The following is a 71,842-nucleotide window of genomic DNA, read 5'->3' as shown; positions in this document are numbered from 1 at the left end:
ATGGCAGAGCTAAGCTGTTCAGAGAGGTGAGGCGTAAAACTGTACGTGCACTGAGGGTGGACAAGGAGGCCTATGTGCGAGGAATCTATGAGGGGGGAGAGCATCACCTGTGGTCAGGTGATTCTCTTCCTGTTTACAGGGGAATTTGCGCATAATGTTCCTCCAAGCCTGTCCCTCGGTGTACTGCTGTTAGAGAAGAGGGTGGTGGGCTCTTGACAGAGGAGTCCGAAGTGAAAGCCTGCTGGGCTGGTTACATTGAGCGGATTACCAGGCTGATCCACCAGCTGTCGAGTTGGATGTTAGGGGTGTTCCAATCCCAATTTCTGACCCTCCAATCAACTGTGGTCCACCTTCGTTTGTGGAAACACAGGCAGTGGTGAACCGATTGAAATGGGGTAAAGCTCCTGGGATTTGTGGCATCCATGCTGAACCTCTCAAGGCTGGTGGAAATGCTGCCCTGGTGTCATTGCATGCAGTTCTGTGCTCTGCCTGGAACACAGGCATCATCCCAACTGATTGGAAGAGGGGCCTTATTGTCCCTCTCTGGAAAGGGAAGGGTGATCGCCAAGACGGCAACAACTACCGAGGGGTGACGCTGCTCTCAGTGCCGAGCAAGGTCTTTGCTCAGATAATTCTTGATCGGGTTCACCACCATCTGCATGAGCACCAGTGCCCAGAGCAGTCAGGATTTACACCAAACAGGAAAATGATTCACCGTATCCTTGCTCTTCAGGTCCTCACCAAACGCAGTGAAGGTGAGCAGTGATTCTTGATTTTGGCAGTTTCACCAAAAGGGGTTTTTTGGTTGACCTTGAGTGCCCTGCAGGAATATTGGGGAGGGGGGGCAGATCACAGGAAGAGCAGGGGGAGGGGGCAACGCCAGAGAGGAGATGGTATAAAACAAAGACCACAGTGGTTTTCATCAATGATCTCTCAGATTCTCTGGAAAAACCTCTTTATCAGTTTGCCAATGACTCCACCCTCTGCCGTACCATCTGTCATCCCTCCGATCGGCAGGCAGCAGCCTCTTCACTCTCTGCAGACCTGGATAAAATCACAAGCTGGTCAAACACTTGGAAAATGTCTTTCAATCCTGAAAAATCTCACCCACTCACTATGTTTCTCCAAAAGGACCCTCTGGAACCCCCTCCCCCTCCCCGCACCCATTCCCCCACCCCGCATCTACTTTCTCAACAATCCCCTTGAAGAAGTCCTTTCATTCAAGCTTTTGGGTCTCACGATCTGCCACAATCTTTCCTGGGAAAGCCACATTTTCAAGCTGGCCTCCAAAGCCAGTCACCCGCTGGGCATCCTACATCATGTAAAGTCCTTCCTTGGCACACCTGAGCTTCTATCCACTTACAAAGCTTTCATTTTCAATCTGATGGAGTACTTCTCCCCCCTCTGGGGTGGTGCTGCTGAGTGCTGCCTCACATCTAGCTCGACTTCACGCTGTGGAAACCAAGGCTTTTATGATCATTGGCATCTCCTGCGATTTGTTAGGGTCTCTCATTTGGGTCTCTCATTGTCTCATCACAGGCAGGTCGGTGGTCTTTCTGTCTTCTACCATCTCCTCTCCGGCCTTGAACCCCTGCTCTGTTTGTGATCTGTCACCCTATATTTCCTCAGGGCACTCAAGGTCCACCAAAAACTCCTTTCTGGTGAAATTGCCAAAATCAAAAATCACTGCTCACCTTCACGCTTTCATTCCTCCTTTCCCCCCACTTCTGGAACAAAATTCCACACTCTCTTCAATCACACTCTTCCCTCCAGGTCTTCAAAACAGCTGTTCACCACCATCTCTTATCTCCCCCCCCCCCCCCCCCGTTAATCCAACCAAACCCATCTCCTTCAAATTCCCTGTTTTCCTTCCTGAATGTCTCTGTAATACCATCTTGTTTACCCCATGTACCCCACCCCATCCCTCTCCCTTCCACAGATATCCTATTGTCTTTGTTCCCCATTATTTTGTGCTTCCCTCTCCCACCCCTCTTGTCTCCTGTCTTGTTATATGTTTCTGTGTATTAGCTCTTGCAAAAGCCTCCACATGGTATTCAAAAAAACAAAAACCAGTCGTAGGTGTAGCCATCTACCATGACTCACCACTATCCAATCTCCAAGCCTCAAAGTACTGCTATACTGATGCTCATATGACAGCAGAGATAGATGATCATACTCTCTTTGAGTGAGAGTAAACCTTCTCGGCACCCACCCAAAGGGACCACCTCAGATTAACCCGAGGAGACTGCCGTCGAGTGGACGACACATCCGAACCACATCACCACAACCCAACCCAACAGGGTTGCCCTGTAGGTCTCCCCACCCCCTCCATCATCAGAGAATTGGGGTCTGGAAGGCTTTGTTACAGTCTTCTCATCTATTGAGCTGTCCTTTGTAGGGCAGCTACACAAGAGGAAGTCCCACAGAGCAGGTTCTTCTTATCTGGATTTGACTCATATTTTTTATTTGTTGCAAGATGAAGCGTTTTATGGTAGCCAGAGCGCAACTCCTGCCACCAGTCTCCTAGGAACGGCTAACCCAATTGCAGGAAGACATCCACACACACCCATAAAGCCAACACCAGGCATATATATATATATATATATATATATATATATATATATATATATATATATATATATATATATTATTTATTTATATACACATATATACATACACACATATACATACACACACATGCCTGGTGTTGGCTTAATGGTGAGGGTGGTGGGCTTGGGAGCTGAGGGTCATAAGTTCAAATCCTGTTCAGCTGTTGAAGTAATATGAGGTGGGGTAGACTCAGCCTGTCATCCTTCCGAGGTTGGCAAAATGAATACCAGCTTGCTGGTATGATTGAGCCATTTGAGTATCCTGCGTTGGAGTGGTGACCAGTCCAGGGTTGTGCCCAATAGCCCAGGAGACTGCCTGGGCAGCACCGACGATCTGTACAGAGTATGGTCCCAATGGATGTATGGATCCGCAGACAGTTGGGCATGGCAGATATGGATAGCTGTTGGCTCACTAGGAGCTCCACCACCCTTTGACAGGTTTTGTTCTCAGTCCTGCTGGGTATCCATATCCATGCACCCTCCTCACCTGGAAACCTGATGGAGAAGTCGGTTTAGTCACGGACAACCTGACCATGGAACAGGTCGTCAGGTTTACATGGTACTTGCAGCAAGTCACCGATCTGACCTGACCTGACAAAAACAGTGAGACCTGATAGTGCAGAGATATGGCTGAGAGCGAGACCCAAAATTTTGAATTGTTCACCAAGCAAACAAAATCCACTTCACCAAATTGTCTTGATGATGAGGAACAAAAGTCACTATTAAATATTGACGTGTTAAGTGCCTCACGTCACTCGGTAGAGTCACTAAGACTCGAAGGGCACTCGGTAGAGCGCATACCTACGCCACGTAATGCCTGATCTACAAGAACATATCGGGCCCAATAAATACATTTTTGAAATATCAGGCGATATATCGTTTTTGGCCCAATCTCTCAATGGTGAAGAATCACTTAACAAATTAAATAATTCTCGTATCCAAATCCAGATTCGGATCTTCACCAAAACTGAAACAATTGTCCTTGCTACACACCTAACCTGTCCACCAAGTTTCATCCGAATCCGTCCACAATTTTTTGAGATATCGTACTATATATATATATATATATATATATATATATATATATATATATATATATATATATATATATATATATATATATATATATATATATATATATATATATATATATAGTTTATGGCCCTTTCTCTCAAAAGTGAAGGATCATTGAAAAATTATAGTTTCCAGATCCGGATTCGGATCTTTTCCAAAATTGAATAAATTCTACCTTGCCACACACCCAATGTGTCCACCAAATTTCGTATGAATCCGTCCACAACTTTTTGAGATATTGTGCTATATATCATTTTTGGTCCTTTCTCGAAATGACAAAGAATCACTTTTTAAAATTCTAGTAGTCAGATCTGTATCCGGATCTTCACCAAAATCTAATCAGTTTGTCCTTGTCACACACCCAACCTGCCTGCCAAATTTTATCTGGATCTGTCCACTACTTTTTGAGATAACCTGCACAGAGACAAACAAACAGAAAAACAGAAAAACAAACGAACAAACTAGAAGAAGACGTCGTACAGAGCACGATACTTGCAAAATCCATCAAACAAATTTGATCTCAAAAAAAATTGGTGGTTGTAGTAAATGACCAAATACGCAACTCCTCTTCAAATTTCAAGTCAATTGGATGAAAATTGACAATTTTAGAAATTCGGCCTATGTTGACCTTTTGGTCCATGTTGACCTCGAAAATAATCGGTGGTTGAATTCAGTGACGTGAAAAAAAATCCTCTTCAAATTTCAAGTCAATCAAGTGAAAATTGAAGATTTTAGAAATACCACCTAAGTTGTTAACCTTTGGCCTATGTTGACCTTTTGACCTCAAAAACAACAGGCTTCTTCCTTATGATAAACTCTACCATGCGGTGAAGTTTCGTGAAGATCGGTTTAAAATTGTGACCTGTCGGTGACAAACAGACAGACTAACAAAATCGACTGACCAATATACCTGAAAAATCTTCGATTTTGCAACTAACAAACAAACAAACAGACAGAAAGGGGTGAAAACATAACGTCCTTCACCTTCGGTGGTGGAGGTAACGAGGCTTGTAAGGAAAAGTGCGTGAGCTACAAACATGTCATGATGAAGAGCTCCTTTTAAGTGCCTTGCAGTGTCCGCTACATCTATTGACTCTCTGGAAGGCCTCCACCGATTGGCCGCTCGTGTTCACGTGCTTGCTCTAGTGCAAATATTTTCAAAAAGTACAGAAAAATTAATGAGTCACTGCAGAGTCATCAGAAGGAACCCAAATAATTCAAGAACAAAGATGGAGTCATTAGGAGGAACGTGGATAGGATTGGGGTTTCGGCGGCTACTCCACAACCCTCAAACCGATCCAGGCACAGGCAAGTGAGCCTTACAGGAAAATTTCTGCAAGGATTCACTTCTCCTTCGACATGTAGATAACGAAAGAGTGAAAGAGATGAAAGAAAAGAAATGGACGGAGTGTGTTGTGAGTTGGACAGGTTTGTGAAGGACACCTTTTGAAGAACAACAACACTTAGGGTGTTCTTGATGACGGAGAGAGTAAATGAGGCAAAAACTTTCCTTCTAATGTGCGCTTATTTATATTTCAAGAACCAAAGCATATTTCATTGCTTCTTCATTTTATAACTCATTGATTGTTTTTTTTTTTTGTGGCTTTCAAATTTTTCATTAGTACAATCAATGCGAGGCACAAAAATCTGCTTGCATAAAACTAATGTCAGGCGGCAGCCCATCAGGCGAGACAAATTCGATGTCAGCAGAATGGTAAGGAGTACATTAACGCCGTCAGCAAGCTCTGCACAAAATGATCTTCCACACGCCTGTCTGGTATATAAGGTGTTGGGAAAAAAAAAACTCGAAGGTGAACGTCTCCCCACCCAAGGGATCTTCAGATTGGCAGAAATTGATTTGAGTGCGCAAGTTACATGGACAAAAGGTTGCCTTTACCATTCACATTCACCACCCTGACACTCACAGTAGTCGAAGAAAAACATCTTCGGCTTATAATTGCCAATATGTAATTGTATAACCATTAAGAAAATATTTTTCCTATAAATTATATATATATGTATCACATACAAGGACAAAGGCATTAGTGGACATCATTGTACTCTTACAAAAATTACAAGGACATGAGGAGACCATGGACAAACAATGTGACACATGGGATTTAAACCTGGGTTCCACATCTCATGAGCCAGGATCTCAGATGGGGACACCTGACGGGCCAACATTTATTTACTTATTTATTAAAAATTAAAAAAAAAGATGTGAGCGTTCCTTGCATTACTGTAACTTGTGAGTATCGCGCTCCGATAACCTCTTATCGTTGAACACTGCTCATAGTTATTAAAGAGAAAAACTTTAAAAAAAAAATAGAGCAAGACAAACACTATACCAGTAATAACAGATAAAACATTACTGGAAATCCGTTAAACCAAAGAGTCGGGCCTTGAACATAAGAAGTGGAGATTCACATGACAATCGGTGAGCAGGAATCAATGGAAACTTTTGGCGCATTGACCTCAGTTCGTTTAAAATGTCATCATTTGTTGGAAACTATATTCACGATACAGTAGAGAAAATTTTATGTTCTCTGACTTATCAGAGACTTCATCAAACGGAAGACCAAATACTGCATTGGAGTCATCAGAAGGACCCTGAATAGGATTCGGTTTCAGCCGCTACTCCACTACCCTCAAACCCATCCAGGCACAGCCAAGTGAGCCTTGCAGAAAACTTCGTGCAAGAAAAGAATAAATAATAATCGAAGCACATTCAAAGTTGAGATTTGGCCCGGCAGGAGGTAGTTGACTCCTCTTTGAGATTTCTCACCTGGAGTTCGAACCTCGAACCACTCGCTTATAAACTGTCACCCAGGGCTGGATTCAGACATGTGGTGGTCCCTGGGCAGCCTTCAGTAATGGAGGCCCACCCTACCTTAGAATACTAAAAAGGTGACAAGACATATTTATAGTCATCCATAAAGTATATTTTTCAAGAACAAAGAATCTGAATAAAAATGTACATCTATAAACATCATGATCAATCTATATACGCGTACGAATCTAGTTCCTATGTTTCAAGTATAAAAAATCTGAATAAGCTCGCACATGATCAATCTATAAGATTATAATAATCTGCAAAGTTCCTATGTTTCAAGCATAAAGAATGTGAATAAGCAAGCAGGCACATCTTTAAACATCATGATCAAATTCTAAGAATCTATGAAGTTCGAAGTTCCCATGTTTCAAGTATAAAGAATCTGAATAGTGTAGTGAATAAGCAAGCAGGTCAAGCAGGCTAACTATTAAAGTAACCTTAAAAATGCAAGGACCATAAATGTAACCTGAAAAATTTGAGGATAATAATAGTAAAGAGACGTGCAAAGTCCCCATACTCCCATATAGTACTGCAGCAAAGCAAATCAATTGTTCGACTTTTCATAAAAGCACCAAAATTGGTACATATGTTGAGTAATGTATTCTGAACAATTCTGGATATGGAGCCACTCGAGATTTTGCCTTGGTCAGCTTTGGCGGCCATTTTCCAAAATGGCCGCCATTCTACTTTAACAACATGGGATATCTGTCATTGTTATTCTCTTTGTAGGTTTCTCAGAGGTGATAAATACTCCATGTGATGTGCATTTACAAAGGAAAACAACACAAATGTTATTTGTGTTGATTTGTTATATTTCCAACCATTGTATTGGGGAAAAATGGTCATTTTTATGGGAAAATCCATTTTCGCACGCAGCATCAGTAACAGGTTCAGAAGTATTTTGTTGTGGTGCTGGTGCTGGTGCAGTCCTTCCAGGACGAAGCAAAGGAACTGGTAGTCACTGATGGTGAAGCAGTCATCTGCCTTCCCAGGCAGGAAGATGAAAGCTCTCTGGCTCCATGCGGTCAAGAAGAGGCAGACACTCGTATCATGCTACATGTGGCCCATGCTGCAGAACATGACCACCGTCGGATTCAAGTTCGAACCGTAGACACCGACGTCGTCGTCTTGGCCGTCATGGTAGCCCAGGCACTACCATGCGTGGATGAACTCTGGATTACCTTTGGGACGGGCAAGAACTACCGCTACATCCCTGCCCATGAAATAGCTGCCTCCCTCGGTCGACAGAAGGCACGTGCCCTCCCTGTCTTCCACGCCATGACCGGATGTGACACGGTATCAGCATTCGTGGGGCATGCGAATAAATCTGCCTGGGCCACATGGAACTCGTTTCCAGAACTGACAGATTCTCTTGTGACCCTGACCACCACGCCAGTCAACATCCAGGATGACACAATGCACTGCATTGAAAGGTTCGTGGTGCTCCTCTATGACCGCACCAGTCCATATACGGACGTCAACGAGGCCAGAAAGAAACTCTTCGCCAAGAGGAACTCCGTCCAGCGCATCCCACCTACCTACGATGCTTTGGAACAGCATGTGAAGAGATCAGTCTTCCAGGGTGGCTATGTCTGGGGGCAGATCTTGGTCCCTCAACACGTGCTTCCATCACCAACAAGCTGGGGCTGGTGGCAAACAGAGGATGGGTCCTACGAACCGCTCTGGACCACACTCCCTGAGGCTTCAAAAAAGCTGCTTCGAGCTGGTGTCGTGCGGCTGCAAAAAAGGCTGTAGAAACCGCTGCTAATGCAAGAAGGCGAATCTGCAATGCACTGGACTGTGTGCTTGTGAAGGAGAATGCCAGTAGACAGACGCTGTAGACACAGACTGAGATATCGGCCTAGCTTAGAATGTGCAAATGCAAAGTCGCATTGCTTGTAAAAGTGTTGACTTCTTGATCCAGAGCCAGTACACTTGAGCTCAGAAACTCATATTGTACTAGACTGATGTATGCGTGTACCATGTGTCCTGGTAGAATGGTAGTGGACAGTAAACCGTAGCCGCTTCAAAGTGAAGTGTACAATAATTTGACTACATTTTCTGAGTTTGTCATTATCACGATTATCAGTTCCCTTTTCAAAATAGAGTAAAGTATGTAATCTATAATGCAATTTTTGTTCATTCCAAACCCATTGAATGTGATGAATATCATTTGACTCTTGTTCTCCAGGAAATAATGGGTACTTTTCAGCGAAAAGTTTCAGGAGAGCAGCAATTTACAAATCAAATAATGGCTTTTTTACCGAAAATACTGGCTCATAATATTTGAATACGCCTTTTCATGGTCAATTTACTGAATTTTACACTTTCCTTATATCTACCACCAATACAATAAGAAAATAAGAGCATAGAGCCAATTTCGCCAAAGTAGAATGGCGGTCATTTTGGAAAATGGTCGCCGAAGCTGACTCAGGCACAATCTCGGGTGGCTCCATATCTAGAATTGTTCGGAATACATTGTTCTACATGTGTACCAATTTTGGTGCTTTTATGCAAATTTGAACAATTGATCTGAAATATCAGACTACGCTGCAGGACTAATAGAAGTCAACTGACTTCTATATAAAATAGAGAATGAGATAAGCTGAATATCTTATATCTGTTCCACTAACTACCAACTACCATTCAGGCACTCACAAATACACTTTTCCTTACAATTTTTTTTTTTCATGAAATATGTGGAGGCCCCTGGGCAACTTCCCAGCTTGCCCATGCCTAAATCCGGCCCTGCTATCACCCTGATCTTTCACCTACAGGATGAATCATCAACGTCCATCGGAATGACGTTAAACCACCCGTCTGCACAGCGATGGTCGTTGGTGGACGTCAAGGATCTGACGATGTCTTTTCGTGAAGAGTCGGCGAGTTATCGCTGGCACCCTGAACAAAATACAAATTCCTTCACCCTCAGTCGAATGGCAGGCCTCGCCATCCGGTTTGTGAAAGACTTGGCCCAAATCCACTCCACAGCCGGCCTCGCAAGAAGGTAGGAATAATCGGGGCCACTAAGTCGTTTACTGTAGGACATTAACGTTGCAGCAAAAAGTAGATTTAAAAGGAAGAGGAGGAGGAGTAGTAGTAGTAGTAGTAGTAGTAGTAGTAGTAGTAGTAGTAGTAGTAGTAGTAGTAGTAGTAGTAGTAGTAGTAGTAGTAGTAGTAGTAGTAGTAGTAGCCTAACTTAGGAATTCATTACTTGTAGCGTGCTTCCCATTATCCTATGATCCACACAGCTTTAAGAGGAATGTCAATTCCTATTTCCTACATCTTTGAAGTTTCATCCTATGTTGCCAGATTTTTGTTGTTGAACTTTTGTAGTATTTTTTTTGCCAGGTTTTTGTAGTTGTAGATTTTTGTAGCCTTGTTTGTTTTGTCTTGTATTTCAAGGTGGTTGCTCACCTGGTGAGACTTGCCATTGCCACCACCTCTCTTGTGAATACATTTTTAGTACTTCAATGCCTGTGTCTTGGATGTTTTCTTCTTCTTTTCCTCTTTCTTTTATTTGTTTTGCTTTAACTTTATCAAACTTCCCTGTAACCTCTTACCTGGAGTGCTTTATGCCTTGTTTGGGGGCGATTTCTTGGCAGATAATGCTGGCAGATGGAGCACCCAGATCAACATCCATTGGGTTGACGGCACACACATTGATTCCTCGCCAAGCATAGCTTGTAAATGGGTCGAGATTCAAACCCAGGACAGACAGGTCAAACACCATTGCGCATACCTCTAGGATAGTGGATCCAAAACTTTTTTTGTCCACGACCCAAAATTTTAAATCACATTCGTCTGGGGGGGGGGCTTATGGTACCAGTGTCCGGTACCTACAATAAAAAGTGTCAGAGAAAACACTTTTGACGTGAAGAAAACCCCTCAAAAACCGGGACTTTGAGGGGAGCTTTTCAGGTTTGGGAACACCTACTCTTGGGCCAAGGCTATCCTGCCAGCCAGAGCTGCTGATTATAAACTCAGATATGGAAAATGAAATAATTTTGTGAAAAGGGATAATTATGCCACACATGAAGGGAAAAGAGGGGTTTCGCAATTGGTTCACTTTGTCTGTCTGTCTGTCCACAAACGTCATTTTATGATCGAGGAATTAACAACTTAATTTGATTTTTTGAGCATGAATTGGAAAACAAACCTGTAGTTTCGCAGTACTTTGGCGCTGAATTTGTCCCGATCATGCATGCGCAGAGAGGAGTGAGATTAAAAAAAGAAATTGTGTCTGTCTGTCTGTCTGTCTGTCTGTCCACAAACGTCATTTTATAATCAAGGAATTAACAACTTAATGTGATTTTTTGAGCATGAATTGGAAAACAAACCTGTAGTTTCACAGTACTTTGGCACTGAATTTGTCCCAATCATGCATGCGCAGAGAGGAGTGAGATTAAAAAAAGAAATTGTCTGTCTGTCTGTCTGTCTGTCGCCTTATTGGCACTTTCAAAAACGTTTCATTTAGCAATACTTGGACAAAATAGTACAGCATTTTACATCATCTCGACCAATCAAATTTTCTCTTCGCAGACCCCCCCCCCCCCGCCCATGTCCATTTTTCTCAAGACTGCGCAGGGTAAGGTGTTCAGCGAACTCTCCAGTTATGGTAACGTCACTGTCATGTTCTGTAAGACGTCTCCATCCACACGGATATACCCCTTTAACCTGGTGTTGGCTTTGCGGTTAGTGTGGTGGCTTGAGATCCTAGGGTCCTGAGTTCAAGTCACGTTTACTGCTGAATTAACACCAGGGGGTTGACTGAGCCTGTCATCCTTCTGAGGTCGGTGAGATGTGTACCAGTGCAGCAACCAAAAGGCTGCACACGAAAGGAAGGGGTATTTACGGATTTATTAAAATGTGGTATTGGTGTGATGCAGGCATGATGGACCGAATGGCCTCCTCATGTGCAAAAATTTCCTTGTTATAATGCCTTGGTATTCACCTGGCCATGCAATAGAATAGTAACTACAAGTAAAAAAAACACTGCAGGTAAACATGCCCTGAACCATGACACCACCTTCAGCAGCCTGGAAATGTTCAAATGATGATTGTGGGGGGGGGGGGGGGGTCCTTACATCAATGACGTCATGGATCCCCCCCCCCCCCCCAACTAAAGAGCTTCGTTGAAACCAGCCTTGAATGATCGTTTCGGGTTTAGCATCAAAAGTGATTTGCCACAAGCAGTAAAGGTCAAAAAGACAGCAAATTTGAATTTGATTTGGTTTCCTTCATAACGGCTTCCTTTTAACTTGCGGATATCCGTTCATATATGGAGTGTGAAAACATGGGTGCATTAATTAATCCATGGAATGGGAGCTGCAGCCCGCACAACAACCACACTGAGATGCCAAGCAGTGGAACCTTGGTGTCAGGATAGCCAAGAAGACCAGGCTACTTGCTTGCTGAACTTGCAAAACCATTTTCCATGGAAAGTGATCTCCCAAATCGACCAACATTCAGGTTCCTGCTTACTGGCAGGTAAACAAAGGTGTTCAAATCATGAAACTTGCCGAGAAAGGTTTTGCCCCATCCGAGAATCAAACCCGAGTGTTCTCACCATGCACCGCACGACGGGACTCCTCAGATCAAGTTAATAAAGGAATACTCATCGATGTGAAGGCTCTCGTGTTGGTCTGTGTCGGTGCACAAGATAAACAAAGGATGTTTCATCAACTAAAGGTTTACAAGAGTGGTTGACCGAGGTGAGAGATGAGGTGTGGTGCACTCCCTAGCGTTGTCCCTTGGTTAACCCTCCTCGATTTGCTCAGAATCATGAGTCACGGCGAAGGGATGCGGCTTGGAACTTCAGCCACACCTGCTTTCCCATTACGGAAAATGGAATTGTATCAACTTTCAGGAGATAAAACCTCCATTTAATGGTTTATTGACTTACCAGTCTACGATCGAAAAGGGGTGAAAGCCCTCATCTCAGGACATGTATCGGTGCAGTGAGTTCACAAGGAACAACGAGAAGGGCACTCGGGAGAGCGCATACCTCCGCTCAGCTCAACAGTTTACCTTCTGTACCCCACTGATAGGCTGGATCTGTGTCCATTCCTGAACCGAAAACTAATCGACTTGTTCTGGTCACACGCCAAAACTGTCCACCAACTTTTGTCGGAATCCGTCCATAACTTTTTGAGATACCGTGCTCAAAGACAGACACATAAACAGGGGTGAAAACATAACCTCTGTTCACCTTTGGTGGTGGAGATAACAAGGAAATGTGATGCAGGAGGTCATTCGACCCATCACGACTGCGTGACACCAACACCAGACGCAATCAATCCGTCAAGCTGCATGACTCCTTAATGGGGAATGGGGGAGGGATGGCGATGAGAAAAGTGTGGCAGGCTCTGGGACATCACCAGGGTGTGAAAAATAACAATGGCAAAAAAATGTATTACTATTTCATAAAAATTTGGGGAGAGGGTAGGCAAAGGTGGTTCGGGGGAAGAATGTACAACACCCATCACACACTTGAGGAGACCATCTCACAGACATCACAATCAGCACAGATGTACACAATCACTTATCCAGAATCAAACTACCTACAGGTCCTGCCAATATCCCTGTGCTGTGCCCACTAGATCTCCAATGCTTCGAGGTTCAAGTTCTCCTGCTCCGCGTACAGCATTGATGGACCACCGAAGAAGCACAGCGCGAAGCAGCGTTTGACCTTCCACCCCGCTCTCAGAAAGCATATCAACATGTCTGTGAGCGCTTCCCCAAAACACAGCATCCTCAATGTGAGATGAGATGGATAGGCGGTTGCCATCTTGCATGGCGAACCGTAACTCATCCAGCAATTATACCGCCCCGCCGGGAAAAGGCTCCAGCAGAAATCCATTCGTTTCCATAATTCATGGCGGGTCAATTCACTGCCACTCCCTGTATCTGCTGGTGTTGCGGGACGTTTGCTATGATGAGGATGTTTTTCTTTCTGACTACTAACATACATATATATATATATATATATATATATATATATATATATATATATATATATATATATATATATATATATATATATATATATATATCACTGGTTGATTGTACAGAATGGCAACTCAATGAGGGCATTTACAATTACAATTATAAAACTTTCAATGAGTGTAAAACTATCAGATATAGGTACCTGGATGCATTGGAGATAGAGGGGGCTTGTGTGTGCTTGGGTGATGATACTGGGGTTGGTGCAGCCTCGGCATGATGGGCCGAATGGCCTCCTCCTGTGCCAAAGTCTCGTTGGTTCAAACAATTCCTCTTCATCCCAACGCACAAATCTCCACCATTCGCCCTGAAATCTGAAATCCCAATGCAGTTTCATCCGGTGCTTTTCGTGCTGAAGGAGAGGGAAAGGAAAATGGCATTCATCCTGGATTTTGCCAGGTGTGCGTACATAATAAATAGATAGCCCAAACACACAACGTCGTCAAGAAGGAAATGCCCAATTTATCATCCAATTCGAATTTCCACCTTTTCAGTGATGTCGCCATACTTCATTGAGTAATATCCATGGATTAACCAATGACTTTCGAAATTCGAGGAAAACGATAATCGGGAATGGGATGAGATGGACATATTCCACGAGGGAGACAAGGTTTGGATACCAAATGGAGGGGCAAGATGCCACCATGATTTTCAGTTCGGCTGATGTCTAAGCCGGCTGGAATCATGGACGTTCCACATTCCCACCGAAATATTGCTCAGGTACACTGTGGGTGGATCCGAGGTCCGGTACTCCGCTCCGATACGGTCACCGATTTCGTGAAAGATAGTCCTTCGGAGTCGAGCACTGAGAAAGCCAAATCGATCTTTCTTCGGCGTCCGATGTATGGAAGTCCAATGAATCCTGTCGCCTGCAGTGTGTTCGGCGGGGGGGGGGCTGGGACCAACCATTGTGTTTTGAACACCCCCACCGAGTAATTTTCCCGCCAATTTCCTAACGGCTGATACCTTACTCGCGCCTTTAATCAGCGGTTCAAATCGAACCTCGCAGCACACCGACACTTGGTAATCGGAGAACGGGGTTTATTGAAATAAAAAGGGGAAGGAAAGACAAAAAAACACCCAAAAATACAGGATTAGAGGGCTCACACACACACACACACATACACACACACACACACACACACACACACACACACACACACACACACACACACACACACACACACACACACATACACACACACATTAATACAGGATGAGAGGGCTCACACACACATACACACACACACACACACACACACACACACATACACACACGCACACACATACACACACACACACACACACACACACATTAATACAGGATGAGAGGGCTCACACACACATACACACACACACACACACACACACACACACATACACACACACACACACACACACATACACACACACACACACACACACACACACACATACACACACACACATTAATACAGGATAACAGGACTCACACACATATACAGGGTAATGGGACTCACACACATATACAGGATAATGGGACTCACACACATATACAGGATAATAGGACTCACACACAAATACAGGATAATAGGACTCACACACAAATACAGAATAATAGGACTCGCACACACAAATACAGGGTGAGAGGACTCACACACACTTATGCAGGATGAGAGGACTCGCACACACAAATACAGGGTGAGAGGACTCACACACACAAATACAGGGTGAGAGGACTCACACACACAAATACAGGATAATAGGACTCACATACAGGTCAGGTATGGGAGCATGAGCCAGAGCAGAGCGTCGCTGCGTCCACTTTCCGTAGGTACTCCAGGGGCCTCCGTCTGGCCATCCCCCAGGCCCATCCCCATCTCCTGGAGATGCCGATCAACCTGCTGCAACCATGAGGCACGTGGTCAGCCCACTGGCCTCCTCCACTCATGAGACTCCCTCTCTGAGAGAATCTGGTGAGCAGGATCAGAGTCAGGAAAACGAGCCACATGTCCATACAGCCGCAACTGACGCTCACGGACTATGCAGGTAACAAATCTCATCCGAGTCTCTCTCAGCAACCGCTCGTTGGACACAAAATCCGACCAGCGATAGCCAAGGATTCTCCGAAGAGACCTGGTACCAAAGGAATTAAGTCTCCGTCTCAGATCCTTGGTCAGAGTCCAAGTCTCGCACCCATAGAGCAAGACTGGAAGTACCAAGGACCTGAAGACTCGGACTTTCGTAGTGATTGAGTGAGTCAGTGAGTCCGTAAACACTTCAGTCATTATCGCTTGAACCCAACACACGATTTTGATGAAACTTGGCCACAAGCTTCAAATCTGATACCCAATGAAGGTTTATTGACGGCATCAAAATCTGTGCTCATTAAAGCCGGGGGGGGGGGATGGGGTGGTGGGGGGGGGGAGGGGGAGGGTTGACCATTCAAATAGGTAATTGCTCTGTTCTCAGAAACTACAAACACGATTTCGACGAAACTTGACCACAACCTTCATCACCTGTAATCTACCAAAATTTCTTCACTGCATAAAAAAAATCAGGGTCGAAGAGGATCTGCAGGGGGTTTGAAAGACTGTTGCTCCTGATCCAGGTGAGCTTCAGGACACCTTATGTATTTTTCTAACTTATCAGGAAATAGACCAATTATAATTGGATGTTATTATAATAATTATTATTGTTTTATTACATTTTCCCAACATATTTTTATAATGGTTCACTATAATGTTTTGATGAGGTTTAATTTTTTTTTGCTTAATCTTGTCTTCCACACATTTCTTCGTATCTGTTTTTGTGTATGGCAGCTTTGGTTGCTGGGTAGCTATCATTTCTGGGAGCACAGCTGTGCCACTGATGCTGTGCCCCTCTTCCAGGACCCAGTACTCATTTCGCCAACCTCAGAAGGATGACAGGCTGAGTCAACCCCACTCGGTGTTAATTCAGCAGCCAACAAGACTCAAACTCTGGACTCCAGGATCACAAGCCAGCCACCCTAACCACAAAGCCAACACCAAGCTTGTTTATTTGTATCAAGAAGTACAAGTATGCAATTCCTGGCTACAAATGGACCACGACGACAATGTCTAAAACTCAAGAATGTACTGGGTCGAATGCATGCAAAATTTGGACAGTAAAGTATGTTAGGTGTAGATCACTCTTTCATTGAGTGCAACCTGATAGAGGATACTTAAGTACATATACTTGGATGTTGTGGTATGTGTTATTGATCAACTCATTCTTTCTGTTTTACATATTGTTCATGTCTCGAAGGAATTATAAGTATTCCAAATCCACAGTTTTTACCGTTTGGCAGTCCTTGTCGTCCACCAGACGGCGGTCTCCTTGGGGTAACCTGAAGCGGTCCCTTCGGGTGGGTGCCTGGAATGTCCCATCCCGAAGAGAGGATGATCACCCGTCGGTGTTATCATCTGAGTTCAAGTATTTGAACATCGGTATTGCAGCTCTCTCTGAGGATCGGAGACCGGATTGCGGCGAGATAATGGTGGGTGGTTACACCGACTATTGGTCTGGTCACTCTGATGGTTACCATACCCAAGGAGTTGCTGTAGCTGTGTCCAATAAGCTGACTCCAATGATAATTGAGGAAACCCCGGTCAACGAGCGTATTATGAGATAAAGGATTCGTCACTCCTTAGGTGTCATTTCCCTGGTCTCTGTTTATGCTCCGACTGAGGCGAGTGATCTCACCGTGAAGGATGCATTCTACGCCACGCTCAAGTCTGTGGTTAATCAGTGCCCCAGACGAAATACTCTTCCAGTCTTGGGGGATTTCAATGCATCGACTGGAACTGATAGGGATTGTTATGAGAAATGTGTTGGTCCCCATGGGTCAGGAACTGTGAACCTGAATAGCACTAAGTTCCTTGACTTTGCATGAAGTTATGGACTTAGGGTGGCTGGTTCATGGTTTCAGCACCCACAGGCTCATCGCTGGACTTGGTATTCCAACGCTGGTTGTGTGGCAAAGGAGATTGACCATGTCCTCATTGACGGTCGTTGGACGATGATCCAGAACTGCAGGGTCTACCAGAGTGCTCAGTTCCTCAATACTGACAACCGGCTTATTGTAGCAACTCTTAAGTTGCAGCTTAAATCCAGGAGAATGGTACCATCCCAGCCTAGGCTGGATGTTGGCAAGCTCAAGGATGAGAGAGTAGCTGAGGAGTTTGCGAACAGGCTGAGTGGAGATTTGGGGAGTCTCAGTGCTTTGGGAGATCCTGAAGAGTTGTGGAGCGCCTTCAAGACCACCGTCCTTGATGTTGCCGGTGGATGTCTTGGAACTCACCACAGGGCAAAGAATAATTTTGTCTCTCAAGGGACACTGGATACCATTGCCGAGAGTCGCAGGGCCAGGCTGAATGGCAGAGCTGAGCTGTTCAGGGAGCTGAGGCATAAATCTGTGCATGCGCTAATGGTGGACAAGGAGGCCTGTGCGCGAGGAATCTGTGAGGGAGTAGAGCATCACCTGTGGTCAAGTGATTCTCATCCTGCTTGCAGGGGAATTCGCGCATTGCATTCATCCAAGCCCATCCCTCGGTGTACTGCAGTTAGAGCAGAGAGTGGTAGGCTCTTGACAGAGGAGTCCAAAGTGAAGGCCCGCTGGGCCGGTTACTTTGAGCGGTTGTACCAGGCTGATCAACCAGCTGTCAAGTTGGACATCAGGGGTGTTACAATCCCTGTTGCTGAACCTCCAATCAACTGTGGTCCACCTTCGCTTGTGAAAACACAGGCTACGGTCAACTGGTTGACATGGGGTAAAGCTCCAGGGATCTGTGGCATCCATGCTAAACTTCTCAAGGCTGGTGGAAATGCTGCACTTGGGTCGTTGCATGCAGTTCTGTGCTCTGCCTGGAACACAGGCATCATCCCAACTGACTGGAAGAGGAGCCTTGTTGTCCCTCTCTGGAAAGGGAAGGGTGATCGCCAAGACTGCAACAACTACCGAGGGATGACGCTGCTCTCAGTGCCGGGCAAGGTCTTTGCTCGGATAATTATTGATAGGATTCGCCACCATCTGCTTGACCACCAGCGTCCAGAGCAGTCAGGCTTTACAACAAAGTCAACGATTGATTGTATCCTTGCTCTTCGTGTCCTCACCGAACGCAGATGAGAGTTTCAGCAGGGGCTGCTTGCAACCTACGTTGATCTCTGTAAAGCGTTCGATTCATTGAATCGGGATGTCCTCTGGAGGATTCTTGGTCGTCGTGGGGTGCCACCAAAACTGATCGATCTGATGTCTTAACTCTACTCTGATACTGAGAGTGCTCTGAGATGTCGTGGTACCATCTCTGACTTATTTCCAGTTGTTACTGAAGTTCGTCAGGGGTGTGTACTGCCCCCCACACTTTTCAGCACTTGTATGGACTGGATTCTGGGGAGGATGTCAGAGAGATCAGGCTGTGGTGCATCATTTGGGAATGTCAAGATCTCTGACCTTGATTTCACAGATGATGGAGTCATCTTTGCGGAGACTTTAGATATCCTTTTGGGGGCTCTCAGGGTGCTGAATGAGGAGTCGGAGCCGCTGGGATTTCCTGGGTCAAAACTAAGATCCAGGCTTTCAAAGACATCTTGGATGCTGCTGTCCTGTCGGTGCCTGTTTGCAGTGAGGATGTTGAGGTCGTGGAGAGATTCACTTACCTTGGCAGTGATATTCATGTCTCTGCTGGCTGTGAGTCAGAGGTCAATAGACGTCTGGGTCGGGCCTGGGGAGTCACGGATTCACTGGATCATGGGGTGTGGCGCTGCCGGTATCTGTGAGGGAGGACGAAAGTCTGAGTCTTCAGGTCCTTGGTGCTTCCAGTCTTGCTCTATGGATGTGAGACTTGGACTCTCCAGGGATCTGAGACGGAGACTTAATTCCTTTGTTACCAGGTCTCTTCGGAGAATCCTTGGCTATCGCTGGTTGGACTTTGTGTCCAACGAGCAGTTGCTGAGAGAGACTCCGGTGAGATTTGTTACCTGGCACCCTCTGCCTGCCCCTTTTGGTCTTGGCACCCTTTTGGCTCTTTCCCTCCTAGGTTTCTGCAGGGTGCACATGGTCTGCAAGTAACCCCCTTCTTTTTAAACTCCCAAAATCCAGGCTCACTGCTCACCTCGACTCATTTGTTGTTCTTTTCTCTCACTTGTGGAACCAACTTCCCCAGTCCGTTCAGTCCAATTCATCCCTTCAGGGCTTAAAGACACATGTTCACCACTACCTCAGGTCATCCCCTATCCATACCCATGACCTCTTTTACTCAAATTGACCCCATTCCCAGGCATTCTGTTTTTTCCAAGTTATTGTGATCCACCCCCCCCCACACCTCCCTCACATGTTTTTGTTTACTTGTTGGCAGTTGGTTTGCTTATTACTCAGGCCAAAGGAGAGGGTATTGCATTTGGGTCCATTTGTTTGTTTGTCTGTTTGTCTGTTTGCCTGTTTGCTTGTTTGTCTGTTTGCCAACACAGAACTTTCATGTTTTTCTCCGCAACTGCTTGTCAGATTGAGACAAAATTTTCACCATCGGTGCGACCACTCGTGTAGAATGTTTTAATGATAATTATGAAGTCATAGGTCATGTGGTATGGCAGCCATGTTGGAAAAACTTTGGACCTCTGTATCTCTGAAACCCCACGAAAGAAAAAATTGAAACTCGGCACATGCCAAGTACTCCTCATGGAGAATAAGTGTGACTTTTTACCTTCGCATTCTGTGAAAGGTTATGTTTTAGTCGGCGTGTATTTCTTTATTTATTTATTTGTAATCTTGTGATTCGTATAACTCAAAAAGTATTAAACCGAATTGCATGAAATTTGGTGGGATGATTGGTTATTAGCCAGGAAGCATTCGTTTAGATTTTGGGATCGTTCGGGTCAAAGGTCAAGGTCAAGGTCACGAAAAGGTCAAAATCGTCTTTTTACGATAACACGGTCAATTTTTATTCAATTTGCATGCAACTAACGCCAAAATGTTCAGAATTCAACGCCTCATCTTGTGATATGCAATATGACACAATGACGCCCATACTCTTGTTACCGGTTAGGGGTCAAAGGTCAGGGGGGTCACGACCTTGAAAAATATGCGGTTTTTGTCATAACGCGGTCAATTCTTGTCCGCTTTACATGAACCCAGCACCAAAATGTTCAGAATTTAATGCCCAATCTTGTGACACAATGACGTCATAACACATGTCACCAGTTGGGGTAAAATGTCAGGGGGGTCACGCCCTTGAAAAATATGCGGTTTTCGGCATAACTCAATCAATTCTTATTCGATTTGCATGAAACCAGCATCAAACCAGTTCCCCACACTCATACCAAGAACAAAAAAAGTAGTGGCGGCGAAGGTATGCGCTCTATGAGTGCCCGTTCTAGTTTATGATGTCGTAGGTGCCTTCGTTATAACATCATAATTGCATATGTAGAACGCTACATCCAATCAGTATGAACATTTTTGAGGGTCATCTCGGGATAAAATGGTACACAGAAGAAAAATGATGACGTCATCTATTACGTGATTCGGCAGCCATGTTGTTAAAAAAAACTCGCAAAAATCTTCTTCTCTGAAGTGGCTGAACAGATCGAGGTGAAACTTTACAAGTATGACCGCCTGTCCATGAGGAACAAAACATTCACACATATGATGTCATAGGTCACATGGTTTGGCAGCCATATTGGATTTACCCTAAAACCTTTAAAAATACACCACTGAAAAGAAGTCCTGGCAAGAGTCTGCCTGCAATCTCTGAATGCTCTTTTTCTTGTTTTCTTTTTCATCCCCACTTTCCCCTTCCTCTTCTCGCTGTGTTTCAGCTTGTGTGCACCTTGTCCTTCCCCTCTCCTTGATCTCAGTCTCACTCTTACCTCTACTCTGCTGTTGGTGCTTACCGCTTTCCATATTGTTTCATTCCATTCTGCTTTAGCTCTTGCACGAGCCTCGACCATGCCCACAAAAAAGATCAAACAAGTGTGGACAGGCCTCCGTTTGTTATGTCATCTCAGAATAGTATACAGGAGGAAACCTAGCATCATTGGTTTTGTCCATCGCAGAGCACCAAGGGACGATATCTCAAATATAGGATTGACGAAGGAGCCAGTCACCCTCTCTATCAGCACAAATTAGTCCAAACAGGATATAAGCCATTTCGATGCAAGTCATATAAAATGCTGCAAGTTGACCCCTCTCATGCTCCAAGACATTCAGGTAAGTGATGAACATGTCAATAATTTTCTTGCATGATTCATTTCTCAATGCAGCATCCTGGTGTTTCATGATGCGTGTTTTGGTAAAGCTCTCATACTGTGCAAATAGTGCCAATCAGTTTTGGAAGATCTTCATAGTGGTTGGTCTTAAGCCATTCTGCAGTCGGTCCATGCTTTATACATCATCTTGTGGAGATGGCCTGCTCTGTTGTATTGTTTTCCTTCCAGAACCTCGTTGATGATTCCATACTTGAGAGCTCGGTCATGAAGCCCAGCATTACCAAACATCTTGTCGATTGTTGACATAAAGTTAAGAAAGTTCCCTGTCTTAAGCACAATCCTTTCAAACGTCTCAGTGTTTTTGATGCTATTTCTGTTGCCTTTGTCAATGAGGCCTAATCCAAGACAACTGAAATGTTCTGAAGATGCAGTGAAGACTGAAAGCTAACAGATTTGCAAAAAATAACCTGCATAGTTTCCATTTCTGTTACTAGAGCATTTTATGTTGGTAGGTGGCGAACTGCGTCTGTTGATACTTGAGTGTGATCTCTTATCAGTATTAAATCGTGTCCATGAGTAGATTTTCTGGATAGCTGGATCATAGAGCACCAGAATCCAGAGGAGGTTCCGCTAACGTGCACTTACACTCACAAGTCATAGAATGGTCAGCTAGAACAACTGGTGGTGGACCTCTCCTTTTTACAACAGTGTAGACTGGAAGTCGTTGCTCAGATATTCAGATATTTATTGTCTTTCTTGTTAACAGCTCAGAGTCTTTCTTTCTTGTTAATAGCGAATAATAGTTAATCGTCTTTCTTTCTTGTAAATGATGTGCGTTGAACAATAATAGTATAAACATGATGTAACATTCTTCATGCACTTAGAACTTCCTCTTGTCGATTAATATTGTTTAAAATGAGCGTGGTGAGAATGGAAGAATGTATGCTTGAAGGAAGAGGAACTTTGTCACTGTCAACATGTCCCAGCTTTTCAATGCACAGTGCAGTGTCGATGTCCTTTAATATTAACCTACTGACAATGTAGAAGCAGAACAAATGAAGCGAGGCAATACACAGACATACCTTTTGATATGACGTTTCACGTGGAAGTCAAAAATTAGGCAACAACATAACTCGTTCTAAAATTATGGGGAGCCATAATGGAAAGATCTTGGGAAATGTTGAAAAAAAAGCTCAAATGAGCTAATATCCTCGTCCTCTTAATGATGACGTCATAAAAACGAATATGACGTCATTGTGATGTATCAGGTTTGTGATAAATTGTCTGTGCTAATGCCCGGCTTGATTCCCGCAAACAAAATTCAAACAGCTTGCTTAGTTTCAGAGATAACGGTATAGGCGATTTCCATTAGTGGCGATATTATGACGTCAACTTTTTTTCTAGGAAGAATTTTCAAAATCGGAGATGGTTACTGCCTGCGCGTGGGCTTTCTGCATATACATGGCAAGTTTCACGAAGATCCGATGAAAACTCTGGGTTGTGAAACAAAAAATGTCAAAAATAGGAATGACGTCATAAAAATTGATATGACGCCATAGTGATGTATCATATGTGTGGTAATTCATCTCTGCTAATGCCCTGTTCGATTCCCGCAAACAGAATTCAAAAAGCTTGCCTCGTTTTGGAGATAATTTTTTAGGCGATTTCCATTAGCGGAGATATTTTGACGTCATAACTTTTTTTTCTTGGAGGAATTTTCAAAATCGGAGATGGTTACTGTCTGCGCAGGGTATTTTTACTTATATATGCCAAGTTTCAGGAAGTTTCGATGAAAACTGTAGGCTGTGAAACAAAAAAGTCCACAAGAAGAAGATGAAGAACAACAACCTGAGTAAGACTTCGAGATCCTCCACGAGGATCTAAAAATGCTGGAAAAATAAAGGGTACTAAAAGCGTCTATTTCCTGAAATATCTCAAAACCAAGAGCACAATCCAATATCCTTCAAAATATACATTACCATATACAGAACTTATATTGAATGACGTTTATTAGACTACACTCGTGGTTTCCCCCACACAAAACCCTCGCAAGGGGGAGGGGTTACTCTGGATACGACCAACAACAATACAAAATTTGGAGATCAGGAGAAATCCCATGTTAATTAAATCCCATATGTCACATTGTTTGTCCATGGTCTCCTCATGTCCTTGTAATTTTTGTAAGAGTACAATGTTTTCCACTAATGCCTTTGTCCTTGTATGTGATATATATATATATATATATATATATATATATATATATATATATATATATATATATATATATATATATATATATATATATATATATTTTTTTTTTTTTTTTTTTTTTTTATACGAAAATATTTTCTTAATGGTTATACAATTACATATTGGCAATTATAAGCCGAAGGTGTTTCTTTGACTACTGTGAGTGTCAGGGTGGTGAATGTGAATGGTAAAGGCAACCTTTTGTCCATGTAACTTGCGCACTCAAACCAGCCATGTTTTTTCTATGATTTTCAGATGGACGTACACACACACACACACACACACACACACACACACACACACACACACACACACACACACACACACACACACACACACAGTTCTGACAACTCCCCAACAAAAAAACCTCATCCTCCGGCTTCCCAACTCTCCCATCTTTACTCCCTTCACTCCCCAAACCCAAGTCCCCACCCTTTCCCTCCCAACCCAAAAGCATCAATCCCCTCTCCACACTCAGGCCTCCAACTCCCCGCCCCCACCCCGAAAATCCACAACCCCTCCCCCCAAAGCCTCAACCTCCCCCTTCCAAAGCTTTCCCATCTTTACTTTCACCCTCCTCCTGCTCATAAAAGAAAAACAGCGGAATATGTAACGTTTTCTGCTCATATCTATATATTACGAAAACTCTCATCTTGTATGTTCCCGAAATACAGCCAAAACGGGACACGATAGCACAAAAAGTTTAGGGCCACCATACTCACAATTCTCCTGTGGTGTGCAGTCTCAAGTTTCGTTCAAATTGGGCAACGAAAAAATTATTAAAAAATCAATTCCAAATTCAGTCAAGTACTCTTCGGGAGAATTTGATCAATGCAAACAACCTCAGTGGTATAGTTTGCTGGAGCTATCCTTTTTTTCTCTCTTGAAATGATTTATTTAAAAATTTCAAACTTTTAGTATAGACAAAGAACGATTTATTTTTAAGCATAAAATAAACATCGCCATTTTGATCTAATACTTCCGTGTTCGTGTGTTTTGACGCGTGCTTCGTTGAACGATGACTCCTGAGGTAAATGCTCAAATTTTCTTCAAGTTAAAGTTTGACCACTAAATAATATGAAAATTTGTCTTTTTTTTTTCATCAACCGCTGTCACAACGGGAACAACGGCACGATTTTTCACGGGTCATCTAGTAGGGTTCTAAAGTTCTCGAGGGTTTGAAAGGGGATTTCAAAAGTTGTGAAGTGTTATAAAGGGTAATTGTAAAGTGTTATGACGGGTAATTGTAAAGGGTTATAAAGGGTAATTGTAAAGTGTTATGACGGGTAATTGTAAAGGGTTATAAAGGGTAATTGTAAAGTGTTATAAAGGGTTATAAAGGGTAATTGTAAAGTGTTATAAAGGGTAATTGTAAAGTGTTATGACGGGTAATTGTAAAGGGTTATAAAGGGTAATTGTAAAGGGTTATAAAGGGTAATTGTAAAGAGTTATAAAGGGTAATTGTAAGGGGTTATAAAGGGTAATTGTAAAGTGTTATAAAGGGTAATTGTAAAGGGTTATAAAGGGTAATTGTGAGGGGTTATAAAGGGTAATTGCAAAAGGTTATAAAGGGTAATTGTGAAGGTTTATAAAGGGTAATTGTGAGGGGTTATAAAGGGGAATTATGTAGGGTTATAAAGGGTAATTGTAAAGGGTTATAAAGGGTAATTGTAAAGGGTTATAAATGGTAATTGTAAAGTTCTAAAGGGATTCAAAAGGGCAAATTCTAAAGCTGTAAAGGGTTATTAAGGGTGAAATTGTACAGGGTTCTAAAGGATAAATTCTAAAGTTCTAAAATGCTCTAAATGGATCTAAAGGGTAATTCTAGAGGGTTCTAAAAGGGAATATTCTAAAGTCATAAAAATGGATCTAAAAGGTAGTTCTAAAAGATTCTAAAAGGGTAAATTCTAAAGTTCAAAATGGTTCTAAAGGGTAAATTCTCCTAAAGTTCTAAAAGGTTATAAATGGTAATTCTAAGTGGTTCTAAAGAGTAAATTCTAAAGTTCTAAAGTGTTCTAAAAGGGTAAATTCTAAAGTTCAAAATGGTTCTAAACAGTACATTTTTAAGTTCTAAAGGGTTCTAAAAGGGTAAATTCGAAAGTTCTAAGGTTTATAAAGGGAAATTCCAAAGTAGTAAAGACTTATAAATGGGAAATTCAAGTTCTAAATGGTTCTAAAGAGTAAATTATAAAGTTCAAAATGGTTTTAAAGGGTAAATTCTTCCAAAATTCTGAAATGTTATAAACGCTAATTCTAAATGGTTCTAAAGAGTAAATTCTGATGTTCTAAAAGGGTAATTTCTAAAGTTCTGAAGGTTTATAAAGGGGTGCTTCCAAAGTTCTAATGGGTTATAGAGGGGTACTTCTAAAGTTATAATGGGTTTTAAAGGGTAAATTCCAACATTCTAAAGGGTTCCATAAGGCAATGAGTAGGGAAAGAATACTGGTTCTGGCTCACTTTTCCCCATGTAAATGAATGGGGGATTTTCAGCCATGAATTTTTTCTTTTTTTCCCCCTAAAAAATAAATCCCCTTTTTATCCCAAGGTATATTTATTTGTCTCCCCTTTTAACCTGGGGACACTTTTTTTCAAATACCCATACAACAAGATAAATATTTGTTAAAGGTGATTCTAAAGAAATATCTGAAACGTCTAAGCCCCGGGACACTCTTTATCAAATAACCGATGCATATTGTTTAGCTCACTCATTGAACCTATAAAGATTTGTTCATTCTCAAATTCCTTCAATAGTTTAATTTTCTTTGCACAATAATCCCCATCTAAAATATTGAAAAACAAAACATTTGAATCTTTATATTTTTTAAGATACCCCTTTTGTGCCATCACGAAATGATAAACTTCTCTTAATGATCTCATCTGGCCACCGCCCGAGTTGCAAATCATTTTTGTGTATAAACCACGCCATAAAAAAATTTTGTTTCAAATGTTTTCAGTTCATGCCGTGAAAATGAGGAAGTGTTTTTTTTTTGACACGGTCGTGCTGTGAAAATGAGGAAGTGTTTTTAGGCAGTCATACTGTGAAAAAAACAGGAACTATTCTGTGAGACAAGGTCTCGTGTTTATATTTTATCTCAGAACACGAACTGAAAACATGTTTAATCAAAACCATTTTAGGGTATTTTAAGTATGTTTTAAAAATGATTCATACAATTTGAGAATATATCTCCCAGTTATTTTCCAAGCTGTCTCACCCGAAGCGTCATTTCCTGTGGCCACACCCAATGATTAAGCAATCTCCTCATCGTTGCTTTATAAGTGATTCGCCAGACAAAGTTTCTGCCAGACGGGATTTTCATTTTTACAACTGAGACATGAGCGATCTTTCTTCCGCGAACAAAACAGCTCAACACAAAGTTGGTAAGCCTGTGTATTGGTTCCTCTTTGAACGATGAAGCAATTGATTATAAATGAAATCGTGATAATTCTGATATATATTTTTTTCTTGGCAGGTCCTTGGAAGAAGAGCAGTTTATATATCACGACGAGGTGCATGAAATTAATGCTCTTATTGAAGAGGTCAATCATCTTAGAAGAGAATTGAAAAACATTTTTAAAGACTGACACGACGTCTTATCATGGCCTCTGATCTTTTTGCCATCTTGTACCAATGGTAAAAAAAAAAACTGAGACATGGACTCACTCTCTTCCGATGAAGATAACAGCTCACTACAAAGTTGGTAAGTTTGTGTATGGTTTCCTCTTTGAACAATGAAGCAATTGATTATAAATTAAATCGTGATAATGCAAAAATATATATTTTTTCCTGGCAGGTCCTTGGAAGAAGTGGAGTTTACATATCACGATGAGGTGCATCAAATGAATGCTCTTATTGAAGAGGTCAATGATTTTAGAAGAGAATTGAAAAACATTTATAATGACTGGTACGAAGTCTTATCACGGCCTCTGATCTCGAATGAATTAAACCAATGGTGAGACACGTGTGTGTGTGTGTGTGTGTGTGTGAATATATGTATGTGTGTGTGTGTGTGTGTGTGTGTGTGTGTGTGTGTGTGTGTGTGTGTGTGTGTGTGTGTGTGTGTGTGTGTGTGTGTGTGTGTGTGTGTGTGTGTGTGTGTGTGTGTGTGTGTGTGTGTGTGTGTGTGTATATATATGTGTGTCTGTGTGTGTATATGTGTGTATGTGTGTGTGTCTCTTTCCCTGTCTGTTTGTCTGTCTCTTTGTATCTCTGTCTGTCTTTCTACGTACCTCTCTCTGTCTGTCTCTCCATCTATACCCTTGACTCATTATTTTTTTTTTCAGCGCTATCACACAACATCAGCTGTTGAAGCAATCTGGTACAACACATGATTTTCTGGAGGTAAATGTTTCTGAATTATTATTTGGTTATTCTTTTATTAATATCACTCTCTCTTTGGAATGTCGTCTTATGTTGATTGCATCATTAGTTTGGACGCGGTTTTGCCAGTACACTGGAATTCATTTTATTGGCCTTGAAAGGATGACAGGCTGAGTCGGCCTCCTGGTGTGTTAATTCAGTGGTCAACGAGGTTTGAACTTAGAACCAATACCAGGCTTACTCATATTACCATGTAATTATCTTTATAAAACCTAATTATTATCCACTTTTTGTTTCAAAACAGAATATGGTGTCTGAGTTTCGAAATCACAAGACATCTGAAGAAGATTGCTGGGAAAGATTATACATTCTCACAAATGAATATTTAATATTTACAATTTTGATTAATTACATTTGTTTTGTTTACAATTACTTGATTTTAAATTTCAAAAAAAGGATTAAGACATGAAGGGGGGGGGGGTAGGTGCGCTCCCCCAATGACCCATCACCCCCTCATCCCACCACTCCCCTCCCCATGTGTGTGTGTGTGGGGAAGGGTGGGGGTGGGATGTGGGAGGTGGTGGGTCAAAGGTGGGGGGCGCACAGGAGGGATGAGGGGGTGGGGCTTGTGTGGGAGGGGCTTGTGTGGGCGGGGCTTCGGTGTGGGCGGGGCTTGTGCGGGTGGGGCTTGTGTGGGTGGGGCTTCGGTGGGCGGGGCTTCAGTGGGCGGGGTTTATGTGGGTGGAGCTTGTGTGAGAGCGGCTTATGTGGACAGGGTTTATGTGTGTGGAGTTTTTGTGTGGAGCTTGTGGGGGGGTTGTGTGGGCAGGGTTTATGTGGGTGGAGCTTGTGTGGGAGGGGTTTATGTGGGCAGGGTTTATGTGGGCAGGGTTTATGTGGGCGGGGCTTCGGTGGGGCTTATGTGGGAGGGGTGAATGTGGTTGAGGTTTGTGTGGATAAGTGGATGGGTGGAGAGATGGGTGTATGGATGGATGGGTGGAGCTTGTGTGGATGGGTGGATAATTTTTTAATTAAATAAACATGTTGTGTGTGGGGAACTAATTAACTAATCAGTAATTATGTGAATATGATGAATATCGGTGGAGCTTGTGTGGGGTTTGTTTGTGTGGAGCTTGTGTGGAGCTTGTGTGGGGTTTGTGTGTGTGGAGCTTGTGTGGGGTGGAGTTTTTGTGTGTGTGGGGTTTGTGTGGGGTTTGTGTGGGGCTTGTGTGGGGCTTGTGTGGGTGGGGTTTATGTGGGTGGGTTTTGTGTGGGCGGAGTCAAAAAGTTTCAATTTATCTTTGTCTTTTGTAATTCCTGTGAATAAAATGAACCTAAAATCTCTTCCCCTTCCAAATCATATATCTTATAAGTCCAAGGAACCGTATCTATTACATCAACAATTTAAAAAAGTTATTTCGTCCATCGTTTAGTAAAACCCTTTTCAAAATGAGATTTCCACCTATATATTCTTACGATATCACCAACTTTGAACTTAGGTTTTCTGACATTAATCTCTTTTTCATATTTTAATTTTGTAAATGTTTCTGATGGTTTCATATTTGTTGACGTGTGAATCGTGTCATTATACTTATCCACAATATCCTGAATAAAAAATGACCATTGTTGTGAACCGAGTTGTGTGAATTTTTTATATAGTCTCTCTTTTAAGGTACGATTAAAACGTTCAACAACAACTGCCTTCCCTTCATTAAAGGTACTGTATAATGTAATACTGTTATTTTTTAGAAAATTCATAAATGTCTTGTTATAAAACTCTCTACCCTCATCAGTCCACAATTTTTTAGGTTTTCTCTTACTTTTATTAAATATCTGTTGAAAGGCTAACATAAGAGTATTACCTGTTTTGTTTTTTAATGGTACAACCCATGCATATCTACTCCTCAAATCAATAACGGTTAAAGCATACTTGTACCCCTTATCATTATTGAGTTCAATCAAATCAGCAGACCAGATATAATCTACTTCCTTGGAATAAACTTTCCTTCTCTGAAACTTTGTGAATATTGGTTTATGTAATTCATCAGCTAATTGCTCTTCAGTCTTAATGACATCATTAGAGCCTATAAGTTTTTTGAATTTCCAAGTCCAAGTTTCAATTTAGCACTGATCATCTTCACAATGAAACGATCAACTTTTTCTCTCAAGGTTGGATTTTGTATCAGAGACAAATTATACAACATTTCTCTATCGGCTTCATGCTTTTCTTCCAACGTTGTGGTATTCCCATAATCAATATCGTGTCTCATGCACGCTTCATCAACTCTATTGATGGGCTTACTCCAGGATTTAGGATTGTCTGCCTCATCTAATCTTTTATCCAAGTTTGTGCCTGGACCACAGAAAGAATACCCTGGTAGATGTAATTCCCCTGGTATTCCAGTAGTTGTAAATTTACTTCCTGATAAAAACTTTTGTATATCTCCTCCTAGTTTGTGTTTGGAGATAAATTGATTTTTTTTTTGAACCACACACCGAACATATACCTTTTTGTATAACCCTGTTATTTTTACTTTCAATATATGAAATATTTTTAGTATTAGTTTTCTTTTTACATTTGAGACAATAACTCATTTATTTATGAGAAAAATTCCTGCAGAGTGCAAAAACCTTTTTAGTTTCCAACATGCACATTTGAATCTTAATTTTTAAAACATAAAGAATCCTTAGAAATGCCTTCACTCTCTCCTCCATTTATTTAAGAAAAAAAAAAAAATGAAAAACTTGAATTAAAATCCATATCTTGTCGATGTCAATAGTCTTGTCGAAAGTATTGCAAATAGACTTGCCAATTCTTTGTTTTCCTCCTCGGTGGGTTGAGTTATTTTCTTTAATACCCCTAATCTTTTTTTAATCTCACTGGTTTCCATATTTTGATATTTATTCATTCTCTCTCTTTCCTCCCTCTCCTCCCTCTCACTCTTCTCTCTTTCCTCCCTCTCTCTCTCTTCTCTCTTTCCTCCCTCTCTCTGTTCTCCCTCTCCTCCTTCTCTCTCTTCTCTTTTTCCTCCTTCTCTTTCTTCTCCCTCTCCTCCTTCTCTCTCTTCTCCTTTTCCTCCTCTTCCCTCTCTTCTTCAACTCCTTCCTCATCCCTTATTATCCTTGAATCGCTTACACCCCATAGAATATCATACATATTGTTGCGGTCTTCGCGCCCGCCGGCGTGCGGACGGCCACGTAACTCGAATCGCGGCACGTCGCCCACCGGACGGACAATCCAGTCGTGACCCTCTCGGACTAACGCCGGGAACCAGTCACGGGTGGACCTTTCGGTCACACCGCGATCGAGCCAATCAGCCCCCGCGTGGGATAGGGTTGCTCGCCAGAGGTCGAACTACCTAAGTACCCACGCGGAGGGTAGACCGGGCGATCGCACCTCGCCGCAGGTCGACTTCGGACACGGGCCACTTAAGCGACCCGTTCCGTACTATCAGAATAACCGAGCGGTGTTATCGTCGACCTCGACGGTTCGATTAATTATCGGGCGTATTCAGCCCACTACCAACCCTTCACGTGAAGCAAGATGGGGATTCAATGGAGGAAAAGACGAAGCGAAGCGGGAGAACAGTTCAACAATAAAGCACGTTTATTCTCGGCACACGGGAAGCACACAAATACAATTCCACCAAATGCACACAGAAAAGAAAACACAATTCCATTTACACAAAAAGCAAACATAAAAGTGAAAACACAGTGCAGAGCTAATTCCGACTACCGAGCACACGGCAACACTTATACAATTCTACTTCACAGACGGGGCGGGCAAGCCATACCCAAAACCAAGGAAAAGAAATACCCTCAAGAATGAGGTAGGCCTGGGGCCGAGACCTGGTCGGGCCTACCCGTCTGGTGATGAGACGCGGAGCGCGATGGCCCGCAACCCGCGGGCCTCGTGGACAGTGCCTGGCAGGGGGTGGGAACGGGGCCCCCAGTCGCACTATCTCAGCGCGGGGGGAAACAGGAGGGGGGGTTGCTGATGCTCGGGGTATAGAGGATCTTTATTATATGCGCGACGGGCGCCTCCACCTCGGCCAGGTCGCGCTGCCGGCCTCCCAGGGCGCGCAGCTCCTTGCACGACGCGAGCACCCTTCGTCCGACTCGCCGCCTCTCCACAGCTCGTCCCCTCCGTTCCGACTCTCCTTCGCCTCGTTCCGACCTTTACGACTCCCTTCTTCCTCGTTCCGACTTCTTACTACTCCCTTCTTCCTCGTTCCGACTTCTTACTACTCCTTTCTTCCTCGTTCCGACTTCTTACTACTCCTTTCTTCCTCGTTCCGACTTCTTACTACTCTCTCTCTCGTTCCCTCTTGCGACTCTCCGACCCCTCGTTCTCGTTCTGCTGACTCTTTCACTTCTTGCGACTCCTTCGTTCCGACCTTTACGACTCCCTTCTTCCTCGTTCCGACTTCTTACTACTCCCTTCTTCCTCGTTCCGACTTCTTACTACTCTTTTACTGACGAACACCGTCCTTTTATCCCCCCGTAACTTCGCCTTTGACCCCCTCCCTTTGACCTTTCAACTCGCTCCCCATTGGCCCGACAAAAAGTGGGCGTGAAGGCTTTGATCCACAAAATTTGCATATATCGATCGCCCTGGGGGCGAGGCCAGTCGCCCCTCGCTCACCGATTGGACGGCAAAAGTGGGCGTGTGTCGTTTTGGATCCGTTTTTGAAGCAGAAAATCCGTGATTTTGTACACGCGCTGTTCAACGTGCGCCCTACACGAGTCAGCATCGGTGCCCATGAGTGGCGCGAGGCAGCGACGTGCGATGGTGGCCGAGTTGTGACGGTAAAGGTCGTGGCGGTTGTGGTGAAGCGGTGGTTGTGGTCGGTGGTTGATGTTGTGGTTGTGATGGTGGCGATTGGTCCAAAATAAAGATAGTGAAAGAAAAACGGCTATCCTGAAGAGTCGCAGCACGTATAAATGACATGTATTCCCACTAGACAACGGGTTTGGGCCTAACTACACATGCACTTACCGAGATACCTCACCTAAGGGACCTGAATGGTGGTTTGCGAATCTGGTAACCACAACACTACCCCCTTCCCTTTTTACAGACTCGTCCCGAGTCGTCAAATTTTCGTGTGCCATCATGTGTAGTTTTCCCCTAGTACACTTTACCTACGGATCCCTGAGTGCGACATTCATGGTATTCGTGTCCCCAAAATAAATAACCTGAGGGCTGCGTAACTACCTAAACAAACTCACTCACACGGACGACTTAAATAAAATTGCCGGCGCTAAGACATACATGCCGGGGGCGCACTCATATTTACAGTACATCTTAACCTTAACTTACAAATTTTACACTAAACCATGGCCCAGGATCATTGAACTCTGCAAAAGAAAGCAGTTAGCAGGGAGCCAGGCTGCCCGCATGCAGTCTCTGGCTCAAACAATGCAGGTGACAGGGAACGTGGCTGGCTGCTCACACGCAGTCCAAGGCCTTCCCTTTTGAACTGAACTCAGTGAACCACAACGGTGCATGGGCCGCACAAACGTAGTCTCCGTGCCAGCTCAAGTGGCACACGCAATGAGCACAACGAATGGATGCATGAACACAAACACGGTGCACGGGCCGCCACTGCAGGCCCGTGTTGTAGCTGCCAACAGGGCAGTTCTTGCAGCTTGCAAACTGTTGCCTTGCGGATCCTGGCGCACATGGAAATGAACAGGGGGGGCAAAGCAAAAATTGAACGGGGCTGGTGAACGTGGGCAGTGGGCATGGCATGGCAAAGGTGGCAGGCAAACACAGCCCGCAGAAGAAGGCCGCTGCAGGCAAACACAGCCGGCAGATGAACTGGCCGGCACAGGCCTTGAAGTACCACAGCTGCAGATGAAGTGGCCGGCACAGGCCTTGAAGCAAAACACGGCCAGCCGATGGCACAGGCCTTGCAGCAAAACAACAGCTGCCGATGAAGTTGGCCGGCCTCTGCCTCGCAGCAACGCAGCCAGCAGATGAAGCTGGCCAGCCTTTGCCGTTCAGTGGAGGTTGGTGGAGGGAGTGCGGTGGTGCTGGCCACTCGGAAGGCGGGCTCGGACCTACCTACCTGTCTCCCTCCCAACCTATCGCCTTTGCCTGTCACTGTACATACCCACTCCCTTAATTTGTCAAACCAATTTAGCCCCCTTAATTTTTTTTTTTTTTATTTTTTTTATTTTTACTTCCCCACTATAAATCGTCCCCTAACCCCCTTTATCGTCCTTGTTCGGCTAACCTATCCTGTCACCTAGCCTACTCCCAACCCCTACGTTCCCCTCCCGGAGGGGAATAAGGGAGAGCTAACGTCCTGTGTCGAGGCCCAACGAAGCCTCAGAATGGCCTCCCCAGAGTTCGGCGATCTATAACCCAAGTGGGTCCAGCGGCCCACAACGACAGCGAGGGGATGGATGGTGCGGAGGGGTACATCTCCTAATCTACCCTAACGATTTAACTGTTAAACTACCCCGGGGCTTCAACAAGCGCCTCTCGCTTAAACTATTGGTTCTAACAACCCAGATTCCCGTCGCCTGTGTTGGTGTCCTCACAATTTCGGGCCTCGCCCCCCAATTTTCTCTCCGTGCCCTCACACGGTCTCCTGGCTGGGACACGTGGCTCCCTTTGGCAGGCACGACCCTCTGCCGAATCTCCCGCTATGGCACCCCCGGGCACTACACTGCCTCCGAGCCTACCAGCTCCCTAACACCGGGGAGTGCCCCCCATGGCACCTCCCCTGAAACGCACACGTGGCAGGCCGGCCTCCCGGGCCCCTTTCCGAGGGTCACCCGTGCCCACTGCACTGCCCACGCGGCTAATGGCGCCCCGGGCCCCCGCACCAAGCAGGCGCACCCGTGCCCACTACTCTATCCCGGCCCCCCATGGGCCCTTGGCCTACCGCGGCCGACTAGCCTGGTGCCCGGGGTACCCACTCAGCGATACTCACCTTTCGCAGCCACGCTCCCAAGCCCGTCAACAGGGCTCCTGCACCCCTCCAAATGGGTCTCGAGCCTACTTTCCCACCAACAACAAAACGACCTCCATTTTTCAATTTGACTAACCCAGCTAACTCACTCTACACTGACCCCGGGGTCCCTTGGGCGGGAGTCACTCCTCCCCCCAATCACTCATCGCACCATGCATTCCCCATTCGCTCCATTCACACAGACCCGCTGGCCTCACTCACTCAACATGTACACGTACTCGCCTCACAACTCTTCAACACACTCACCGCTGAACTCTGCCATCCTTCTAACTACCTCCCCTAACTAACTCGTGCTCCCACGTCGTCCCTTAAACTATAGCACGTTCCTTTTAACACTACGTAGCTAAGCTACGTCCCCTCTACACATTCACAAGTCTGTCTCGGTCTCCAAATAATCCCATTAATTATTTACCCATCCTAAAGCTCACTAAATCCCTCTACCTAATCCATTCCACGGACTCCATGAGGACTTACCCCTGCCCCATGAAGTCGGTCTAACTAAGCTAACCCTTCCCCCTAACTAGTTTTCATCCTGTGCCCAGGGTAAGGGGGTCTTTCACCCCTTTCCCAGGAATCCTGTACACCCGAAAGTGAGGCTTGCTTTTTCCTTTTTTTTTTCATGCGCAGCACCTGCGCGGCAACTCAGAGCTCACGCACTTTGCACCTGTCCGTGACGTCATGCAGCTGCACGTGTTCCTCGTCCCTCCTTGGACGGGACCATCCGGCAGAGATACCCCTCCTGCCGGATTCCAACCCCACGTGCAGCCATGACGTCACCGTGCGCAAAAAAAAAAAACACAAGCCACACGTCTCGAGGGGTTCCCCACGCGAACACATGCGCTTTGCCCGTTGGAGCTTAACACACACGATCGCGTGGAGAACCCGTCCGGTCCAAATCCGTTTACCTGCCTAAACTTTGTCCGTCCGCGGGATCGGCAAATCCACCGCTGGCGTTTCCGGACCGGGACTTCACTCTCGCAAGCGAGCACGTGGTGGTCTCGTGCGTTGCACAGCACGAACCGCGTGCTCACTGCTGGGTGAACCCGGCACGGTCCGCGAAACAACTACAGCCGCTACCCGGCTTTCTTTCCTCTGTCGCCGTCTCCGTCGCCATTCCCACACACGCATACCTGCGTGTCCCACGGCACACAGTCCACACCATCACATTCACACGGGGAGACGCGGCTCGTGCTCCCGCATGCCAACACGACATCTCCCTCTCATACCGCTCTCTCACACACACGGTCTCCCTGGCACACAGCGACCTTGCACACGGCCGTTCACTCACGCGTGCCTCACTACTCACACAAACCATACTACTCACACGTGGTGCTCCATTCACTCGCGCGGGGCACTCACCCGCGGTGCCTCGCCCACACACGCGAGGGCACTCAGCACCGCTGTGCCTCATCCACACACCGTGCCTCACTCATACACGCGGGGGCACTCACCCGCGGTACCTCACTCATACACACGGCGACACTCACACACGCGGTCTCTTCCACACAACGTCCCTCACTCATACACGCGGGGGCACTCAACCGCGGTGCCTCATCCACACACCGTGCCTCACTCATACACGCGGGGGCACTCACCCGCGGTACCTCACTCATACACACGGCGACACTCACACACGCGGTCTCTTCCACACAACGTCCCTCACTCATACACGCGGGGGCACTCAACCGCGGTGCCTCATCCACACACCGTGCCTCACTCATACACGCGGGGGCACTTAACCGCGGTGCCTCATCCACACACGCGGGGGCACTCACCCACGGTTCCTCACTCATACTGGCCGTTTCACTCACACACGGCCTCTTCCACCTACACGGTTCCTCATCCACACACGGTGCCTCATCCAAACACGGCGTGCTGGGAAGCACGCACTCAGCACCATCGCCACCACACCACTCACACACGGGAGTCGCTTCCACACACGGGGACGCACTCACGCCTTGCACCACACACACAGGGACAACCACACTGGGGATTCGTGTCCCCACAAGGGTCTCCGGGGCCTCTATACCCCCCAAGCTCTCCGTGCACCCGTCCACAGCACTCGTCCCCTCAACCTCGCAAAGCACGACCGAACTCACCTGGTCGTGACTCGCCTCAAGGGGGCATACTCCCTCCCCTCGTTCCTGGAGGAGGCCATCCCGCTGCTCGCACCGGGTCCCAACACGCTCCGCGAGCTCAACCCCATTGTCCTCCACTACCTCTGTGTGTGTGTGTGCGTCACTTACCTTGTCCAATTCACCCTCCATCTCCCGTGTCTCAAAACATTTTATTCTTTCTGTCGTCTCCTCGTGTCTATTGGTCTCTGCTTCTTTCTGGCGTCTTTCTCTTATCTTTAAGTAGGTCCACCTTGCTTTCTCCTTAAGTCGCTCCCGTCCTTCCCTGTTTTTCACTCCTTGCTCTTTCACGATCTCCGCGTACCTCATCCTTGCTTTCCGTATTAATTGTTCTTTTCTCTCCCTCCCAATTACTTTCACCTCGTCTCTTGTCTCCCGAATTACTTTTTCCTTACCCGCCTCCACCGCGGGCCTGTCAGCCGTTGCACCCCCTTCCAGCTCGTTTGCTCCCACACGTGGAGTCGCCATTCCGAGTTCCCTGCTAACGGCCTTCATGCCCGCCTGCAGGCATCGGCCCATGTTCTGCGTCTCACCCCGCAGCTTTTTCCTCTCTTCCCTCAGTTGCTGTGTACTCGCATCAATCTTTTCGTTCATGCTTTTTATTTCTGCATTCATTTGTGCCAGCATGGTGAATAGCTGGGCCATGTCGGATGCACTCAAGTGAGCCGTTTCGGCAGGGGTTGGGGAAGGGTCTTGGTGGAGAGGGGGAGGTGTCATACACGCGGCCGCTGCCGCACCCACTCGGGCCCTGGGTTCAGTTGGGCGAGTCCGTGTTCCTGCACAATCATCATTTCCTGCTCGGGGATTCCATCCTGGACCATGGATCCTACACATTCTACATCCATTTCTAATACCCCCGGCTCCCGCTCGCCTTGAGACGCCATCTTGCTTCTCGTGAAGGGTTAATTTCGCTCGCTCGTAATTTGGAGGGAATCGGGGGTCGCTTCTCTCACCCCTGGACCCATTCCCGTGAATTTAGCCGCAGACAGGACAGCCTGTTTTCCTGTTCTCCGATACCAGTGCCGCGAGGAGCGCGATGAATTTGTATCCCACTCCTGACACCAGTGTTGCGGTCTTCGCGCCCGCCGGCGTGCGAACGGCCAGGTAACTCGAATCGCGGCACGTCGCCCAGCGGACGGACAATCCAGTCGTGACCCTCTCGGACTAACGCCGGGAACCAGTCACGGGTGGACCTTTCGGTCACACCGCGATCGAGCCAATCAGCCCCGCGTGGGATAGGGTTGCTCGCCAAATTCGAACTACCTAAGTACCCACGCGGAGGTAGACCGGAGGCGTCGCACCTGCGCCGCAGGTCGACTTCGGACACGGGCCATAGCGACCCGTTCCGTACTATCAGAATAACCGAGCGGTGTTATCGTCGACCTCGACGGTTCGATTAATTATCGGGGCGTATTCAGCCCACTACCAACCCTTTACGTGAAGCAAGATGGGGATTCAATGAAGGAAAAGACGAAGCGAAGCGGGAGAACAGTTCAACAATAAAGCACGTTTATTCTCGGCACACGGGAAGCACACAAATACAATTCCACCAAATGCACACAAAAAAAAAGAAAACACAATTCCATTTACACAAAAAGCAAACATAAAAGTGAAAACACAGTGCAGAGCTAATTCCGACTACCGAGCACACGGCAACACTTATACAATTCTACTTCACAGACGGCGCCGACAACACATACCCAAAACCAAGGAAGAAATACCCTCAAGAATGAGGTAGGCCTGGGGCCGAGACCTGGTCGGGCCTACCCGTCTGGTGATGAGACGCGGAGCGGCGATGGCCCCGCAACCCGCGGGCCTCGTGGACAGTGCCTGGCAGGGGGGTGGGAACGGGGCCCCCTTGGTCGCACTATCTCAGCGCGGGGGGAAACAGGAGGGGGGGTTGCTGATGCTCGGGGTATAGAGGATCTTTATTATATGCGCGACGGGCGCCTCCACCTCGGCCAGGTCGCGCTGCCGGCCTCCCAGGGCGCGCAGCTCCTTGCACGACGCGAGCACCCTTCGTCCGACTCGCCGCCTCTCCACAGCTCGTCCCCTCCGTTCCGACTCTCCTTCGCCTCGTTCCGACCTTTACGACTCCCTTCTTCCTCGTTCCGACTTCTTACTACTCCCTTCTTCCTCGTTCCGACTTCTTACTACTCCTTTCTTCCTCGTTCCGACTTCTTACTCCTCCCTTCTTCCTCGTTCCGACTTCTTACTACTCTCTCTCTCGTTCCCTCTTGCGACTCTCCGACCCCTCGTTCTCGTTCTGCTGACTCTTTCACTTCTTGCGACTCCTTCGTTCCGACCTTTACGACTCCCTTCTTCCTCGTTCCGACTTCTTACTACTCCCTTCTTCCTCGTTCCGACTTCTTACTACTCTTTTACTGACGAACACCGTCCTTTTATCCCCCCGTAACTTCGCCTTTGACCCCCTCCCTTTGACCTTTCAACTCGCTCCCCATTGGCCCGACAAAAAGTGGGCGTGAAGGCTTTTTGATCCACAAATTTGCATATATCGATCGCCCTGGGGGCGGGGCCAATTCGCCCCTCGCTCACCGATTGGACGGCAAAAAGTGGGCGTGTGTCGTTTTGGATCCGTTTTTGAAGCAGAAAATCCGTGATTTTGTACACGCTGTTCAACGTGCGCCCTACACGAGTCCAGCATCGGTGCCCATGAGTGGCGCGAGACGACGGCGATGCGATGGTGGCGAGTTGTGACGGTAAAGGTCGTGGCGGTTGTGGTGAAGCGGTGGTTGTGGTCGGTGGTTGATGTTGTGGTTGTGATGGTGGCGATTGGTCCAAAATAAAGATAGTAAAAGAAAAACGGCTATCCTGAAGAGTCGCAGCACGTATAAATGACATGTATTCCCACTAGACAACGGGTTTGGGCCTAACTACACATGCACTTACCGAGATACCTCACCTAAGGGACCTGAATGGTGGTTTGCGAATCTGGTAACCACAACAATATATTTATCAGGATTTCTTGTTATTCCTGTATCCAAAATAATTTTTTTTACAACAGGAAACCAATAAAATTTCTTTTGAATTTCTAAAATAGCCTTACCTTTTATTAACTTTGTAATTTTTTCATTATTTAACATTCTAATTAAATCTAAAGTTGTCGGTTTATCAACATCAGCATAATGCCAATCTTTTATTGAAAATACCTCATTCTTATGTTGTAGAACATATTTATTAAAATACCGAATACCCTTTTCTTGAAGGTATGCTTGGACACAGAAATGATAATTTTCTTGAAGTCTTCTTGCTGTCATTTATGTATTAGAAATATATGTTCGAATAATATTATGGCACGAAACACCTCCCCATCTTCCCACAGTTAAATCATTTTGTATTTCCTTACTTATTATATATAATCCTGTTTTTTCTGTTTTCATGATATAAACAAGGGCAAAACCATTATTATATTTACCCTTATTAAATTCTTTTATTTGTTGTTTGCTAATCGTGGCCCCACAAAACTCATTCTCGATACCAAGTGGATAATATTCTTCCTTACGAGACTGATTTAATTGTTCCAGGTCTTCGAGGTTAATTTTAAATGACCAATTATGCCCTAAATCATTCATATCATACCCCCATTGTTCTATCCTCATACAAACGATACGCCCTTCTTTATAAAAATTTATTTTAATTCGAACTGTGAATTCTGTATGACCTGGAGATAATATCAACACTTCTGTATCTTTGGAATACACGGCCGTTTTATTTAAGGATATATATTGTGATAAATCGTTTAATCTCACCAAATCATTCGCGTCAGTCGGGCTTGGATAATTTTTTTATTTATAAGCATTTTTCATGTTAATATTTTTGGTTATATTATATTTATGTCGTTCAGCCTGTGCCTTTGTGTAATAATTTGATAAATCAATATCCAGTTCTTGGGATACACCAAAGATAGAACCATCTTTACCAACATCAGTCATTTATATTAGATTAAAAATAATATCATAAAATTTTTTATTTTTGTTGAGTTGAAATAACACATATAGACATAATTGACCACAACACTTGGAATTTAATTCTTGGACTTGAAATGTTTGATAAACACCATTCTGTAAGAATTTTATGACTTCAACAGGTGGTGGAAGACCAAAACTATCAAAATAATATTTGTCTTGACTATTAAAAATACAAACCCAATAAGAACCGTTCCCATTATTATCTTCTAAGTTCATAATAATATTCTTTGTATGTTTCGGCACATTTGTTAATTCATCTCTCATACAAATAACCACATTATGAATTTTTAATTTCTTACAATATTTGACAAGTTGTAAATTTGATGTTGTATTCTTTCCAAATTCTTTAAACCACTCATCAATGCTCATTTATTTATTAGAAAGATATAATCCATTACCTCTTTTCGTTAATTTTACACCTGCTTGTGCTATAGAAGAAAGCATATCTCCAACTAACAATCTCGCTTTATCAGGCAGACCTTCAAGTTTTTCAGCAAAATCTACAATTACACCACTTCCACTAATTTGTTTCTCCAACTCTTTGTTATGTCTTTCCAATTCTTTTTGAGCCTGGAGTTGAGCCTTCCTTTCGTTGGCAGTTTTCACCGCTGTTGAAATACCACCCGTCAATGCTCCAACCACACTTAAACCAGCAAATAAAGGAATTAGAAATGGGAGAAATCCTCCACTCATCTCTCTTATTGAATATTTTTTCAACATTGGTTTTGTCATTTTAATTTTAAGTGAGCCAGTGTCATTCAAGATTTTAACCTGTTCTCTTGTGAGCAAAACATCAATTCTTACTGCTCCTTTTCTCTGAATTGTATTAATGTTAATCGTACAAGGCTTTTGATTTTGAACACAAGATGATAGTTTATGAAGATTGATTTGATTAACATATACCCCAGTTGGTACTTTGCCACTCATTTATTTAACAAAAAATTATGTGAGACTAATCATCACACCATTATCTGTATTAATCTGCAATTCTGTTTCTTCCAAAAGCAAACAATATGTATCAACTTCTTCACTCTCTCCTCTTTCAATGTATAGGGAAGTATCCACTCGATTAGACTTTAAAGTTTCCTTTTGAGCGCTCAGGTCAAACGCATAGATTGTATACAAACTTTTAAATGCTGTCATATCCAAAATAGGTTCTTTATTTCCATTACTTTCACACACCTTTTGGTAAGACTTGTATGCTTCAGCAAAATCATTTTTTCCCAATTAATTTCCAATCTATCTCGTGGATAAAATGTTCCACCTAGAGAAACGCGAAGTTGTTTCACCTTAGCATTATCACTCAATGCATTATTTTTATCAGTCGCAGTATCACCATCTGGCTTTTTAAAAATGATCCACAGATATCGTGGCTTTCCTTCCAGAACACCCAAATTCCACGTGTAAGTGGTTTGGTTGAGTTTAACGTGTTGACATCTTCTTTTGAGGTATGATACACTGAGTGGTTTCTTTGAGTTAAGTCTTCTATTCAACATCTCTTCTGTTTTAAGATTAGGAGTATATTCACTGATATACCAACTCATTTCCTCAATTACAAATTTATTCTGTTCACCAAAAGCACTACCAACACCAAAAAGCAATTTATTTTCATTATCATTCCTTTGTAGTTGAAATCTAATTTTAAGACCATACAGAACTTTATCATGATCACAAAATCCAAATATACCTTGAAGAGGAACTGCCACAGTAAAACTATTTTCTGCTTTTGTATCATCATTATACATTCCTTTCCTTTGAGTATATCCAGGGTCTGTGTTTGTTCCCGTTGACATATCAGGAATAAAACCTTCGACAGACCCCTTTCCCATTCTATCACTGAATGTATAGAGTGTAAATTTCATCATTTCAGACACAGCAGAGACATAATCAACCGCTTCAACTTCTTGTGTTCCAATATACAAACGCACACTATCAAACATTTTCCAGAAGAAATCATTTACAAGTGTAGCGTTTGTGTTATTCCCAGCCTTAGTGAATTTAAATTTACACAACAAGAAACTTTCGGAGAGATTCAAATAGGTTTGTTGATTATTTATTTCAAAACTTTTTGTACCATTCGTATTCCAGTCTGTTCCAGTTATTGCATTTACCTTGAAGTAATCTTCTTTTTTAGTGGAGTTTGAGATAATAATAGTATCATCCAAATCATAGATACTATCAATTGCTTCCATACTTGTATTTATTTAGGAAAAAAAGATGTTTAAACTTTTGAAACCCTGATCCAAGTATTTGAATTATTTGCTGTCGTTCTTGGGGGGACAACTGAGTTTTGCCTTTCTTAATTTATTTTATTGCTTGTAATTTATGAGATTCCTTCTGGGCATCTTTTATACTCTTTACAGCACCTGCTACATTTCCCACAGCAGAAGCAGTTGAACCAATTAGATCTTTATGTTGAAGAATAGTTGAACCAATACCCATGAGAGTATCAATTATCCCATCTCCTCTAAATTGATGTCCAACACCCCTTTGTCTCTTAGGTTTATAGTATCCTCTACCAAGATACATACCTTCACCCTTGTAGTATGGGGAAAGGAACATCCCATCCCCTGTAATTATTTTATATTTTCCCAACTCGTGTTTCCTCACAATAACCATCGTATTTATTTATTGGAAAACTTCACGTAGGTGAATTCTGATGGATATAACTTCTCCATTAAAAGAAATCATACGATTATCTTGGTCGGTTATCCTAAAATTTACTCTGTGTATGGTTTTTCCTGACACAGGGAGATAAACCAAATTTTTGGGTTCCATATTGAATTTATAACCAATTGGGGTTGAGTATGCGCTGAATGAAAATATTGTATTTGTTTTTTTTCCATCATTATAAGCACCATCAATCAAATCACAGTGAATTAACACCGAATTTATTCCTGAGGATATTTGAATGACATTATCACTGTAAAACGTCCCATTAGTTTCAATCTTTTTTGAGGAGAAACCCAATAACTCTCTAAATGAATTATCAATTGTGAAATCAACCTTGTAGTTATTTTTAACTTTAATCGTTGATTTTGAAGTATGTTTTTGAATGTTTATAACAATATTTTTTGGTTCATCACCCTGTTCTTTCATAAGACGAGCAATTTCGGAAGATATTTGAGAAATCTCATATGCTCCGGGTGAGACTGTTATCGTTTTGTATCCACTTCCCGGATTATAACTAAACTTGTCATTTTTCTCACTTATATTAAATAAGGTATTATAAGTTTCCATGGACAATAAAGATGCCTCATATTCTTTTGTTGTGTCAAGTTGTAGTTGGTATGGGAATGAAGATGTGTGGTCGCTTGTTGTGAAATTGAAACGAAGGATTGTGCTTCTCATCTTATTTAATATGAGATAAAATGTCTTTATATTGATATTTATTAATTATTTTCATGTTCATCAACTGGTCTAAAATGGCTGATGCTTCATTAAAACAATTGTTATTTCCAGCCTTCTTACTGAAAAACAACAATAACAGTCTATTAACTAATTGTGATGGGTCATTTGGAAGAAAACTAACACCTGAACCAAGGATACTTAAAGCCTGAATGATGTGTTTCTCCTTCTCATTCTTCCTACTTTTACCAAAAAGAATAACCCTATAATTTAGAGTGTTCAGCAGATCAATATATACTCTATCATCATTATTTTCCATATCCAATGGTTTATCAATATACTTTGATTCATCCCTCACAGTTGAACCTTGTCTTCCATCGTTTGTGAGAAGAAACATTAATCTCGGAGTTAGTTTAACAGGAGGTTGAGCAGAACTCAAGAACCTTAATTCATCATTAAATATCAATACCTTTTCTTGAACAAGATGAAATATTGCTGGTTGTTCTGTTGGAATGAGTCCTGCTTTGGTTTTTGAATCCGCTGAATATTCATTGTTTTGAAGAGCATTCACAATATAATCAGGGGGTCGATTCATCTCTTCCAGTTGTTGAAATAATTCTTCATCATGATATTCTAATTCTCCAATATGCTCTAATTCTTCCTCCGTCATTTGACTGAAATCTTTTAACATTTGGAGCTTTCTGGGAGTATATTTTATTGTGGGAACTGTGGAAACATCTATAATTTTTTCTTGGGAAGTTTTTAAAAGTGGTTTAAAAAATTTATCTTGTTTTCTTTCAAATGCTTCTTCACCCGTTAGTTTTTGTCTGCGTTTCTTCTTTATGTCTTCCTGTTGTTTTACAACTTTTGAAACCAACTCTTGATGTTCCCTAAATCTTCTTGCTCTTTCTTTCGCATCCATTTATTTATTGAAAAATATCATTTAATATCTCATCTTGTTTCACAACAATATATTTATATTTTTCAGTCGTGTGTTTCATGTAATCCCCAAATTCCTTTTTACTACATAATGTAGAACAATTGTCTCTCCAAAAATTGTTTATATCTATTGAATTTAACTTGAATAAAATAAAAGTATTAGCATTATTTCTGATGGAACGACGAGGAAGTTGAAAGTACGATTGACTAAGATAAATACAATTACAAGAAGAATGTCTCCCTCTTGTGTAGTAGCTGTCCATTACCGTTTGGTTTCTCTCATTAACACAATCATCAAAGATAACGAGGTTCTTTTTGGATTTATCCAAATCTTGGGGAGACGGTACATCATCCATATTATCACTCAGAATACAAGTTATCGGTTTTGATTTCTTTTTACATCTCTGTGTATCACAAAATAGTTGTATTATATCTTCAATGTTAAAATCATTTAGGTTTTTATGAAGTTTAAATAAACTGATTATATCTTCTTTTTGAAGACCAGCATTAAAACCTTGTGAGAGTAGTTGATACTCTGGTTGAAAACTCGACTTTGTGAAAATTATTAAATTATCATAATCTAAAAAGTTGGGAGTGAGGAGCATCTTTAAAAGTAAGCAGGTTTTTCCACATCCACTTGAACCAACTATGAGGCATCTTAATGAATTTGGGAGATTTTTATGGTTGTCAAATTTTATCTTATTTTCCCAAATGGGTAAAAAATCATTCATTTATATATTTGGAAAACAAGTTATTTAATTTATTATTGGCTTTATTCGAAACTCTATATTTTATCCTAAGTTCAGGTTTAATTTCAAGATAATCCATTATTTTATTTATGCAATATCTTGTGTTGATATTTCCCTGAAAATCACATCCATGAATAATACATAACAACAATCCTTTGAACATTTCTCTAATACGTTCAGTTTCTTCCCTTGTAAGGAAAGGTGTGTTATCACCCTCGTACTTTACATTCATTTCTCTAATCAATCTTGTAAAGTAATTCATTTTTGGTGTAAATCTAAAAGAATTATTTTCCTTTTTATATTTTTGATTCTCATTAATTAGAAGATAATCACAGAATATACATTGTTTATAGGCTTTTGACTCTGTGTTTAATCCCCGTCTTTCACACGCAGGACAATTCTCAAATTTGTCATATGGAGAATCATGGAATTCAAGAGGCTCAAAATCGAGTAAACTATTCATATTTATAAAGTAAAACTTTATTTAAACTAAAATTCATCTTCGATATCATCTTCGATACTTTCAGAATCATCTATACTTTCATAACTATCGTTTGAACACAAACTCTCGGTGTCATAACTATCGTTTGAATGCAAACTCTCGGTGTCATAATCACTCTCATAATCTTCAAAATCTTCAGTTGAATATTGACTCATTTAATTAGTAGAAAAAACATTACCATCGATATCTATATACATTTTTTCATTAACAGATTCAACTGCTACATTTTTTGTATGAAAGGTAATTTTAAAATGATCCTTAACTACAATTGAACGAAATGTCATTTCACCTGATATATTAACATCCTGTATTTCATCAGGATTTATATCTTTAGGGTTGTTGAAAAAAATACAAATTTCTCCTTGCATATTACAGATGGTCTTATCTTTTCTTTCTAAAGCTTCATCCATAAGGTTTTTATTTTTTGATACCTTTTCTTGTTTCATTGCTTTTTCAAGTTTTGAATATATTGCCAGAAGGAGAGGAGAAACTTTTGTTAGAGATACCTTAATTGATGTTCTTCCAGGTATACTAAAAGCCCTTCCATTGAAGTAAATTGAAGAACTCATCATATCCACCATAATTGTTTTTATCCAATAGTTGTTATATTTATCTTTGTTCAATTTTACATCCTTGACATATTTCTCAGTATCTTTAACAAATGAAGAGATTGATTGAAACTTGTCTTTTGTGTCTTGAAACATTGTATTTATTAAGTGAAAAAGTTGGAGGATAAAATGGTTTTAAGCACAGATTCACCTGTAAAATAAACGAAATTTTCATCAAGAAAATTTTAGTTTAAGCACAGATTCACCTGTAAAATAAATGAAATTTTCATCAAGAAAACTTTAGTTAAAGCACAGATTCACCTGAAAAATAAACGAAATTTTCATCAAGATAATTTTAGTTTAAGCACAGATTCACCTGTAAAATAAACGAAATTTTCATCAAGAAAATTTTAGTTTAAGCAAAGTTTTATTATATAAATATGGTGAATACAACGTACTGCGATGTTTGTAATCACGAATATAAACATTATAGAAAACACCTCCAAACCAACAAACACACATTTAATCTATTTCATAAAATATCTCCTCTTGAGTTGGAAAGAAAACATTGTGATATCTGCTCAAAGGATGTTTTGAAGAGTAGTTATAATAGACAGGGAATCTTCACCAGGGAATCTTCAATCACAAAAACACAAGAAAAATGAGTTTAAAGTAAAGGGAGACTATTATATTGAAAACACTGATGGGGAATTTAAAGGGCATATAAAAATAAGGATTTTTCAATTTGGAGAACCCGGTCCATCATCAATAGTTGAATCAATTGAAATAGTGAAACCTGATGTTGAAAATTTTATTAAAAAGACATTAAAAGAAATGAAAACTTTAAAGTTTTATATGGGAGTGAAAATGAATATGAAAAGACAAGATGAAGAACAAACTCCTTATATGAGAACAGATCTTCATTTTATAACATTATTTCAAGATTTTTTGAATAGTGGGGTTTATGAAGAACTATCAAGACAAGAGGAGGATGTTGATAATACAGTGGTAGGAAGTGGATTCAATATTTAAAAAAATCATCTTTTTAGATATATACATTCTAAAATCAAACCCTCTTAAAGCTTCTTCTTATATTGAATTACCAAAAGAAATAAAACGAAAGAAGGCAGTTGTTAATTTTAAGAATAATGATAATAAATGTTTTCTTTGGTCTGTTCTTGCTCACTTACATCCACCAAAATGTAATTCAGAAAGAGTAAAACAATATATGAAATATGAGAATACCTTGGACATTAAAGATTTTAAATTCCCAATGCCACTAACAGATATTCCTAAATTTGAGAAAAAGAATAATCTTTCTATTAATGTATATGGATTAACGGATACAAAAAAAGTTCAAATATTTAAAATTTCAAACAACTATAAAAATGAAGAAACACACATTGATCTTTTATATTTTAGTGTTGGAAAGAATGCACATTACACATACATCAATAATTTATCAAGATTAATCTCTTCTCAGGTATTCAGAACAGCAAACAAAATATATCCTTGTAAGCGATGTCTTAATTCATTTCATACAAAAGAACGATTAGAACAACATTCAAAATATTGTAGTAATCATAAATCAACTGTAATTACAATGCCTAAACCTGGTGAAAAGATTTCTTTTGAAGATTATAATAAATCTATCATGCACCCATTTGTGATATACGCTGATTTTGAATGTATCCTTAAAAAGATAAATACTGCTTCTCCTAATCCAAAAGAACCATATACAAATAAATATCAAAAACATATTCCTTGTGGTTTCTGTTATTATATCAAATCATCTGTTGGAGAAAAGTATAATAAACTTGAACATTATAGTGGAAAAAATGCTTCACAAGAGTTTGTAAAACGATTAGAAAAGGATTGTATAAGACTAACTAAATTAATGAAAGAAACAAATGAACCGATGAAATAAACCAAAGAAGAATAATTAGAATTTAGAAAGAACAATATCTGTCATATTTGTGAGGAAGAAATTGAGGAGTCTAAAGTTAGGGATCATTGTCATCTTACTGGTAAATATAGAGGTCCCGCTCATTCCTGTTGTAATCTTAATTATAAATTACCTTCTTTTATTCCAGTCTTTCTTCACAACAGCGCCAACTATGATACACATCTATTTATAAATGAACTTTCAAAAACACCAGGGAATATTTCTGCCATAACAAACACAAGTCAAAAGTATATTTCATTTACAAAAATGATATTCACAAAACCTATAACTCGTATTCGGTTTCTTGATTCTTACAAGTTTATGGGAACACCACTAGCCAACCTCGCATCAAATCTAAGCTCCACGGGCTCTTTTCCAAATCTTAATTCATTCTTTCCAAAAGAGGAAATTCTAACTAAAGAGGAAATTCAGATTAAAGAGAGAATTCAAAGTAAAGAGGAAATTCTAATTAATGAGGAAATTAATGAAGAAATTCTTACTGAAGATGAAATTCTAATTATACAGAAAATTCGAACAAAGAATGAAATTCTAACTAAAGAGGAAATTCTGATTATAGATGAAATTCTGATTAAAGAGGGAATTCTAACTAGAGAGGAAATTGAAACAAGGAATGAAATTCAAAGTAAAGAGAAAATTCTTACAAGTAAGGGAATTTATCCTTATGGTTATATGGATTCATTTATGAGATTTAAAGAAACACAACTTCCTTCAAAAGAAAGTTTCTATAATAACCTTTATGAAGAAGAGATAAGTGATAAGGAATATAAACATGCACAAGAAATTTGGAAAATATTTAAGATAAAGAACCTTGGAGAATATCATGATTTGTATCTAAAAACAGATGTTTTATTGTTAGCTGATGTGTTTGAAGCTTTTAGATCACTCTGTCATAATAAAAATTGTTATGGATTAGATCCTGCCCACTATTTCACAGCTCCTGGTTTAGCTTGGAGTGCAATGTTGAAAATGACAAAACAAGATATAGATTTAGTCAGTGATGTAGATATGCTTTTGATGATTGAGAAGTCGAAGAGAGGTGGAATATCACAAGTATGTTCAAAAAGATATGCTAAAGCAAATAATAAATATCTTCCAAATTATGAGAGTGAAAAAGATAGTAATTATTGAAATGAAAGCGAGAGAAGAACCTTCAGAGTGTAGGCTTTATTCCATTTGATTGAAGCCGCTTCTATGGGCACACCAGGGAATACAGGTGCAGCAAGGAGTACATAAGCAGTAAGGTATACACGTGCAACTAATCACCGCAAAATAAATCAGTATAAGCACGGAGTCCGATATACTCTCAATTCTCACCATTCAACGAGCACCAAGTGAGCCGCCGCCGTAAACGACAATGCCCCTGGGACAATCCCCCCGACCGAGCGGAATCTTAGCTTTATCTATTCCGGGCTCGAGCCGTGCGACATGTGATTACACGTCACGTCCTTCAATTCACCACATTTTCCCCGTCTTTAAAATGTAACTAGAGGCCCAACTAACGCACCATGATTACTTCAGCGCGATAGGAGTATACATTTCAAGCAACGCGAACTATCTAAACTACAGAAGCATACATGCCAAGCAGTGAGGATTATTTTGAGTTGTAGGAGCATGGTAATGAGCATCGATATATGATGTAACGAGCATATAGGAGCATGAGCATCGAGGATGCCGATAATCCCCTTTACAGATTGAGTCGGCGAGGGGGTATTATCCGTCGACCTCTCCGGGAGTAAATGGCAGTTTCACTTGAGGGAGGCTTCCGATCCTCTTGGTGAGCCTCGACTCGTGCCGGGGATGACTCCCCGATCGCTCTCGGGTGGAACGCGGCAGCTCCGTCGCCATCATTCTCGGGTGGAGTTCCTGGGGGGGGAACACCTGGGGAGGGGATGTCAGAGGGAGGAGTGCCAGATGGTGGTGTACCTGCAGGAGGAGTACCTGAGGGAGCCAAATGGCGAACCGACACAGTGGTCTCCCTGCCATCCGGGAGCCTGACATGAGCATACTCTGGATTAGTATCGATGAGTTCGACCCTCTCCACCATGGGTTCATACTTGCTTTGTCGTACCGGGCGTTTCATGAACACTGTTCCGGGATGGGTTAGCCAGTTGGGCACCGATTGGCCGTCAACATAACGTCGCTGGTGAGTAAACATTCGTTCGTGAGGAGTTGCATTGGTGGACGTGCAGAGCAAAGAGCGTATGAAATTCAGAGCGTCGAGAAGGGTAACCTCCCACCGCTCGGGCCCCAGTCCTCTTGATTTCAACGCCAGAGTTACGGCTTTCCAAATAACTCCATTATATCGTTCCACCTGCCCATTACCCTGTGGGTTGTAACCCGTCGTTCGACTAGTTGCTATGCCGTGCTCTAATAGGAATTGTTTTAGCCCGGCCGACATGAAACACGGCCCTCTGTCTGAATGTATGTACGAAGGTTTCCCAAACATAGCGAAGAGGTCAGACAGACATTTCACGACAGTGCCCGAGGTCATATCCGAGCACGGAAATGCGAAAGGGAACCTTGAATATTCATCAACAACAGTGAATATGTATCTGTTGTCTGTCTCGGTCGGCAGGGGCCCTTTGAAGTCAATGTTTAGTCTCTCGAAGGGAGAAGTGGCCTTGATCAATCTGCCAGAAGCCGCGCCATAGAATCTGGGTTTTAGTTCAGCACAAACAGGGCATGAAGCATTCATTTGTTTAATATCTTCGATAGAATAGGGAAGGTTTTGTCTGCGCACGAAATGTGCCATTCTGGTTACCCCCGGGTGGCACAGAGACACATGGAGGTCTTGCAAAGCCCGACTGATTGTCGCCGAACAGTAGACCCGAGAGAAGGTGTCTGCAGCAGGGTTTTCCCTCCCGGGCCGGTAAACAATGTCATAACTATAGCAGGCTAGGTCTATCCGCCATCTCATAATTTTTTCATTCTTAATTTTCCCGTTATTTTTCCCATCAAACATGAATGCCACGGATCGTTGGTCCGTGACGAGCGTGAAATGGTTTCCCAGTAAATAGTGTCTCCATTTACGTAGGGCTTCGACAATAGCGTACGCTTCCTTCTCTATTGCTGAGTGTCTCTGCTCGCTTCCAGAGAGAGTTCTCGAGAAGAACGCGACGGGTCGCCCAGACTGGTTAAGCGTCGCAGCTATCGCGTGATCAGAAGCATCTGTTTCCACCACGAAGGGCACCGAGCTATCGATCGATAATACCACGGAATTACTGATATCATCTTTGAGGCTGTGGAAAGCTTTTACAACAGCGGCATCTGATGGGAAGTTTTTGCAATGCACTAGGGGATGTATTTTCTCGGAGTATTGGGAAATCCATCTTGCATAGTAAGCGAACATGCCGATCACCCGGCGCATTGTCTGCAGGTCCTGAGGTGGGGGTAGCTCACAAAGTGGGCGCAATCGTTCAGGATCAGGCTTAATCGTGCCGTCGGCTATTGTGTAGCCGAGAAGGTCAATTGACCTTGCCGAGAATACGCATTTCTCGTAGTTGAGGGTCAGATTATATTTTCTAGCAATGCTCAAGAATCTGTCCAGATTCATATCATGTTCCCCCTGATCCTTACCGCACACTGTGACATTGTCCACGTAAACAAAAGTGTCTTTGAGGTTTTCATCTGAGATGATGTCGTCCATAACTCGTTGGAAGCAAGCTACTCCATTCGTGACACCGAACGGAATCTTCCTGAATTGGTAGAGGCGTCTACCTGCCTGGAATGCGGTGTAAGGTTTGTCTTCCTCTCGGATGGAAATTTGATGATAGGCGCTTTGCAAATCGATGGTGCTGAATATCTTATAATTGGCCACGCGTTCGACCATCTCGTCTATGTGCGGCAAAGGGTAGGCATCGAGTTGGGTGAAACGATTGACCGTTTGGGAATAATCGACAACCATTCGTTTCTTATGATTCTGATTGGCAGTGACCAACACCTGTGCGCGCCATGGCAATCGCTCGGTTCTATAATTCCTTCTTCCAGTAATCGCTTGGTCTCTGAAGTGATGAAGTTCATATCAGCAGTGGTATATTGCCGCGATTTGATCGCTATCGGTTTACAGACCGGCGACAAGTAAGCAAACAGCTGGGGGGACGTTACCTCTGCGGTGGTCAAAGCATTTAAAATTAGACGAGGTTTGCTTCCTCCAAAGGGTATTTCGACGCTCGTGTGCTGCTTGAGGACATTATGACCCAGAATTACGTCTGCGCACAAATCACGAAGCACCAGTACCCTTTTACGTCCAATTCAACATTGCAGTACCCTCGTACGCGGGACTGTAGTGATGTGGCGGCCATGCATACCGTATTGTCTGTCGGGTGGATCTTCCATTTCCTGCCCTTCACTAGCGAGCTGTTGACGAAACTCTCAGAGCTACCGGTATCAATCAGAGCCTCAGCCATATGCCCGTTAATTCGTACGTTGATGATAGCCTTGGATAGATTCCCCGGTGAGGGTGCAGTTAGTTTCTTTTGTGAGTAGAGAGCCGCAGAAGTGGGTTTATTTCTCCTTAGAGTAGATTTACATACCCTGGCATAATGCCCTTTCTTGTCACAATTCATGCATGTGGCATCTCTGGCGGGGCATTTGTTGGGGAGGTGTCTTTTGTACCCACAAAAGAAGCATTTACCAACCGGAGTAGTTGCTGAGGAGTTTGACGGGGTCTGGGTATCCGACTCCTCGGGTTTTTCTCCATCCCCTGTGTCAGGCTGTCTCTGTGTCTGTGGGGTTCCTTGAGTTTCCACCGTAGCGGCGTTCATTAGCAGCATCGGTGTCCCAAATGACTCAGATTGCTGCTGAGCTGTATCCATCGCTCGAGCCTGGTCGACTACCTTTTCAAGAGTGGGTTGCACTTTCTCTAGTAAGCGTTGCCGTATGTGGGCTGACCTGAGTCCTTGGATAAATGCCTCTCGGGTCGCTTCATTTCGGTGTTCCTCGGCGTTTACGGCCCGGAAGCTGCCGTCTTTTCCCAGCTGTTTCAGAGCTTGCAGGAACTGATCGATTGTCTCCCCGGCTGCTTGCTTGCGTGTGTTGAGAAGATGTCGTATGTACACCTCGTTCTTGCGCTTCACGTAGAGCGCCTGCAGCACGTCGATCGCTGCTTCGTAGGTGTCACACTCCGAGAAGAGCCTGTATACGCTGGGCGAGACATGATTCACAAGGGCGGCCAATTTGTGGGCTCCCTCTTCGATGATGGTCAGATAGTGTGAGAAGGAACGGAACCAATGCGACCATTTCATTTCTGAGTCAGTCGCGTTTGGGTCTGCGTCGAACCTCTCTGGTTTGTAGATCTTGTCCATCGTTGGTTGAGAGAGCCGAGAAAACCAAATGGAATAAATTGAAATGAAAGCGAGAGAAGAACCTTCAGAGTGTAGGCTTTATTCCATTTGATTGAAGCCGCTTCTACGGGCACACCAGGGAATACAGGTGCAGCAAGGAGTACATAAGCAGTAAGGTATACACGTGCAACTAATCACCGCAAAATAAATCAGTATAAGCACGGAGTCCGATATACTCTCAATTCTCATCATTCAACGAGCACCAAGTGAGCCGCAGCCGTAAACGACAATGCCCCTGGGACAATCCCCCCGACCGAGCGGAATCTTAGCTTTATCTATTCCGGGCTCGAGCCGTGCAACATGTGATCACACGTCACGTCCTTCAATTCACCACAATTATTTGATGTACTTTGATGCTAATAATTTGTATGGATGGGCAATGTCTCAATCTCTGCCTTATGGTAAATTAGAGTGGGTGGAAGAAAAGGATTATGAAAAGGCTTTGATGAATATTGTTATTTCTTCTCAAGAGGAATTGAATGAGGAAGAAGAAGGTTATTATTTTGAAGTTGATTTGAGGTACCTGAGTGATCTTCATAATAAGCATAAAGATCTTCCTTTTGCATGTGAGAAAGAAACCCCAAAGAAAGAATGGTTAAGTGATTATCATAAAAGTTTTAATATTAAAGGTAAATCAACAGAAAAGTTATTAATAACATTCTATGATAAAGAGGGATATGTTTTGCATCAAAGGAACTTGAGACAATATTTATCTGCTGGGTTGAGAGTAGCTAAAATTCATAGAGTTTTAAAATTTAAACAAAGTCCTTGGATGAAAAAGTATATTAAATTCAATACAGATATGAGAACAAATACAAAAGTAAAATTTGAAGGGGAATTCTATAAATTGATGAATAATGCTGTCTTTGGAAAGACAATGGAGAATGTTAGAAACAGGCAAAACATTAGATTTGCAACATCTTGGAAAGAAGCTTCTAGATTGATAAATAAACCAAGTTTTGAGAGAGAAGAGGTTTTTTTCAGAGAACTTTTCTGCTATTCATATGAAAAAGGAAAGTATTGTCATGGATAAACCAATTTATATTGGAACAGCAGTTCTTGATTTATCAAAGATATTGATGTATGATTATTTGTATAATGATTTAAAGAAAGAGTATGGTGAAAATGTTTCATTGTTGTATATGGACACTGATAGTTTTATTCTAGATATAAAAACTGACGATGTTTATAAAGATATGAAGAAAAACATTGGAGTATATGATACAAGTAATTTTAGTAAGAAGAGTGAGTTATTTTCAAAAAAGAATGAAAAGGTTATTGGTAAGTTTAAGGATGAGTTGGGTGGAAAAGTAATGAGTGAGTTTATTGGATTGAGAGCAAAGGCATATGCTTATAAGTATGGTGATCAGATTGATAAAAGGTTAAAGGGAATAAAGAAATATGTAATAAAGAAATCAATAACTTTTAGAAATTATTATAATTGTTTGATGAATAAGAAAGAAGAATATAGGAAAATGAATACAATAAGAAGTTATAAACATAAGATATATAGTGAAGAAGTAAATAAAAAGGCATTAGGTGCCTTTGATGATAAGAGATTTATTTTAGATAATGGAATAGATTGTGTTCCATATGGATATTGTATGATAGAGTGTATAAAATAGATTGTGTTCCATATGGGTATTGTATGATAGAGTGAATAGAATAGATTGTGTTCCATATGGACACAAGTTTTAACGATGGGAAGATGGGTTAGGGTTTTTAAGGGCTACCGCCGCGTTTTTCACAATATATAAATGGTCGAACCAAGTATTAATCAAACTAAAGAGTGGAGAAAATCTCAGTCTTGGTATATAAATGGAAAACATAATGAATGTTAAAAATATCAAATAAGTCTTCTTGAAAAAATAACTAAAACAAAGGTAAATAAAACAAATAAGCGAATCAATTTAAAAAGTAGTAAGTTAGAGGATGTAAAGAAAAAAATGAATATCCTTGAATGGACTGAAAACTTTGATGGTTATCAATTGAACAATGGAAAAATAATTTACTACAATCTCAAAATGATATGCAACTCAGGAGGTGGTCAGATGAGATCATTAAGAGAAGTTTATCATTTCGTAATGGCACAAAAGGGGTATCTTAAAAAATATAAAGATTCAAATGTTTTGTTTTTCAATATTTTAGATGGGGATTATTGTGCAAAGAAAATTAAACTATTGAAGGAATTTGAGAATGAACAAATCTTTATAGGTTCAATGAGTGAGCTAAACAATATGCATCGGTTATTTGATAAAGAGTGTCCCGAGGCTAAGACGTTTTAGATATTTCTTTCGAATCACCTTCAACAAATCTTTATCTTATTGTCTGGGTTATTTGAAAAAAAGTGTCCCCAGGTTAAAAGGGGAGACAAATAAATATACCTTGGGATAAAAAGGGGATTTATTTTTTGAGGGGAAAAAAAGAAAAAATTCATGGCTGAAAATCCCCCATTCATTTACATGGGGAAAAGTGAGCCAGAACCAGTATTCTTTCCCTACTGCAATGCTAAATAGTTCTAAAGTGTTCTAAAGGGTAAATTCTCTCGTTCTAAAGGGTTCCAAAGGGTGATTCTAAAGGCTTCTAAATGGTAGATTCTAAAGGTAAATTCTAAAGGATCATTCTAAATGGTTCTAAAGGGTTCCTAAATTGAGAGCTGCAGTAGAGAAATTGTGGGTGGAGTTGGGTGAACTTTTCAACCAATGGGTGGAACTCATGCACGGACGCACGCATGCATGGCTCCTTTTATACAGTGCCTGTAGAAAGTCCACACCCCCTTTCAAAATTTTAACCCTGTTCTTGCCTTATAGCCTGGAATTAAATTTCATTAAATCAGACTTTTCCACCTATATTTACAAATCGTAACCCACAACTTCCAAGTGAAAAACAAATTTAACAGATTTCAGAAAATTAATGAAAAATACAAAACGAGAATATCTTGGTTGGATCAGTGTCCACCCCCCTTATAATAGCAATGGTAAATTAGCTCAGGTGTAACTAATCACCTTCAAAATCAAACAATATGTTAATTTGCCTCCACCTGTGTTAAATGGTAGTGATTCTGATTATTTCAGAATAAAATCAGCTGCTCTTGGAGGTTTCCTTTGCTGGGTAGTGCATTTTACAGCAAAGACTCAACCATGAACATCAAGGAGCTTTCAAAAGACCTCCAGGATAAACTTGTGGAAAGGCACAGATCAGGGATGGGTATAAAAATATTTCAAAAGTCTTGAATATCGCTTGAAGCACAGTCAAGAGAATTATTAAGAAGGGGAAGGCGTATGGTAACACCAAGACCCTGCCTCGGTCAGGCCATCCCTCCAAACTGGATGACCAAGCAAGGGGGAGACTGATTAGAGAGGCCACCAATAAACCAATGGCAACTTTAAAAGTACTCCATGCCTTTATGGGAAAGACTGGTCACTTTGTGCGTGACAGCAATATTGCAAGCACTCCCAAGTCTGGCATGTACGGTACGGTGGCAAGAAGGAAGCCATTACTCAAAAAAGCCCACCTTGAGTCCCATTTGAGGGATGCAAAAAAACCACTCCAAAGATGCTGAAGCCATCTGGCAAAACGTTTTGTGGTCTGATGACACCAAGATAGAACTTTTTGGCCAAAATGCAAAACGTTATGTTTGCCGCAAACCCAACACAGCATATTACCAAAAGAACATCATCCCCACTGTGAAGCATGGTGGTGGCAGCATCATGTTATGTGGATGTTTCTCATCAGCAGGGACTTGGGCACTTATCAGGAGAGAAGGAAAAATGTATGGAGCAAAATACAGAAAAATCCTCGAGGAAAACCTGCTGCCTCTGCAAGAAAGCTGAAATTGCGATGGAAGTTCACCTTTCAACATGACGACTACCCAAGGCACACAGCCAAAGCTACACTGCAGTGGCTAAGGAACAAAAAGATAAATGTCCTTGGGTGACCCAGTCAGAGCCCCGACCGAAATCCAATCGAAAATCTGTGCCATGACTTGAAGATTGCTGCCCATCAATGCTCCCCACGCAACCTGACTGAGCTTGAACAGTTTTGTACAGAATAATGGGAAATATTGCCCAATCAAGGTGTGCAAAGTTGGTAGAGACCTTTCCAAACAGACTCACAGCTGTAATTGCTGTCAAAGGAGAGTCCACTAAGCAATAATTTAGGGGGGTGGACACTTATTTAACCAAGATATTCTAGTTTTGTATTTTTAATTAATTTTATGAAATTTGTTTTTTCACTTGAAAGTTGTGGGTTACGATTTGTAAATATAGGTGGAAAAGCCTGATTTAATGCAATTCAATTCCAGGCTAAAAGGCAACAAAAGGTGAAAACTTTGAAACGGGGTGTAGCTTTCTATGGCCACTGCATATAGGTATGAAATCGGGTAGAAATTTCAGTTATTTTTTTAAAGATGGCTGCCAAAATAGTATTTAGCTGGGAATGTGGAATGCATGTCCACAAGTCCATCACAAGATTCCCTACAATTAAGATATCAAGCTAACTGAAAATCAGTGGAATTTTGCTATTGCATTTGGTAGTCAACTCCAAAATTGAGATGTCTGACTCATGGACTAATAGGGTTCTTGTGACTGTGCACGATCTGTCGCCAGTCGGACACGTGTCTGGCTGAAAGCCAGACACCTCTTGCATCCCTGAGAGCTCAAATGTTGTGCGGCGCGTTGGGACGAAAAGGGCACTTAAGGCTTTGAGCTTCAAGCTGAGGCCTCGGCAGATGATAAACAATGACTCTCAGAGATAAATGCTTGTAATGGAGCTCTGAGCTATGAGTATGAATCCATATAAATTCAATTACTGCTGCTGCACACATAAATATCTGCTACTTAGACGAGGCCTATGTTACAAGTGGGTTGCTGTGCTACCTGGGCCTGATGTCTGTGGCACGTCTCACGAGGTCGCATTGGGCTCCAATGTTGATAAAAAACCAAAACCTCGTGGGGGGACTTTGCAGGCCAACGTTTCCTTTTTGGAGGGCCTCTCGTACCACCTGACATTAGGAATTGCATTAAAAATTTAAAAAGTGTGTGTATTTCTCCACAAGCCCGAGTGCGTAAATGTCTTTTCAGATTTGTAGAATGGAGTTCTGAGCCTCATGCTCACGAGCTCTTAGCAGCAACAAATATTTATGATTTTTTTTTCATGGAAAACGGCTCAGGTGCAGGGTGTGCAAATTCCTGCTCTACAATCCAACAGTTAAGACTGGGGGGAACAGCTTGAATAACGGTTCATTATATGTTGTGACCATTCATTGGAGAACGTTAAAGATCGCGTGCTACCTATAAAAATAGTAGGCCATTGTGTGCCGGTATCTTGGCGAAATTCAGAATTACTCCTCGACACAATGGAGAGAATGGATCAGCATCGCAGCTTTTAAGTAAAATAGTGTGTGTGTGTGTGTGTGTGTGTGTGTGTGTGTGTGTGTGTGTGTGTGTGTGTGTGTGTGTGTGTGTGTGTGTGTGTGTGTGTGTGTGTGTGTGTGTGTGTGTGTGTGTGTGTGTGTGTTTTTTTCTCCCCCTCCCAAATATATATAACAAAACCAAGTTGCGTGGTATTATGGCTATAGTATCGGTTCTGAGTCTGTGCCGAGCTCGAACCACAGCCGAATCGTGCCAAAGATCAAAAATGAATGTGTTGCTTCCTTGCTTGAAGCTCAGCATTGCAAATGACATAGCATGGACAAAATTGCTGGGAAGGCAATGGCAAACCAGTCAGTTACATCCTTGCCAAGAAACTGCTTCGGCAGCACCAACACTGTATGGTCCATCATACATCAAATCAAATCAAATCAAATGTATACAAACTTGATATTCAATTAAGTATTCAGTCTGCTGGACATATATATGGATGTCATTTTACCTGTGGGACTTGTAATGTTTAGACATTATTTTAGACATCACGGTCTGGGTGCTCTGTTCCTCTGTTCCTTCTGCTTGCCTCATAACTTTGTAACACCAGGTTTGAATCCTCTTTTACGAAACCACTTATACAATCACCGACAGTATGAAATCTCTAACAAACACCAACCAAGAATTAGAAAAAATTTTTTGACTAATTGTGACTTTAATCCCAGAACAGCATGAATTTCATGAGATGATAAGTGGCATTCAGTGATATTTGTGTTGATAAAGAGGAAGATGGCGGTGGGATGGGTCCAGGTGCAAACCTTGTCAACCTGTAATGGATTGTTGTTGACATTGTGGTGTCCAGAGTAGATGTCCAAAGTTCGGCTCGTATGCCTCAGAGCAGTATTATACCGCTCAGGCCCAATTAATTGTGGCGTCCCCATCCTGAACAATTTAATCAATAGCCCGAGGAAGCATGAATTTGTCATCCGGCCTTGGAATGGGATGGAAAGTCAAAAACATTTTTCATTCCATTTCTCCACCTGGAGCAAGAAGAAGGGCATCAATCATTTCAATCAAAGGAAATTACATTGATTACAGGACATTACCTTTTGCATTGGTTGCAACAGTGTGTTCTTGAGTTCACATCATCACTGCTGGAGGTGGCATTTTTGGTTCTTAGCCAATCGTATGCTTCAGAAAAGGACTCTTGGCTGACTGTTGAAAAATTTCCTTGATTTCGGTGACTATTAAATAAATACGCATTGGAAAATATGAAGCGTGTCTCCGTACTGTTTGCAAAAAAAAAAATTGAATCAAATTCAATTTAACTTTCAAACATAAATGAAAGGCCCCTCCAAGCACATGCTGTGTTTTTCATTTATCACGAGACGAAGGCAATTTCACACCCAGCACGTACAGCATGGTCAGGGTATCAATTTGAAAAAAAAACTTTCACCTGGCCAAGGTTTGGAGAAGGGAACCATATCATTGGGTACTTCCATTAGCGGACTGTGTTACAATGGCTCATATAAGACTTGGGGAAGCCCAAAGATGGCAAATTATTTGGATGAACAATGCTGGGATATCATACAGTGAACACGGATGTCGACTTGGCTTTCACCGCACTGTTATCAGCAGATGGGTGTGCAAACATCAACAAACCAATGGAGTTAAAGCCAGGCCTCAATCTGACCTGACCTCTGTCGGGTCAGGTCAGATTAGATCTGAGACTTGCTATAGGTATCATGTAAACCTGTACTAACCTGTTTCATGGTCGGGTTGTCGGTGCCTAAACCGTCTCCCCCACCAAGTTTCCTGGTGAGGAGGGTGCATGAAATGGACACCCAGTAGGAATGAAAACAAAACCTGTCAAAGGGAGGAGGAGCTCCTTGTGAGCCAACGGCCATCCATATCTCGTGCCCAACTATGTCTGCGGACGTCCGGCAATTTGTTTGCACTCTAGGATTTCCACTCTAGCCACCGAAAAAAACCTTCATTCCACAAAACATATGAAAAGCACAAAAAAAATCTGAAAACTCTCTCTGTGGGAGTACCTCCTGTGCAATTCCCCTCCCCGCAAGGCAGCTCATTGGATGAGAGGATTGGGGCAAAGCCTTCGAGACCCCCAATCTTTGATGATAGGAGGAGGGAAACTTTGATGATGGAAAGGGAAGGGTTATCACCAGAACGCAGACCAAGTTGTGGAGATTGCGGTAGTATGTGTCAAGGTGGTGCTGAGGTGTCGTGCACCAGATGGTAGTCTCCTTGGGTTAACCAAAGGCAGTCCCTTTGGGTAGGTGCCTGGAATGTCGTATCCCTAAGAGAGGATGATCACCTGTCTCTGTTATCATCTGAGCTCAAGCGTTTGGACATTGGTATTGCAGCACTCTCTTAGGTTTGGAGACCGGATTACAGCGAGGTCATGGTGGGTGGTTACATCTCCTATTGGTCTGGTCACTGTGATGGTTACCATGCCCAACGAGTTGCTGTAGCTGTGCCCAATAAGCTGACCCCAATGATAATTGAGGTAACACCGGTCAACGAGCAAATTATGAGATTAAGGATTCGTCACTCCTTAGGTGTTATTTCCCTGGTCTCTGTTTATGCTCCGACTGAGGCGAGTGATCTCACCGTGAAGGATGCATTCTATGCCACGCTCTAGTCTGTGGTTGATCAGTGCCCCAGGCTTCCAGTCTTTCAGAGATACTCTTCCAGTCTTGGGGGATTTCAATGCATCAAATGGAATTAATAGGGTTGGTTATGAGACCTGTGTTGGTCCCCATGGGTCTGGAACTGTGAACCAGAATAGCACTAAGTTCCTTGACTTTGCAAAAAGTCATGGACTTAGGGTGGCTGGTTCATGGTTTCAGCGCATACAGGCTCATTGCTGGACTTGGTATTCCAGTGCTGGTTGTGTGGCAAAGGAGATTGACCATGTGCTGGTTGATGGTTGCTGGAGGATGATCCAGAACTGCAGGGTCGACCGAAGTGCTCAGTTCCTCCATACTGACCACAAGCTTGTTGTAGCAACTCTGAAGTTGCAGCTTAAATCCAGGAGAATGGTACCATCCCAGCCTAGGCTGGATGTTGGCAAGCTCAAGGATGAGAGGGTAGCTGAGGAGTTTGCGAACAGGCTGAGTGGGTATTTGTTGGATCTGGGTGCTTTGGGAGGTCCTGAAGAGTTGTGGAGTGCCTTCAAGACCACCGTCCTTGATGTTGCCGGTGAAAGTCTTGAAACTCACCGGAGGGCGAAGAAGAATGTTGTCTCTCAAGGGACACTGGATACCATTGATCAGAGTTGCAGGGCCAGGTTGAATGGCAGAGCTGAGCTGTTCAGGGAGTGGAGGCGTAAAACTGTGTTTGTGCTAAATGTGGACAAGGGGGCCTATGTGTGAGGAACCTGTGAGGGGGTGGAGCATCACTTGTGGACAGGTGATTCTCGTCCTGCTTACAGGGGCATTTGTGCATTACGTTACTCAAACCCCATTCTTTCGCTCACTGCAGTTACAGCGGAGGGTGGTAGGTTCTTGACAGAGGAGTCCGAAGTGAAAGCCCGCTGGGCCGGTAACTATTAGCAGCTGCGCCAGGCTCATCCACCAGCTGTCGAGTTCGATGTCAAGGGTGTTACAGTCCCTATTCCTGACCATCCAATCGACTGTGATCCACCTTCCTTTGTGGAAACACAGATGGCGGTGAAACCGTTGAAATGGGGTAAAGTTCCTGGTATCTGTGGCATCCATGCTGAACTACTCAAGGCTGGTGGAAATGCTGTGCTCGTGTCATTGCACCCAGTTCTGTGCTCTGCCTGGACACAAGTGTGTCCATCTGGTGCACGACACAAGCATGATCCCAAATGACTGTAAGAAGGGCCTTGGTGTGCCTATCTGGAAAGGGAAGGGTGATCACCAGGACTGCACCAACTTCCGAGGGGTGACGCTGCTTTCAGTGCCGGGCAAGGTCTTTGCTCAGATAATTTTGAGAGGTTTTGCCACCATCTGCTTGAGCACCAGCGTCCAGAGCAGTCAGGCTTTACACCAAAGAGGTCAACAATTGACTGTATCCTTGCTCGTCGGGTCCTCACCGAATACAGACGAGAGTTTTAACAACGGCTGCTTGCAGCCTATGTTGATCTCTGTAAAGCGTTTGATTCAGTGAATCGGGATGTCCTCTGGAGGATTCTTGGTCTTCGTGGGGTGCCACCAAAACTGATCGATCTGATGTCTGAACTCTACTCTGGTACTGAGAGTGCTGTGAAGTGTGGTGGTACCATCTCTCACTTATTTCCAGTTGTTACTGGAGTTCGTCAGGGGTGTGTACTGGCCCCAACACTTTTCAGCACTTGAATGGACTGGATTCTGGGGAGCATGTCGGAGAGATCAAGACGCGGTGCATCATTTGGGAATGTCAAGATCTCCAACCTTGATTTCGCAGATGATTTAGTCATCTTTGTGGAGACTCTGGATATCCTTTTGGGGGCCCTCAAGGTGCTGAAAGAGGAGTCGGAGCTGCTCGGATTATGGGTTTCCTGGGTCAAAACTGAGATCCAGGCTTTCAATGACATATTGGATGCAGCTATCTTCTCTGTACCTGTTTGTGGCAATGATATTGAGGTCATGGAGAGTATCACTTACCTTGGCAGTGATATTCATGTCTCTGCTGGCTATGACCCATAGGTCAACAGGTGTCTGGATCAGGCCTGGGGAGTCATGGATTTGCTGAATCATGGGGTGTGGCACTGCCGGTACTTGTGTGGGAGGATGAAAGTCCGGGTCTTCAGGTCTTTGGTGCTTCATGCCTTGCTCTACGGGTATGAAATTTAGACTCTGACCAGGCATCTGAGCGGCGACTTAATTCCTTTGCACCAAGTCTCTTCAGAGAATCCTTGGCTCTCGCTGGTCATATTTTGTGTTCAACAAGTGGTTGCTGAGAGAAACTCAAATGAGATTTGTTACCTGCATGGTCCCTGAGCGTCAGCTGCGGCTGCATGGACATGTGGCTCATTTTCCCGACGCTGATTCTGCTCACCAGATTCTTTTAGCGAGGGAGCCTCGTGGTTGCAGCAGGCTAATCGGCATCTCAACGAGATGGGGATGGACCAGGCATCTACCTGGAGGATGGCCAGACGGAGGCCCCTGGAGTACCGGTGGAAAGTGGACGCAGCGACGCGCTCCTCTAGCACATGCTCCCATTCCTGACCTGACCTCAATCAGGATGACTCAGGGAAACTGCTAACAGAGAAATGCAGCTCTGATCAAGTTTGTCCGATGTGTTCCTTTTTCCCACACACACAATGTTGCGACATGAACGGAATCTCCCTTGAAATTTATCTCCACTGGAAGTTCGCATCTTGGAGGAAGATCCGTTGCTTCATGAGAGTCGAGTTCACATGCACCTGAAGGATGGCAGACCTTCGGTTTGGCAGGAACCTAAAACAGCTTAAACACATTGTAGAGTTCATCCTTTGGTGGCAGATCAGTTTTAAACTTGTCCTTCTCACCCTACAGGATAAACTGACAGGCAAAAAGTCCTGTCGGGAAATTTCTATCATGTAGTTGTTCCATATTTTGACAACCACCCACTTCTCACAAGACCTCCATTCATGAATGGCAATGCCAGACACCACTGTTCTCATGCAGTTAACGCTTTCTTGCAAAACAATGCCATGTCGACATTGTCCTTGCCAGCAAGCAGTCCTGATTTCAATGCAATGTAACACGTTTGGGACAATCTTGGGCATATATTTAAGATAATTGACCCTCCTGGACAGACTCTAGCACAGTTGGAGGCTGCTTTGCACGAGGAATGGCAACATCTCCCTTTTGAATCACTCTGGAGGCTCATTTATGGGATGAGAGGAAAGACGAGCAGTCACTCATTCCAACTGACAAAGAGCCAGTCCTTACAGAAGGGTTAATTCCCCCACTTTTATGATGTCTATGGTGCACTTTATTACGACTTGTAATACCAGTTCCCACTTGGTGGCGTTAGAGGACACAAATTTCCATTGAGAGAATTGGGGTCTTCACTGTAAGGATGTAGCATTAATACCTCCGTATTAAGTGCATGTTTAGTGTGAAGTCGTGCTTTATACCGCCACTGGGGGGACGATGTTGTCCAATTTCACAATTATGCAGGATATGGATGTCTTGTCCTGTATTCCCCCTTGTCTCAAACCAGTTTGGATCCAGACTGGATCAGGAGTGTCATGGTGGTATCACAGAGCCTCATGGGCCTCCGCGTCCAGGCAGGGCAGGCACTCGTGAATTGCTGAGTTGATGTAAGGACCCGAGTGGCACGAGGACTGGTCAGGCTGTGACCACGGCATCTGACCATTGCACTGCTTGGAAGTCTGGCCATTTTACCGTTCCTTTTCTTTTTTTCCCCCCGCCTTCCTGTTCCTCTTCTTGCTATGTTTCATTCAGTTTTGGATGCAGCTTGTTCACCCCAAATTGTCCTTCTCCCCCCCCCCTCAATTTTGTTCCATTCCATTCTACTCGAGCTCTTTCACGAGCCTCGATCATGTATACAATAAAAAGTTTTTAAAAACGAATAAAGCTCAGCATGTGAGATTGACTTTAATCGTGTATGATGTGCTGTGATTGATGAATGTATGAATGATCCATTGAATCAAAGTAATGAGAATAAATATTTTGAATTTTTATTCCCAAGGTCTGCATCGGAGTGGCGACCCGTCCAGGATTGTGCCCAATCGCCCGGGAGACTGCTTAGGCAGCATCAACGCTCTGTACAGAGTATGGTCCCAAAGGATGGATGGATAGATGGTTTGATTCCACCAGTACTTTATATTTTAATATTATAACGAAAATACCTACGGGGGTAGGGGGATTATTTAATTCGATAGTTATATCCTAATCAACAATGGAATAATTCCTCACATAACTTCCACAACTATTGCAGTCAGGACCTTCTCTTGGAGACAGACAGTTCCTCATCTTTCTGCCATTCCTCTGTACTTTCATCTGTTCCATGTGCTTTCACTTCTTCTCGTTCCCCCATCTACTTAATTTTATTAATGACCATGTGCTTTGTGTAATGGCATGCAAAACTGTAACGAGATGGGATCTCTGGCATTGAGTGTGATATCATGATGCTCGGGGATCAGCACCTCGAGGGTGGGGCGGAGGGGAGGAGGAGGTCACATAGTGGCGAGTGCGGCCAATTAGGGAGTCGCAGTGACCAATTAGGGAGAATGACACACACGTGCTGCACCAGGACAACTTGTTCAACGAAAGTAGCCAGCACAGCCACTTGTGTTCAGAAAGAAGAGTTGGCAGTCAGGCTGGAGTTTCAATTGGAGAGGGCCAGTCCAGTTGGAATCCAGTTAAGTCCAGCTTGCTGCATCCTGTGGCAGCTGTGGAATGGCTAACGACGTTGCTCACCTCGCCTCCGGAACCAACCCAGTGTCTCAGAAGAGGAAAGGCCTGTCCTCTTCTCCTCCACCCCTCTCCCCCCCCAATATTTCTTTCCCCTACCTCCTTCTTGTGTCTTGTCACCTGTGAGTATCTGTGTCCTTAAGAGTTAGTCTAAGTAGGTGTCGGCAGTATTTGTCTGGGTTAAAGAGCAGGTTTTGGGTCGCTGATGACCGCGTGATTTGAAGGTTGTAAGCACATTAATAATCGTTGGGCAATTATTTTCTTACATTTGAAACACAAAATATGCTAAAATTACCTTTTGAGTCAAAACTTTTGTCAGTGATCGAAAAACAGTCTGGAAGTTACCGAAGATGCTATGACGTCACGTTCTCCGAAAACTTCGTGAACATTTGGAAACAGCGTGTAAACAATGGCGAGATGCGAATCAGAGAGTGATTTCAGCGGCGATGAAATTGAGTGTTTTCATTCCGATATTGCCGAGGACGAGTCGGAGGATGATGGGAATTTATACTATGGAGTTTCTGGCCCTGATCCATATAAATTTGAGCAACTTTGCAAGTGCAAGAAAACGGGCTATTTCGTGTACAAGTGGCAGGACTGACTGCCAGCTCAGGGAGGACGGAAACCTCCCGTGGAGTAGAAGGGCGAAAGCTCGCTTGATCTTGATTTTCAGTATGAATACAGACCATGAAAGCGTGGCCTCGCGATCCTTTTGATTTTTTGGGTTTTAAGCAAGAGGTGTCAGAAAAGTTACCACAGGGATAACTGGATTGTGGCGGCCAAGCATCAATAGTGACGTCGCTTTTTGATCCTTCGATGTCGGCTCTTCCTATCATTGCGAAGCAGAATTCGCCAAGCGTTGGATTGTTCACCCACTAACAGTGAACGTGAGCTCGCAAGAATAAGGTAAGTTTGGTGCAATTTGAGCTTTTATTCGTCCAGTGATTAATGTTTTAATTTGAGGGTGCCTGGCACGTATGGCTGCAGGCGCCTTGGCTAGATCTAGGCCGCGGCGCTTTTTCCACAAAGATGAGGTTTAAAAATCATTTTTCATCCCAACAACAGTTATCATCACATGCCTGACTTGTTAAGCTGTCGGATTATGTAAAGATTGTTCGTGGATGGCTGAATGTTACGGTTTTATGACTTTGACAAAATAATTTTAAATAATGCCGTGAATTCCTGTGGTGAATTGAGATTTTTGCTTTGATCGACGTTGCGGGTTCGTTTTAAAGTCAATTCAAATTCTGTTTTCGGTTTTTGCAGTCGCTTAGAATGCTCAACACTCGGTAGTTGTGAAGTTTGTAAAATTCCGATATTTTATAAGGTTTATGTTCGATGGCCCGCAGGGCCGAGGGCGCCTTGACTAGATGTTAGGCCGCAGCGCTTTTTCCACAAAGATATTGTTTAAAAGTTTAAAAGGCAGAGAAAATTCGCCCGTTTTGTTTGTACAAATCTTATCCACTGCCAGCGAATGTTTGATTCCTTCGGGAATCGGTGGGAGCGATTACCCGTTTTCCAGCCATTTTCGCAAAACATGACGACACACGTACGAGGCATGATGTACAAATATCCAAATAACTTTGTTCTGCAATAATTCAAAATAAAAAGGATAATATAGACAGTTACAAGCTCAAAAAAAGAGAAAGAACGTCCCGCTCAACTGGACACTTCTTCAATGAGCGAGTGAGCGTCCGCTTTGTTTTGGAGAACGTGACGTCACCATCCATATATGGGCACGCGGCTGTTTTTTTCAACAGCCTCGAAAAATAACAACTTCGGAGTTAAATTTCATTAATTTTCCCAATAGTTAGGCAACCACAATAGTTTGCATCGAACTATTTAATGCACATATAATCATATTGATAAATTTTCAGAACATGTTTGGTGACCTGCAACCTGCTCTTTAAGCGTGTACCATTAGTATTCTTTTTCTCCTTTGTAACAGTTAATTGTGTTCCCTCCCCATAAAGGCTGACAGAATAGCCAAGAGGTATGCACACTTGCCTCTAAGCTGGCTCGCCTGGGTTTGAAACTGTTCCCAGCTATAAACTGCAATGCTGTTGTTTCACGGGCAGGGTGATTCATCAATGTGTGTTCTGTGCCTTGGATGGACGTTAAACTGTGTCCCGTCTGCCGGTATCAGTTGGTGGACGTGAAATATCCCACGGTGTCCTTCGCAAAGAGTAGGCGAGCTTTCACCACCACCCTGAACAAATTCCTACCCTGACTTCCTGTGTCGCAGCGGGAACTCGTCCAGGATTGTGCCCAATAGCCAAGGAGACTGCTTCGGCAGCACCAATGCTCTGCACAGAGTATGGTCCCGATGGATGGATTGTAACCCGAGCCATTGAAACTATTTAGGTAGCAGCAACGCTTTGTTCAGAGCATGGTTCATGATCTGATTCTGATCTCCCCATAACAAGTAAACCCATTATTTTTCATTTATTTGCTGTAGTTGTTGGGTCACCCACAGACGACCAGAATTTTCGGCCAAAGGAAGCACACCAGAACCTTGGCATGGAAATGAAATTGTAACAGTAATCCCCACGCTCGCTCACAATATGTGTAAGTGTGCAAAATATTTTTCCCCAGGCAGGTGATTCTTCATGTGGAGTTTATCACCAGCGAGACCAGGTCTCGTCTTTTAGGTCAAGACCAGGTCCTTTGCAATATCATTGGTTTCGTTAGGTGAATGATTTACTCAAGGGTTAACACCATTCAGTCACCGCATAATTACCTTACTGGTATAGGTGAAGCCTGCTGTCTCCAGGTAGTCCTACAGGTGAAGCCTGCTGACTGCAAGTAGACGTTCTCCCCCTCCGCCCCCCAGTTTGGAGTAGCAGATAGGCCTGAGAGACTGCCTTTAATGGGACACATTCATCAGCTTGGTCCTTGAGGGACATCGAGTTGCATTGACTTCCACAATCTGATGGTTCCAAGTTGCAATCTACCCCTGTAAAGCACAGGATGCAAATTAGTCACATTTCACTGGCAGACTTGAAGTCACACGACTGAAGCCATGATGCAGTAATAAGGATTAAATATGATATTGTAAAGTCACAGGTCATTTGCATCACCCATTAATAATAATCAGGGTTTTTAGGTCACAGTTTTTTGTTGTTTTAAAAAAATGTGAAACGTGAGATTTTGAGGTCGAAGAGCCAGAAAGAAATCCATGTTGGTTGTAATTAAAATGTGGTCGCCTGCAGAGCAGCTGGTTCGTAAAGGGCTTCTGTAACAAGACTGCTGGTCACCACTCCTGGACGGATTTGTTGTGGTGGCAGCTGGTTTCTTGCCTCCTTGTTCTTGCCTCCTCCCTCCCACCATCCAGTCAACGTGATAGCTCATACATGGCAATTTGCTTTCCTTCCTCATCAATGCACTCCTTCCTTCCTGGACCTTCCTTCCTTTGCATCAAACCCAATCCACAGACCCAGACACCTTGTTTGGATTTGTACTTATCTGAACAACCACCAGCCTTTCCATAATGGAAAATATCAATCATAAAGGAAGGATTCACATTATGATGTGTATGAGGGTGAGTCTTTGGAAAGTTATACGATTATGGAATCCCAGATGCTGGGGAAGTAAAAACTTGCTTTTCAGAGTGGAAGATGGCCGTTTACATGTAACGTGAATGTGTGGGGACCTGAATTTGCTTATCGTGTAGAAGCTGCTGTCCGCACGGCAAGCACACTCTGAAATAGCAAACAGTATCAATTCCAGGATCAATCCTCACCACTCATTTGTTCCTCTTCTTTCCCACCTGCAGAACAAACTTCCACAGCCTCTTCAATCTCATTCTTCCCTGCAAGCCTTCAAGACATCTGTTCACCAACATGTCAGATAATCCCCCAGACAAAACCATGATCTTCCAAATTTCCAGTTTTATCTTCCTGAGAGTTTGTTTCTGTATCCATCTTGTCCACTCCGTGCATCCCTCCTACCCCACATTCCTTCCCACACCCATCATTTGTCCAAGTCTCCTATTTTGTCCTTCAACCCTGCTGTTGGTGTCCCCCCCCCTCCATGCTCTTTTTGTTCTGTTGCTTCCTGATCTGTTCAGTGTCCTAGCCCTTCCACGAACCTTGACCAAATATACAAAAAAAAAAAACTATGGAGTTCGACATAGAACACCTAACCCTGCCCAGTTTGGAGAAACAAGGACATGAGCAGAGTCTGTGAGCGGCAAATTTGATTGGTCGAGTTGATGTAAAATGCTGGAATATTTTATCCAAGTACTGCTGAACAAAAGGATTTTTGTGAGTGCCAGTAAGGTGATTTGTGCTCTCC

General features: G+C 43.0%; 1 long non-coding RNA gene across 2 annotated transcripts; it reads left to right on the top strand.

Annotated features, from left to right (window-relative positions):
• Positions 1 to 27,479: 27,479 nt before the first annotated feature.
• On the top strand, positions 27,480 to 28,741 carry LOC147018383 (uncharacterized). 2 transcript variants are annotated; one of them, XR_015062797.1, is made up of 4 exons: positions 27,480 to 27,671; positions 27,765 to 27,923; positions 28,255 to 28,312; positions 28,596 to 28,741. It is a non-coding gene; the product is annotated as an uncharacterized LOC147018383 (long non-coding RNA). The 2 variants fall into 2 exon arrangements; XR_015062796.1 differs by having other exon boundaries at positions 27,480 to 27,923.
• Positions 28,742 to 71,842: the final 43,101 nt, after the last annotated feature.

This window comes from Eptatretus burgeri, chromosome 10 (assembly GCF_056783735.1).
Source record: "Eptatretus burgeri isolate ZD-2024b chromosome 10, Ebu_testis_v1, whole genome shotgun sequence".
NCBI classification, from domain to species: Eukaryota; Metazoa; Chordata; class Myxini; order Myxiniformes; family Myxinidae; genus Eptatretus; species Eptatretus burgeri.
This window is presented reverse-complemented; position numbering and strand designations above follow the sequence as displayed.